Source organism: Lactuca sativa, chromosome 4 (assembly GCF_002870075.4).
Source record: "Lactuca sativa cultivar Salinas chromosome 4, Lsat_Salinas_v11, whole genome shotgun sequence".
NCBI classification, from domain to species: domain Eukaryota; kingdom Viridiplantae; phylum Streptophyta; class Magnoliopsida; order Asterales; family Asteraceae; genus Lactuca; species Lactuca sativa.
Window position 1 is genome coordinate 138753073 of NC_056626.2, and position 72089 is coordinate 138825161.

General features: G+C 36.2%; 4 protein-coding genes, 2 long non-coding RNA genes and 2 other non-coding genes across 12 annotated transcripts; 5 read left to right on the plus strand and 3 right to left on the minus strand.

The window, feature by feature from the left end:
• Positions 1–7646: 7646 nt before the first annotated feature.
• TRNAS-CGA (transfer RNA serine (anticodon CGA)) lies at positions 7647–7728 on the plus strand. Its single transcript has one exon. It is a non-coding gene; the product is annotated as a tRNA-Ser (tRNA).
• Positions 7729–27095: 19367 nt separating this feature from the next.
• On the plus strand, positions 27096–28709 carry LOC111895364 (L10-interacting MYB domain-containing protein-like). The gene is made up of 4 exons (XM_052770995.1): positions 27096–27413; positions 27489–27957; positions 28317–28429; positions 28617–28709. Exons 1-4 carry the CDS (start codon positions 27096–27098, stop codon positions 28707–28709), a joined length of 993 nt encoding a protein of 330 aa, XP_052626955.1.
• A 6177-nt stretch (positions 28710–34886) lies between these two features.
• On the plus strand, positions 34887–34968 carry TRNAS-UGA (transfer RNA serine (anticodon UGA)). Its single transcript has one exon. It is a non-coding gene; the product is annotated as a tRNA-Ser (tRNA).
• A 29-nt stretch (positions 34969–34997) lies between these two features.
• LOC111895343 (mediator of RNA polymerase II transcription subunit 30) lies at positions 34998–36138 on the plus strand. Its single transcript, XM_023891423.2, has 3 exons — positions 34998–35523; positions 35753–35836; positions 35910–36138. The coding sequence occupies exons 1-3, from the start codon at positions 35167–35169 to the stop codon at positions 36006–36008; spliced, it is 540 nt and encodes a 179-aa protein (XP_023747191.1). The 5' UTR covers positions 34998–35166; the 3' UTR covers positions 36009–36138.
• Positions 36034–38740, minus strand: LOC111895342 (non-specific phospholipase C6). The gene is made up of 3 exons (XM_023891422.3): positions 37530–38740; positions 36604–36780; positions 36034–36508 (listed from the first exon to the last, which is right to left on the minus strand). The coding sequence occupies exons 1-3, from the start codon at positions 38647–38649 to the stop codon at positions 36207–36209; spliced, it is 1599 nt and encodes a 532-aa protein (XP_023747190.1). The 5' UTR covers positions 38650–38740; the 3' UTR covers positions 36034–36206.
• A 13605-nt stretch (positions 38741–52345) lies between these two features.
• On the plus strand, positions 52346–53886 carry LOC111895353 (uncharacterized). Its single transcript, XR_002851542.3, has 2 exons — positions 52346–53203; positions 53282–53886. It is a non-coding gene; the product is annotated as an uncharacterized LOC111895353 (long non-coding RNA).
• A 336-nt stretch (positions 53887–54222) lies between these two features.
• LOC122197701 (uncharacterized) lies at positions 54223–55811 on the minus strand. Of its 2 annotated transcripts, XR_006191342.2 has the most exons (3): positions 55301–55607; positions 54578–55062; positions 54223–54475 (listed from the first exon to the last, which is right to left on the minus strand). It is a non-coding gene; the product is annotated as an uncharacterized LOC122197701 (long non-coding RNA). The 2 variants fall into 2 exon arrangements; XR_006191341.2 differs by having other exon boundaries at positions 54223–55062; positions 55301–55811.
• Positions 55812–56427: 616 nt separating this feature from the next.
• On the minus strand, positions 56428–61582 carry LOC111895335 (CBS domain-containing protein CBSCBSPB1). 4 transcript variants are annotated; one of them, XR_008231713.1, is made up of 15 exons: positions 61292–61582; positions 61033–61206; positions 60697–60865; positions 60482–60614; positions 60233–60403; positions 60082–60160; positions 59867–59980; positions 59605–59777; positions 59444–59502; positions 58470–58579; positions 58227–58363; positions 58026–58111; positions 57667–57767; positions 57170–57259; positions 56700–56839 (listed from the first exon to the last, which is right to left on the minus strand). XR_008231713.1 is itself a non-coding variant. In XM_052770450.1 (14 exons), the coding sequence occupies exons 2-14, from the start codon at positions 61155–61157 to the stop codon at positions 56645–56647; spliced, it is 1641 nt and encodes a 546-aa protein (XP_052626410.1). In that variant the 5' UTR covers positions 61158–61200; positions 61292–61579; the 3' UTR covers positions 56428–56644. The 4 variants fall into 4 exon arrangements, 3 of the variants coding, with proteins under 3 accessions (XP_052626410.1, XP_052626409.1, XP_052626411.1); XM_052770450.1 differs by lacking the exon at positions 57667–57767 and having other exon boundaries at positions 56428–56839; positions 61033–61200; positions 61292–61579; XM_052770449.1 differs by lacking the exon at positions 57667–57767 and having other exon boundaries at positions 56428–56839; positions 61292–61578.
• Positions 61583–72089: the final 10507 nt, after the last annotated feature.

The following is a 72089-nucleotide window of genomic DNA, read 5'->3' on the forward strand; positions in this document are numbered from 1 at the left end:
AGAGCCTTGGTTTGAGGGATTCGGGCACAGTCTTGGGTCTGACAGAACTCAAACTAAGGAACTGGTAATCTTTTGAAAGAATAACAAATTCTAAAAGGATTTTTATAAAGAAAAAGGGGGTGTGATGCGTAAAACCAGTCGAGCTCCCATACATGTTTGTTATGAGAATTGCATGCTAGAATAGGGTTATATGCTCAGGATTTCATGATTAGGATAGATGACTTTATATGCCTGTTGTTTGAGCTTTTCGAATTACATTCTAGTATGGATATCAGATGATTGGAATAGGATGACCTGACTAGGTGATACGCTGGTTAGTTTTCCGATGCACGAATGTTGCTTGCTTTGTGCTTCGTGGAACCCTCAGTGATGTGAGTTAACTATTGAGTGAATATGTTTAAGTCACATGATGCAAAGTTCAAATAATCTCATAATGGAGGATTTGTCTCTATTGTGCGGCTCTCGTTTGAGTCTAACCGTTGTAGGGATTGATTCTTTTACTCAAAGGATTATCTAAGCTTTGTTGAATGTGATTATATTCATGAAGTAGTTAGCTAACATTAGTGAGATTTCTTTAGCAGTTGATGGCAAGGTGAGGTTAGAAACCTAGGAGAGCCTAGGAAGTGCTTTATTAGGTTGGTTGTGCTATTTAGCAAGTACTTAGAGTACCTATATGAGAAGGTGATTTGGAGGATTCGATATAACTCTTAAGGAAGGTATGGATAGGTATGGAAGGTAGTATTAGGCTCGTACTACAGAAAGCATAGGATCCATACTCAAATTGAGGGGAGTCATGGACAATCTAGAAAACCTATGGGATGAGGATTCTTTGAGTATGTTCTGATTATAGTATGGTTGCTTATCAGTATGGTGATGATTACTCGTGGCAGAGGGTATGATTTAGGCTCAGGTGCTGGCACCGAGACGATAGATGAGTGGATGTGGGAGTTCATCTCGTCAGAGATCACCCGAGGTATTTTAGAGCAGACTCTGGTGATTTTTGGTACGATCAAGGATAGGATCATGGATATTATGTATGAGCATCAGTACGAGTACCACACTGGTATTATAGAGTTCCTGGATGAGCGACTATGGGCCTTTCGGGTTGAGATCATTGCAGTACAGTTGGGAGCACAAACTCCCACATTTTAGGAGTTCAAGGCTTGTAAAGCATCAAAGTTCTTTAGGGCTAAGGACCTCAATGATAGCCGCCGATGGATCGTTGACATGGAGAATGCTCAGAAGACGTGTTTCTACCTTGATGGGGTAAAGATGGGATTTGCATATTGTCTTTTGAGGGACCGAGCCCATGATTGATGGGAGGAGGTCGGTAGTGTGTTGGAATATGTGTCTATGGTGTCCATGTCTTAGGAGGAGTCTATCATATAATTGTAGGAGGATTTTGCTCCAGCAATAGAGGTGCAACAACTGGAGAGGGAGTTTCAGGATCTTTTCTAGACTACTGAGACTATGGCAGATATCACTACCAAGTTTCAGGAGAGCGCTTTGTTGGTTCCGTAATATGCGGTGGACGAGGAGATGAAGATGGTGTGGTATCATGATATGCTGAGGGATGATTTCAGGGAGTTTGTGAACTTTTCAGAGTGTAAGGCCCTAAATGATATGATTGATAGAGCCCGAGAACGGGAGATTGATTTGGAGCACCTCGAAAAAAAGAAGCCAGATCAAGTGTAGATAGTTGGGGGTCCTGCGAAGAGACCCACGAATTCTGATCAGCGAGTAAGAGGCCAGCATAGCCAAGGTCAGTGCAGCATGTATGGGCAAGCATCACAATGGAATTCGTCGATCTAGGGGTTTAGGTTGCTACAAGTGTGGCAGGATTGGTCATGTCAACAGAGATTATCCATAGGGATCAAGTCTGTTATGTTTCTACTGCAACCAAGTGGGACACAAGAAGGTCGACTATCTGGAGTTGAAGAGGGGAGCAGTGAGGGAACCTGCTCCACCCACTCTGAGGGTTACCGATGGTCGCCATGGCAAAGTGGATGTTCCCATGGTGAGGAGTCGAGCATTGCAGTCTTGGGTCGAGGAGATTCGAGTTCCTCCAGTTGACATCGCAGCTATGTACTATATTCCTTTCTTCATGTTTTTATTATATGTATTTGTGATGGTATGTTGTCTCAACATATAAATTAGAATTTTCCTCATGATGGTCTAGACATTGTATTTTAAGAACCTTTATATGCCATTTTGCATATCGAAAGCCATGCTTAGAGGATATTTGGGTAAGCCGGTTTTGGATTTCGATGAGGGAAGCATCGACTATTGTCAGAACAAGCTTTAAGTGGAAGAAAACCAGCAACCGGTTTGATTTTTGGTGGTATCAGTAAGGAATTCAAGGAATTTGCAGGGTGGGCATGCCATATTTGAATGGAGGCATTGTGTGGATCTTTTGAGGTTGTGAGGCAATGGCGAATTAGTTTGATCGTGGGTATAAGATTGGTAGTTTTCAAGTTCATACCTTAGAAGTGCAGTTAGTTGCAAGTTCGCATGTGAATTGCTTTGGTGTAAGTAGGTCGTTGAATTGGTTGGGTGCCCGTTTTAATAGTTGAGATTTTGTTCTTCATCATCTGATAAAGTTGTCACGGATTTGTAGTGGATTTAGTGGAAAGTGCTTGGGAATATTGAGCTCGTTGGAATTTCGGTGAGTATTCATCCAATTTTAGAAGGTGTGTGCTCTTTAGGATTGACTAATAATGGAATTCTAGTTCTTGTAGGCTTAGTTCGTCGATAGTTAGGGTAGTAATGTGGCAGGATGGTTTGGAAATCCATTGATTTCGTGGTTGGTAGGGCGCAGTCGAATCCAAGTGGGGGAGAACCATTTGGATTAATGGGAATGATTTCAGATGTGAAACAAGGAGGAGTTCCATACCCTAGACAATATGAGAGCCAGTTTTGTTCGTGGTATGGACTGAGGTTTGCTCAAGGAATGAGGACTCAGGTTACCTTGCGCATCAGTAGTGTCGCATGGTGGATATGTGTTTAGGTTCAGGTCGAGGGTTGTGTTAGAGCCTCTTTGCCTATTCTTTTCTGATTAAGGCTTTGGGGTTCGAAGCATAACCCAAACAGCTGGTTGGGGTATAGTCGGATGCGGGTTCGACTCATGATGATTATGGTTGGTATGGTACATGAACAGTAAGACCATGGGTTAGGACCATGGTAGTATAGAAGTGTTGTAAGACTACGAGAGTGGTCATAGCATTCACTAGGTTGTCACGTAGTGGTAGAAGTATTGTAAGACTATAGGGTGGTTGTAGTATTCACTAGGTTGGCAGGTAGTGGTATAAGTGTTGTAAGACTACGTGGTGGTTGTAGGCTTGTAGCATTCACTAGGCTGACAGGTAGTGGTAGAAGTGTTGTAAGACTACGGGGTGGCCCATAGCATTCACCTGGTTAATGAGCATCCGTGAGAGTGTTGCAAATCTACGATCTGGCTCATAGTTTTCTCTAGGTAGAGTTAGACCCTGGCTTAATGGATTGTGAGATTGTTGGAGACCACAGTATTCGTGGGATTGAGGATAGTTGAGGGCTGTTTAGGGTCAGATGTGATGTAAGACTTTAGTTAGCATTCAGTTAGAGCAAACTATATTATTTTGCATCGGTATAAAGGTTGGTTATGTTATCCATGGTTGGATCTGGAGGGTTGTTGGAGCCATTATGCAAGCAGGCTAGGATAGCTCTTGCTAGATAGACCCTCATTCAGAGTTGCGTGGTGATTGTACATGAGGCTATCAGCCTCAGCAAACGGTTAGATATCCAGTACTTTGTTTAATTGGTAAGTAAATATGAGGCCAGGGAGGTCTCGATTAGATCATAAATGTGATTATGGGACAACAAGATGAGCCTTAGATGGTACCAATGATTGAGACTCGTGCTGGGAGATGCCTTTGTTTCCAATTGAAAGGTTTTTGGCAACAATGAATGGTCAGGGATTTTGTTTCCCAGTAGAATCAACAAGATACTTCAGGGTCAGTAGGGTTATTGTGAACTGATATTACCATCTCATCCATCAATATCATCTCAATTGATTTTACTATAGTGGGGTTAACATTTGAGATTGATCTCTATAACCGGATAATAGACACTTTTAGTGTGTAATCATCATTCATGTTGTCCAAGTCTTTAATTAAAGTGATGTTTCTCTCTGTCATTGTCATCGTAACAAAACATAAAAGAATAAAATATTATGTTAGTAGAATGTATAATGTGAGTAGATTAGAATAAAGTTCATTTTCATATATTTATAAGGGATGAGCAGGATGAAAAATGTAACATTATATAGGGTAAATAAAGGGAAGAAATGGAATTTGCAGGAAAATAAATTAAAAAGAAAAAGATTGCAAGGCTAATTAAATGGTCTTTTGTATTTTGATTTTGTTTAATAAAATGGGTTATCTTAATATTCGATTTTAGAATAGCAAAACACACATATAGCAGGAAGAAGTATGGATATGAAGTATAAAGAACCTAGAACAAATCCCGCGTGAGAAGACAACTAATATCACAGTACCCATCACATTAAGTATCAAGAATGTTGAAAGGGTAAATTGTTGAATACTAATTTACATTTACAGTCACGTAAACAGATGGAGATAGAGTCAGTTATAGTCATATAAACACATAAAGAAAAGTAGAATGTTATGATCGTTGTTAAATATAGTAAAATACTAATGATAACCTGTGATATTCGAATGATATTGAAACTGTAGCCGCATGAAGCTGTTTTTCTGTGAGGAAGAAGTTGCATGAATCATAGGATTACAAGATGGTAAATATATATGGGGCATTATGGTATGTTTTTATTTCGATTTAATTCCCTACTTTTTTGGATTAGGCTTTATTTTAGAATTCAAATCCAAATTAATGATTGCATTTACATTCCGTGTATATATATATATATATATATATATATATATATATATATATATATATATATATATATATATATATATATATTCTTTGTGCATTAAATATTTTTGTTGAGATAAATAGGAAACAAATAAGAGAGTTATTTTGAAAAAAAAAAAAAAAAAAAAAAAAAAAAAGACAAAGGACATTATGGTCTATTCATAATAAGCGAAAAATTAATATAGAACAATGTCACGTCTACAAAAGACTCTTCCTCCTTAATAGATAAAGAACTTTTTGCCACATGTCATACTCTCATTGATTTGACCACATGTCATTTTGTGGTTATTTTCAATTAATTTTTTTCCACATGACATTCTGTGGTTTTTTTCATTTTATTGATTTTCACATAATATTTAAATGTAATAATTACAATAAATATAATAATAAATGATATCAGTTTTATTAATTGACTTCCTTTTAATTTTAAATTTTCTAAATTAAAGTTTTATTAGTTTTCTTTGTTTATTTATCTAAATTATTTGTTTGATTTAAAAAAGAAACAATGTAATTTTAATAATTCAATATTTTTCTATTTTTTTCTTATAAATTCAAATTTCTTAAATGTTTAAAATTTTAATTTTTTTCCTTAAAATAAACTCATGTAATTCTTACACCTAGTTTATAGTTTATTAATGGGAAATCTCCGGAAAAATCCTAATATTTTACCCTAATTTATGAAAAAATCTCAAACTAAAATTGATTTATAAAAAAGTCTCAAACTAAAATTACTATTTTAAGCCGCTTAAATGAGCATTTATTCAATGAAAAAAATCTTTTGTGAGGGATTCACTATTCTTAGGTGCTACTGTAGCCTCATTATATTGAATTCACTGAACGGTGAATATAAATTTACTGAAATGGCCCTTCATTCTTTTCTTTTTATTCACAATCCATACAAATTACAAAAATAGTCTCTTACCTATTAAAAAAAACACTTGCACTAGTTTCCTTCATACTATTGTTGTTTTGTAGCTATTATCAAACAACAAAAGAATTTTAAATCTTTGACATTTTGAGAAAAAAAATTACTACTTATTGTTTTAAGGACTAAGTCCGTCACAAATCAAAATCCTACCTTTGTTTTATTTATAATTTTCAACAATGTGATTTTTTTCTTTGCTTTTTTGTCCAAACATAAACCTTTTTTTCTTAAGTTTAAATATTTACTAATTTGGTCTTAGATTTAATCAAAAGTTTTTTTGAGCTTACCTTTTTAATACTTTTACGTATATGATATATTGATTTAATCAATTTCATGTCTAATACATAGTAAAAACACGTAAGAACTCGTGGCAAATCACGGGCTCAAATACTAGTTATTAATATTTTATAAGTTATGATTTTAATAATTTAAATATTTTAAAGTTACGTTTTTGGTTCTTTGTATTTTTTATAGTTTTCGTTTTTATTAATATGATTTTTTATTATTTTAATCTTCTCTGATAAATGAAGGTTTTTTTTACCACTTGTCACATTCTCATTCAATTTGTCAAATGTCATTTTATGGTTATTTTGAATTAATTTTTTTCCATATGTCAGCTTTATGAGTTTTTCTATTTTATTAAATTCCACATGATATTTTAATATAATAATTGTAATAAATGTACTAATAAATAGATATCAATTTCATTAATGAACTTACCTTTTAATTTAAAATTTTTTAAATTTAAAGTTTATTAGTTTTTTTATTTAAATTTAAAAGATAAAAAAATTATATTATAATAATTCTTTATTTTTCTTATTAATTCAAAGTTTTTAAATATGACCTTTATATTTAACTTTTTTTTTTTAAATTAACTCATGTAATACATGGGTCTCACAACTAGTCCTCTCTAATAAATGAAGGGTTTTTTTGCCACTTGTCACACTCTCATGCATTATGTCACATGTCATTTTGTCATAATTTTAAGATATTTATTTTCCACTTGTCATTACTTCATTTATCATTATTAAATATATACCATTAATTTGGTTTCTATAAATTAAACATACCATAATAACTATATTAATTTCAAATTTTAAATTTTAAATTTTAAACTTCAATTTCAATTTTAAATAAATTTACAATTGAAACTTTCGTATTTAAAATTTTGTTATAATTAACACATTTAATACACGGATCTGACAACTTAACACATAATTTTAATTTAATTTTTTTCTTTTTTTTTAATTTATATTTATTTCAAATTTCAAATTTAAATAAACTTGTTGTTTAAGCATTTGTATTTAACATTTTGTTTTAATCAACCCGTATATTATAAGGGTATCATAACTAGTTTTGTAATGAATGGTTGTATGTAGTGTTATACCAAACAATACACATAATTGTTTGAATCGCTTTTTTTTAAACATTTTTATACTCTACTTTGCAAAGTAGTTCTATGCCGTGACGCGTGAATACTAATTTTCATTAAACGTGAAAGTATTTATAGATTACAAATCATATTTTGTTATTTAACTTTTATTTTATATTTATTTAGCCACTTTTATAATATCCCAAAAATAAAATAAAATAATTTACTCACTTTTTTGTTCTAATATCATGAAATCAGTTAGATATTAAAAAGAAATGAGATGTAATTGGGCTTTTATATAAATAATAAAGACTAAATGAAAAAACGTCCAGTTTCTAATAAATTAGCCCATTATCTATGGTCCTATGGAGATTATAAGAGTATATTTATATTAATATGTGTCCGTTAACTAACAAATTAGTCGATATGTCCGAGTGGTTAAGGAGACAGACTCGAAATCTGTTGGGCTTTGCCTGCGCAGGTTCGAATCCTGCTGTCGACGATTTTTTACTTTTTCTTTATTATTATTTTTTTTAAGAGTAAATTACACAAATGGTCCCTATGATTTGGGGTAATTTACGTGCTTGGTCCCTAACTTATTTTTTTAACTCGGAAGGTCCCTATGGTTTGTTTTTGTTACACGTTTGGTCCCTACTGTTTATTTTTGTTACGCGTTTGGTCCTTGTCTTATCTAAAAATACTATTATTTAAAGAGGAAAAAATGATAGGGTAGGTAAGGTAAGATGAGGAGGTGAGATTAGAGGTGTGTTTATTTAGATAAATTAAAAAAAAATCAAGGGCATAATAGTCTTTTTAGGTAAGATAGGGACCAACCGCGTAACAAAAACAAACAATAAAGACCTTCCGAGTTAAAAAAATAAGTTAGGGACCAAACGCGCAAATTACCCTAAACCATAGGGACCATTTGTGTAATTTACTCTTTTTGAGTAAATCGCTGTATGCGCCATTGATGTACTGTTTACAAGTCTTGTAAAACATAATTGGACTCATGTTTTCCTATGTTTATTGGTTGCCAACGTACTTGATGTATAGATATAAAATTATAAATTGTATAGACTCATGTATTATATGGGTTAATTAAAAAAAATAAATATAAAGGTCTAAATATTTAAGAACTTTAGATTTATAAGAAAATAAGAAAAATAATGAATTATTAAAATTGATTTTTTATCTTTTAAATTTAAATAAATAAACAAAATAAACTAATGAACTTTAATTTGTGAATTTTGAAATAAGAATGTATGTCGATTAATGAAATTGATATTCATTTATTACTACATTTATTGTAATTATTACATTAAAGTATTATATGAAATTTATTAAAATAGAAAAATCAATAAAATGACATGTGGTAAATTTAATGAGAGTGACATTTTGAAAAAACATTTTCTAGTTTGTAATAAAAAGGATTCGACATTTGGAAAAAGCAATTTCTAGTTACGTAATTTTGTCCCAATGAAGCGCGGACAAAGCAATTTCTAGTTTGTAATAAAAAAGAATCGACTAAGAAAAAAAATAAAAAAGAATCGACTAAGAACTATGAAATCTAGCAAAAGAATGTAAAATTAAGTTAAAAAGAAAAAAAATAAGAAATAAGAAAACTACTTAGAGCATCTATATTGGTTAACATAACTTTAACCTTTAATTAAATGACTTATACAATGGTAAACTATATATATATATATATATATATATATATATATATATATATATATATATATATATATATATATATATATATATTATAGATTATAAAAAGACCGTCAAACACACTAAATTTTATTATCATCCAAGAGTTAAATTATATGTATTTTAGGGCATGGTAAGACATAATTATATGTCATCCAAATTTATTTTATGTGCCCTAATTAGACCTAAGGTAAAAATTCAAATCTTCTAATTTGGACGATTTGATCGGAGTCGAGTTAGACGAAGCACAAGGCAAAAAGAGGCTAAACATTCCTAATAGATACTAGTTGTCTATCGAGAGTCTCATAAGGATCAAAGATTTGTACAGAAATATAGATGGTAATGGTTACCTACTAGTTGAAAATATTGTTGTGTGTATGATCAATGAATATAAAAATAATCATCCATGCATGCAGGATGGAGGAAGATCAATATGTTGGCACTCGTGTTTTAAATATGAATAATTACGTTGACCAACTTGAGAAGTTAGGATCTCTTGTGGGGACATAGTTGAAACTTGTAACGCCCGGTTCGTCAGGGTAAATTCTTATCTATACACTTCTCTTTTATTTTTGGCTTACGACCTAGTACGATGGGCGTACATAACATATGTCGGGCGTGCTCTAAAGGATGCATGGCATGGGGTTAGCCCCCCTGGTACGCTGGGGGTATTTGGTTGTACGCGGGGCATACGTCCGTCAGGGGTAAACCCTAATGTTTAGGGTTTGCACCCTATTTAAGCACCTTATTGATGGGTTTGAGCCAAAAGAACATCCTATGTGCTCATGCAAACCCTAATGCTTGGATCTAGGTTCTCTAATTGTACATGCATTCATCAAAGACTTTCAAACCCTAGATCTAATGAGAATAATTTGAAATTAATGATACAAATCAAATCCAGATCATTACCTCTTGTTGCTTGCTTGAATCTTCTTGTCTTTGAAGCTTAGAGTCACAAGTGTCACTCCTCTAATGGCTTACAAACACCAATAGAAAAAGAATGATCTTGGAGAGAGGTTGGAGGCTCTTGAATTCAGCTCTTGCACTCTTGGGAATAGGGTAGTTGATTTCTGGAGCCTAAGGGTCCTATTTATACTAGAGCTGCTAGGGTTTCAATAAAAAACCCTAATGGACAGCTTAGGCCTTAAGCTATCCAAGGAAGATTATGGGATAGGGCCTTAGGGCCTAAATTAGGGATGGACACATCTTAATTTCGTCTATGCCTAGTCCAAGAGGCTCCTCAGCCCAATACTCAACTATCACACATTTGACAGTTTAAGTCCCTGTTATTAAATTAATTTCTTTTAGCCACATAATGAATTTCTTAATTAATTCTTGTCTAATATTAATTTAATTGTATGATTTCTCCTTTAATATATTATTCATATAACATAGTAATAAATCATAATAACCTCTTTATTCATAAATCATCCTATCATGTTGCTTTGGTGAAGGCAACCCAAAAGGACCATGCACAACCGGGTCAAATACTTACCAAATATAGTTACGGGCTTAGACACTAATCCAACACTTATGTCCCCCAAGCCTTCACCTTATCATCCTCCATTGCCTCTTTTGAGCTATATCTCGAAACCCTAACCCATTTCTCAAGAGATTGACCCTTATGTGTGTTTCGGTGTGTGTGTGTATGTGTGTGTGGTGCTCTTTGAAGAAGAAGAAGCCTTGTGGAGGAGCATTGATCAAGTGGGATATTGTAGATCTTGAGGTTATTCACTCTTTCCAGCTTATTGGAGGTATTAAGCTTCTATATTGATGAATCTATGTGTTAGATCTAGTCTAGGGCTTGTTTTAAGCATATTTATGGTCCCTTGAACCATCCTTGTGAATATGAGTTACTCTAGGAGCTAGAATGTTATATCTTAGCATTTCTGATGATGTTAGTGCATAAAAATGTCATCTTGATGGTTTTTGTTGAACCATACAAGAGTTAGTGTTCATCTTATGAACTTAGATAAATAAAAACGAATATTGGGTCCTAATAAGTCATGCAAAGGAGTAAAGTTGCCAACTTCACGTATTAAGACCTTAGAATGAAGTAAATATGTTGGTTGGACGTTAAGGACTTAATGGATTAAGTCAAAAAGTTGAAGACTGGCTCACTGGCCAGTACGTTGGACGTACTCCTTAGTACGCTTATTGCATCAGGAGCCTGTTTTCAGGTCAACACAGGTACGCAGGGTGTAGGGGTCGGGTACGTAGGGCGTATTTTGTATAGTGGGCTTCCTTTGATTTTAGGGCACTTTTAGACTCTAAGGTTTTGGGCTCACTCTTGATGGGCTACAAGTCTTGCTGAGTTGGGCCTTTGTGGATTAGGGCCCATACTGGGCTTTGAGTGTCTTTTGGACTTTGGGATAGTTTGGAGTTGGACCATGATATGTTAGACCCATTAAAGGAAAGGTAAAGCAGACTTTTTACCCTAGGAGTCGAGATTTAGATTTTGTACCCTCGATATGGGTTAATGACCTAATGGCTAATTAGGGTTATGTTATTTGTGTTTTAGTGTGGGGATTTTCGATTCAGCAGACCGAGTGTGATTTTTTTATCTTCAAACTAAGGTGAGTTCCTTCACTATACTCGTGGGTCGAAGGCACTAACACCGGCCCACTAAATTATGTTTATAGGAGGATAGTGTCTTCGTGACATTTTCTGTTATGCTTTTTTATGCTTGTTGTCTCTTTGAATCTTGTTGTTATGATTGTATGCTAGTTATAGGGAGTGAAATAGACCCGGTACCGGTTAAAAGAGACCGAAGGAGGTGAAATATACCATATACCAGTTGAAAGAGACCGAAGGAGGTGAAATAGACCTAGTAGCGGTTGAAAGAGACTGAAAAGGGGTATTTTGAGGGAGCTCACTAAGATTTGTTCTTACAGTTTTCAGTTTATGTGCCAGGTACTTCCAACTCGAAAGGGAAGGGTCTGACATGATTGCACCGTATCCTCCCATGTTTTCCGTGTTATGTGATTTTGAGATTTTGTATTCTGATAATATTTTTACTATGATACACTTTTGGTTGATTTGATAAGATTATTGGATGTTTGAGAATGTTTTAAAAACTAAATTTTATTTGAAATTATTGGGATGTTACTGATAAGATTAAAACTAACTTTTAATCTATGAAGATCGATTAGATCTTGAACAAGTATATGAATATTAAATAGTAAGAACACAATATTGATAACAAGGCAGAACGCAATAATAAGAACAAACAGCTTGAATCAAATGTGTCGAATGATTAAATAAAATCCTTAGAAGAGCTCGATTAAGAACATCAACTGTAAAGGATTGGAAGATTACAAGAACGATTACTGGAAAATATTGTTCTCTTGATCAATCGCAATTTCGATAATCTCTAGAATCTTGACCTAATATGCATGCAAGCATTAACTTAAATACTATACATAAAAGGCTCTCAGTTGGACAGGCCCAAACCGGAGAATACAAGGCTAATCTATGAGCCCAAAAGACGCAACATAAATAAAACTATTTACAGCCCAACAATCTCCCCCTTTGCGTCAATTTGGAGCGAGATCTTCACTTCTTGCTTGGGCCGGCGGCTGAAGCTGGTACCTTCTTCTTCACGGTACTAAACAGACACTTGGTTATGGAAAGGATGGTCTGTCTAAACCGGATGTACCAATTAATCATATCATCGAAGTACTTGATATCATCAGCCGAATTATCTTTACACCGCTTGACGATCGATAGGACGTGCTCCAAGCAAGTTGTGGTGTAAAGATGTTTGTCAGCTAAAGTGAAGAGACATTTCTGTCCTTCGGCTCTAGTAAACATCACGGAGTTTCGCCTCGAATCTATCTTGCCCATTTGCATTTGATTCAGATCACTGGCCGATCCCACAGGTTTGACTTTCGGTTTCTTCTTAAAAACTGTGGCAACCTCCTAATCCATTAGGGCAACCTCCATGATGTAGCATGCCAGCATCCTTTTAACATGGTCTAAGAGGGGACCATATTCGGCTTCGTTTGTCAGCAGGATATTGTACAAGACTATCCAATCATGAGGGTTCAGATTGGGCAAATCCGCCAGAGAGATCATGTGAGCAGTTCTTGCAGATCCACGAATAAGCTTGAACTTGACGTTTGTGAATCTCCCCACGGCAAAAGGCTTCAACACCCGAACATTGACAATCTTCTGGGCGCTCCATGTAAGGTATTGAGGGCGAGCGGCCTCCAGGTAGAAGTCAATGAGCTCCCTGTCAAGCTCATCGTTCGGATGCGGGACTTCAAAGATGTTGGAGAAGGCGTGGAAGATGAACGCCTTTCGAGTCAGTGGCATATCGAACTGCGAATCGATGGTGTTGTTGCAGTCGAACGATATCACCGGCTCGAGCCATAGTATGCTTGGAGTCTCTATGGCCTCTTTTATCAAACGATCCCTGGTCCAGGCAGGGAAGAGCAGCTTTCGGCTCTCAAGGAGATCGTTGGCTTCTTTTTGTTTACGTTCGGCTTCTTCAGCTTCACGTGTCACACGACTGACATCGTCATCAGTATTGCGACTGTTCTTTCTCTTTAACATGTCCGCAATAGTCTCCTTGTCTTCATCTTCATCTTCATCTTCATCCTCTGCTATGTGTTTACCCTTGTTCTTCACACCCGAACCCGAGGCATGACCAGTTGGGGTTGGTTCGGTGGTGTGAGTAGCTTTGGAGGACGGAGGTGGTTTCGATCCTTTCTTCTCTTCTCCCCCTTGTTTCGGAATGGACACGAAACTCGGCAGGCCTTCAATCTTGCTTAGAAGGTCCATGGCCGGGGAGAGCTTTTCAGCGAGGGTGCGCCTCACCGAATGATTAAGGATTGGGTCGTGTGCTTCCAGGATGTTGGAGAGAGCGGCGTGGACATCCGAAACACACGTCTTTATGACTTCCCTCTCGGATCGAAGAGCTTCCAATTGTTCTTGAGAATTGGAAAGTTGTGTGCTCTTGACCCTTAGGGCAGTTGTCTTACTCGCCAGAACGTCCATCAGAGAGTTCTCTGCCGCAAGATCCTCTTGTAGTTTTGCCAGACGGGCATCGATGGAGGCACGAAGTGCCGAGTTGTCGTCGCTGAGATTTTGTCGGAGGGTAGCGAACGAAGTCAACTCCGTCGAGACGAACTTGGCCAATTGTTGAACAATTGGTTCCAGAGTTGTCTTTGTGGCATTGGCGCTTTCCTGCAGAGACTTTAGCAGGTCAGAAGCGTCGGATACTAGTTTATCGACTTTTTCGGTCGCAGCCTCACAGGCTCGGGTGGAGGCGGCTATCGCAGCAGTGGCTGAGGCCGCTGAGTCATGTTGAGCCCTGGAGAAGGCATCAACTATCCTCTGAAGGGCAGCTTCAGATAAGGATGACTGCTGGTTGGAAGAGGAGGCGAGAAGTTGATCAACCTTCTCGTTCAGCTCGCGGAGATGCTTCTTTGTGACTGGAGCATCATCCTCCTCATCACTCTGAACTTGAAACGGACTATAGTAGACCGAATCAAAGTTCAGGTGATCACCACCAAGATACTGATCATCGCCATCGGAGGCGTCTTCTGGAGATTGAGGTGGTGGTGAAGCTGGGGGTGTTATGGGTTTGGTTGGTTCAGGTTGAGTGGGTGGGGGGTTAGTTTCGGGTGGTGGTTGTGTATGGGTTTCGGTTTGTGGAGGTTCGGTTACGGGATGGGTTTCGGTTACAGGTGGTGTTTCGGTTGATGTGGTGAATATGGGTGGAGGTATAGGGATAGAGGTTGGGGGAATTGTGGGGTTTATGGTGGGAATGGAAAAAGGGATTGTGGGTGGAGGGGAAGGAACTGGGTATTGGTGAAGTTCCATCTCCGGGGTTAGTGAGCGAGGGGGTGTGTTACCTCGCTGAGGAGATTCGTCTCCTTGGGATCCCTCAGAGTCCGAACTCCCACCTTCGGATTCACTGGGGGAGGAGGGAAGGACGAGCTTTCGCTTTGGTTGGGTATTCCTCCTTTTCGGTTGTGGGGAAGAAGCAGCCTTCGGTTGTTTGCGCTTCTTTGGAGTAGGTTTTGGGGCTTTGGATGGTTTCTTCCCCTTGTCTGCCTTCTTGCCCCTGGCCACCGGTTTGTCGGCATCATGAATCGATCTCAACATGTCCGGTGTCAGTTCCCTCGGACCAGATGGCCCTAACTCCTTGATCGCTTTGATCATACTGCTTTCTGAAGGCACACTTCCATACATCGTCTCCGGGATGGAGCCAATGAAGGAGAATTTTGAAGCATCCGAGACGATGATCTTCTTGGTATGGAACGTACCAATAGAAGACATCGGTGCACCGTCAGTAGTTGGGACATCAAACCTGTCCATAGCCCATCTTGTGATCAAGATCCAGAACCGGGCTAGTGACACCTCGGAGTGTCGGGAAGCGGAAGATAGGCTCTGAATCAATTGTTGCCAAAGGACAAATCCATAGTCCAGATTGATCCCGTTGTATACCGCATACATAATCGACAGGAAAAGACGACTGGCCCCGTCCGATCCTGAGCTCCGTTCTGACAGTCCCTTGAAGAGAACTGTAAATAACCCATTCCACTGGGGCGGTAGGCATGACTTCTTGAATCTAGCGACGGAGGTAAGAACTTCCGTGTAGCCCATGTTGTAGAACATGTTGTAGAGCATACCAACCGGAATTGTCTCCGGGTGAACACGCGATGGGTCAGCAGCAAACCCAAGCATTGTGCAGAAGCGGGGACGAGAAATCGACGTCTTGTGTTCCGCCACTTCGAAAAAGACCCTGTCGACGGCCTTGTCGTAATAAGCCGTTGCGTAGACCTGAGAAAGGGCCACCATTGGCACCGTTTCAATCCGTGACAGTGCCGGAGCAAGCTGGGAGTATTTGAGACACTCGATGACCGGCGACATGTAGGGATCATAGGCCAGTGGGTTCAGATCAATCACGAGGCATTGCTGAGGACGGATTGGAAGAATCTGAGAAGTAGCATGGACGGAAGAGGATTCAGCCATTGTTGCAGGTTGGAGAAGAAGATAACCGGGAGAGAGTTTGGATGTATTTTTGCTTTGGAAATTATGAGGCAGTAAAGAGGTAAAAGGTGGTGTTGATGGGTTTTTATAGTAGGTGATAAGAGAGAGAAAGATCGATTCAAATCTCTTTTTGAAATACGGAAGGGTTTTTGAGTGACTGATTGGTGACAGTTGGGACGTGCGATGATCACGTAGGAGAGAGAGTGTCAGATTCCTAGGATCACGCAGCCCAATAAGCGCCGGTTCAGAGAGAGGAACCGTTTCCATTTCCACACGCGCCATTAATGCCAGATGGACGACGCTTCAATACTGCACACGCGTCCAAAAGTGTCAGAAAAAGCGCGGCCGCTTCAAATTCACGCACCCGCCTTTTGTACCGTCGTTTGAATTTCTATCCTTTGAACTTCCGCCGCGTCAGCAACTTTTTGTCTTTTACCCTTTTTAATGAGGTGTATTCAATTTAGGACCCACGTGGCTGATTTTTGGCCACAACGTCATTAGTAATTCCTCAGTAACAAACCAGCCTGTAACATAATTAGTAACGGAATTTTTTGAAAATCTAGGATTTTCGTGCAAAGAGTGTAAAAGATAAAGAAAGAAAGCAACTCTATTTGGGATTATCTGTGATGTCAATTATGACACGAAACTGATGATCCCGGGCACGAATCTCTTCCTTCAAGATCAAGAGAGACCTCAAAGTGTTAGTGTGGAATCCCGTTGAATTACAATCAAACATTTATTAAAAAATGTTGAAAGGCTTCTTTTAATAAGGCTAATTAAGGGTGGTTTCGCTTTGATTCAACAATTCAATTCTTGATATAAGAACGAATGTGAACAAAGTACTTGTGAGACTGGTGTAGTCTGTTGAACAAGTAGGTTAGAGTTGATTTTTAAGTGACTTGGAGAAGTATAAAATCTCAGATAAAAAAAAATTATAACTGGATCCCGTGGGAAGAAATGTTATGGTGTGGAACAAGTTCATTGGAATCAGAAAAAAATTGAGATTTCATGAAGGTACATTCGTCAATTCATTGGTGAAAACTTGATCAAATTAATTTGTCACCGTCAATTCTTTGGTGTTGAATTTTGGGTTTCACTCAGCTCGTAGTGGCACGAAACTAAGATCATAAACACAGATGTTGTGTAACCATAAACCTCAGTGATAGTTTCTGAGAGTCTCAAGGGTTACAATGATGAAACGAATGTTATGAAGAAGTGTAATGGGGATGGTGAAAGAAGACATAGTACCTCTGCTGCGAAAGAAAGAACTAAGCAGGAGACTCTTAACTCATGTGAGAAGAGTGTGAGGTAGCTCACGATTAGAATAAATAAGTTAGCCTTATTGGGAAGACAAGGTTTGTGTATACCAGGTCGTGAAGGCAATTATTCAAAATCTTATGAGGCTTGGGACACATACAGCAGCATGCTTCTAGGGACACTTAAGTAATTTATCAAATATATCCTCATGAACAAACGAACACAAAAAGAAAAAAAAATATTTTTGGAGTTTTTGAAATTTATATAAAAAAAATAATAAAAATAAATAAGAAGAAAAACCAAAAATAAGACCTAAAAAAATTATAAAAGAGTAAAAAAGATAATAATAAAAAAAACTTGGAAAAAGATTGAAAAACCGAACCCGAGCGTTCGGTTGGTTTCGGTTCAGGAAATTTTGAAAAACCGAACCCGAACCTTCGGTTGGTTTCGGTTCTACAAAATGTTGAAAAACCGAACCCGAACCTTCGGTTGATTTCGGTTCCACAAAATTTTGAAAAACCGAACCCGAACCTTCGGTTGGTTTCGGTTTCGGTTCAGGAAATTTTGAAAAACCGAACCCGAACCTTCGGTTGGTTTCGGTTCTACAAAATGTTGAAAAACTAAGAAAGTTACATACAAAAGAAAGAAATACTTTTAATATAGAGAGAACCAAAATGGTACAAGAAAAATACAACATAGAAAGACTACCTTTGAGGTGATGAGCGAGTCAGATCACTGAACCGAACCTGAACGTTTGGTTGATTTCGCTTCTTACATTTGAGTTTGAGAGGTAGTGTGAGGGACTGACTCTGATTCCATCATACCTAGCCCTTGCAAAATTTTATTGAATGATGCTTCAGGAAGAGCTTTAGTAAAGACATCGGCCAGTTGATCAGTGGTTCTTACAAAGTGAACTTCGACATTTCCATCTTCCACATGATCATTGATGAAGTGATACCTCAGTGCTATATGTTTGGTTTTAGAGTGTTGCACTGGGTTATGACAGATCCTAATTGCACTTTCAGAGTCACAATATAGTGGGATCTTCTTCATATTGAGTCCATAGTCTCGAAGTTGACTCTGGATCCAAATCACTTGTGATGTGCAGGATGCAGCGGCAATGTATTCCGCCTCAGCAGTAGACAGCGATACACATGTTTGTTTCTTGGATTGCCAGCTGACCAACTTCCCATCAAGAAATTGACAGCCACCAGTTGTGCTTTTGCGGTCGAGTCCACATCCTCCAAGGTCAGCATCAGAATAGGCTTGAACGAAGAAGCCTGAATTGGATGGATACCATAGACCTAAGGAGGTGGTTCGCTTAAGATAGCGTAGGATGTTCTTCACTGCCAGCATGTGAGGTTCGCGTGGGTTAGCCTGAAATCGAGCACAATAACACACAGAAAACATGATATCAGGCCTGCTAGCAGTTAGATACATCAATGAGCCTATCATTTGACGATAGAGCGTGATGTCAACAGCCGGTTTATCTAGTGAAGGGGTCAGCTTGGTGCCGAATGCCATTGGGACTTTGACTTTTGAGTCTCCCATCATTCCAAACTTCACTAGGAGAGTCTTTGTGTAAGCTTCCTGATTGATAAAGATGCCTTCGGGTCCCTGTCTTATGTTTAAACCAAGGAAAAAGTTAATAGGACCCATTGAGCTCATTTCAAACTTAGTCTCCATCAACTTTCTGAATTCAGCTGTTAAGCTGGGATTCGTGGAGCCAAAGATGATGTCATCGACATAAATTTGAACTATCATAAGGTGGTTACCTTCCTTTTTGCGAAAGAAGGTTGGGTCAACCGAACCTTGTTTGAATTTGGACATCTTTAAAAATTTTGTAAGCGTTTCATACCAGGCTCTCGGAGCTTGTTTGAGGCCGTACACAGCTTTATCCAGAATGTAGCAGTGATTTGGATGCTTTTCATTCACGAACCCAGGAGGTTGCTCCACATACACAGTTTCTTCAAGTTCTCCATTGAGAAACGCACATTTGACGTCCATTTGGAAAACCTCAAAGTTTTTGTGAGCAGCATAAGCCAGAAATATTCTAACTGATTCTAGCCTAGCTACTGGAGCGAACATCTCTTCGTAATCTATTCCTTCCTCCTGATAGTATCCCTTGACCACCAGACGAGCCTTGTTCCTTATGACATTACCTTCCTTGTCCATTTTATTTCTGAAAACCCATTTAAGACCAACAACTGAAGCATCTGGAGGCGTTGGAATGAGACGCCAGACTTTGTTCCTTTCAAACTCGTTCAGTTCGTCTTGCATTGCTTGAACCCAATCAGAGTGATCGAGGGCAGTATTCACTGTCTTCGGTTCAACTTTTGATACGAATGAGTTAAACATACAAAACTCAACTTTTGAAAATAAGGATGTCTGTTTCGCCTTCAGTTGAGATCGTGTCAGAACCTTTTCAGAAACATCACCAACTATTTGAGAGATGGGATGATCTCTGGTCCATTTGGTAAGAGGAGGGTAATTTGGATCGAAGGTTGGATCTAGTTCGGCATTGATCATCTCTTCTGGCTCAAATTGGCTATCGAAATCAAGTGTCATATCATCATGCTCCCCCTCAATTGATGAGTCTTGAGAAATATGAGGTTCAGGGGTTTCTTGTGGTGCTGGATTTTCAGGCGTTGAAGCACCTTCGCTTGGAGAGGGATCTTCGGTAGGAGAGGTACCTTCGGTTGTTGAAGGACCTTCGGTTGAAGTAGTAGAGCTTGGCTCCCCCTGGACTTGAATACTTGGCTCCCCCTCGACTGATGCATTGTTGGTTGGAGATTCATCAGTGGGCGATTCTCCTTCATGCATTCTTCTTGCAGCATCTTCGACTATCTGCTGCATATTATCTATTTTGTTGTCGGCTGCCCCTGCTTCTGAGAGAGAAGCTTTTTCCGGCTCGTCAAAGAGATCCAGAAAGTTCTCGTACATATTGGCGATTGAGACTGTGACTTGACCAGTTTGAGGAAAGATTTCCCTGGCAGTGTCATCTATGGCCTGTAGCTTCTTGACATAGCTATCGTCGAAGGTCACATAGTATGTCTCCTCAATCCTTCTTGATCGTTTGTTTAGGACCCTGTACGCCTTTGAAGTAAGTGAGTAACCCAGAAAGATTCCCTCGTCAGCCTTGACATCAAACTTGTTGCGGTGTTCTTTAGAGTTAAAGATGAAACACCTTGAGCCAAACACGTGGAAAAATTTCACGTTGGGTTTTCTGTTATTTATTATCTCATATGGTGTGAGCGTGAATCGCTTGTTGAGATAGGACCTGTTTTGTGTATAACAAGCAGCAGAAATAGCGTCAGCCCAAAAATAAAGAGGTAAGGAAGCGAAACTTAACATAGTTCGGGCAGCTTCACACAACGATCGGTTTCGTCTTTCGACTATTCCGTTCTGTTGTGGTGTGTAGGGAGCTGAGAAATTATGACTGGTTCCCTTTTCTGCAAGAAACTCTTCAAACTCTTTGTTCTTGAATTCGAGACCATTGTCGCTCCTTATGTTGCGAACGACCTTCTTGAGCTGGACTTCAATTTGCTTGATAAACACTTTCAGCTTTTGAGTCGCTTCAGATTTGAGCTTTAGAAAGAACACCCATGTAAATCGAGAGAAGTCATCAACGATAACAAGAATGTACTTGCTACCACCGATGCTTTCAATAGATGAAGGACCACACAAATCGATATGAAGCAATTCGAGTGGTTCAACAACTTTTGTGTTAATTATGGATGGGTGACTTTGACGACTCTGCTTTCCCATTTCACATGCAGCACACAAATGCTCTCTGTCAAACTTGAGCAATGGAAGACCCCTAACATGACCTCCAGTAACAAGTCGGTTGATATCTTTGAAATTGAGATGAGAGAGTCTTCGGTGCCACAACCAGCTTTCGTCGGATTGAGCTTTTGATAGCAGACATATGGCTGGGTTTCCTTTGATGGGTTTCATGTTCAGAGGAAACATTTCACCCTTTCGCTCTGACTTCAGAATCACTTTCTTTGTCTTTTTCTCTATGATTTCAGAACCTTCATCATCGAATGAAACTTTGAGACCTGTACCTCCAACAAGCTGAGATACACTGATGAGGTTGTGTTGAAGTCCTTCCACATAGGCCACCTTTCTTATGGTAAATTCACCATTCGTTATCATCCCATATCCCTTTATGGTGCCGAAGGAGTTATTTCCAAACTTAACATTGCCACCATTTGCAAGAGATCTGTATTCCCTAAGCTCCTCTTTCCTCCCAGTCATGTGACGCGAGCAGCCACTGTCGATGTACCATTCTTCGTCAAACTGCTCGTCACTCATAACCTGCAAAAATTAAGCAGATTTAGGAACCCAAAGTTTCTTGGGTCCATGTGAGTTTTTCATGGGAACAGGAATAGTAAGAGAGATGTCAACTAGATATGTTCGTTTTATTAGAGTTGTTTCATCTTTCTTTTTAATGGTGAAGACTTTTATTTTGTTAGGATTGAGTTTGTTCACTTTGGACTCAGGTTTGGATTCATCGACCTTCTGCTTTCCCTTCTGTTCAGCAGATGGACGAGGTTTTTGAGAACCAACAGAATTAGCGTTAGAGCAAGATGGAGATGAACGAGAGGAATTAGGAAGAGAGGATTTGGATTTGGATGGAGATGTCTTCCTTGCTGATGACTCTAGGTGACCCTTTTGCTTTTGATCGTTGGTGGGATGAACCTTTGAGTCTTGTTCTCGTCTGACTTCAGAGCCGAACCCCTGAGTTCGGTTGGAGTTGTTCTTGGAACCGAACCTTTGGTTTCGGTTGAAATCCTTTTCAGAACCGAACCTTTGCTTTCGGTTGGTATTTTCATGCGAACCGAACCTTGGGTTTCGGTTGTTGTTTTCTTGCGAACCGAACCTTGGCTTTCGGTTGTTGGAATTATCAGGCTTTCTTACGGAATTATTTTCATACTTCAGATTCTTGTCCTTGTGTGAATAGTATGCATTCTGGGAGTGCCAGAATTGTTTCCTTTCAGAAAGGTTTTTCCTGTATCTTAGGTTCCTTTCTATCTTTTTATCCCTCATCTGTTTAGGTTGATGATGAACGTTCGCTTTCGCTTTTGATGTTACCTTGGCTGGTTCCTTTTGAACTTTAGGAGTTTTTCTTTGAGCCGAGGGAGCAGAGGGAATTCCTGAAGAAGATTCAGTTTCCCCTGAGAAAGTGGAAGGAGTATCTGATGAAGTTTCACTTTGAGCTGTTGGTGTTGAAGGAATATCTTCTTTTGCTGAACAATCAACCTCTTGAGGAATACCTTTTGTACCACTTGTGCTTGGTTCACTGAAATTATCAGGCTTGTTCAAGGGTTCAGGTATGTATCTCCCTTTCTTCATCCAGGAGGTTCTTTCTGACAGGCCGACAGTTTCGTTTCCATTATCAATAGGAGCTTCCCAGAAATACTCATCACAGCCATCAGCATTGTCTTCATTAACAATAGCTGTGAGTTCAGCTGTTTGATGTTCGGTTACTCCAGTGACCTTGTATACCTGATTTGGTGTGGTCCTGACCTTTTGATATACGACAGCTTTTTCTATTAATTTCGGGGACTTTTGTTGGGACAATCTAGCGAATTCCACAGAATTTTCAGAAATAAGATTTTTGTGGTTTTCAGTTTCGCTTTTAACAAATTCTGAGCAGTCAACCGTATCCTCTACAGAAATTTCACTCATGTTTTCGTCCTCGTTAAGCTCAGATGCATTTTCAACATCGATTTTATTTTCTGAGCTTACTTTGGCGTTAAGAGAGTCAAACTTTTGTATGGTTTTGGTTCTCAGTTTAAGTCTGTCGTTTTCATCCAAAAGATTTTTGAGCATGTCCTTGTGGTCTTTGGACTTAATGAAGGACTCAATTTTGTCCAGTCCAATTTTATAAGTTGGGTTGACATCATCAGACGATATCACACTCTCACAATTGTAAGCTTCGGCATCGATTTCATCCTCCTTAAATTCTAGGAAGGGCAAAATCATGCGATGGATCTTTTGGCCGATCTCACAATCCAAGTGAAGTTGAGTAATATTGGAATATAAACGTTTAGCTATTAAACAAAAAACATTTCGTTGTTTTAACAATTTCAAATTGTCTCTCTGCAAATAAATGTTTTCGTCTTTAACTTTAATTAATTCCGACTCTTTTAACTCAATCCACATTCGCCGCTCCTCACTCTTCGACGCCACCCTGCTTAATTGATCAGTCAGGTTAGAATTGGTGACTCGAGTTTGAGTTAAGCTACTATCTAAATGAGAAATTCTTGTATTCACATTTTTTAGTTCTTTCTCATATGAGGATGATGGTACTTTAGATGAAATAAAAACAGATTGTACCTTCTTTATCAGTTCATCGAGCTCATTGAACTGTTGGCTGAGTGGTTTGGCCGTAAAGCACATATCCTCCTGCACCTTCGGTCCATTGCCTCCTCCATCGGTGTTGTATCCCCTCATTTGAGACACTTCAGTTACCATGAAGCATTTTCCACCACTGCTTTCCTCCTTAGCCACATATGCCTTTCCATGAGTGGGCTTCCTTACTTCTTCGTCCTCTGAGTCAGTAGACCAAACTTCGGTGCTACCGAACTCATCGTCATTGACCGAACCCTGCACAATAAGAGCATTTATAGAAGGGTTAGCGGCAGACTTCTTCTTTCTCAACTCATCCAATCTCCTCTGCAGCATAGCTTCCTCATCATTTCCATTGTCCTTTTCAGCCATCTTCTTAAGAACACAGTCCTTAGCGTAGTGATTCTTGCCACCACAATAGAAACAGCTTACTCCAGAATCGCCGTCTGCTTTCGGTTCCTTTTTGGGCTCCTCAGCTTTCGGTTCATTGTTTGCCTTTTCTGAGCTGTAACTCCCCTGCCAGTTTCTGTTTTTGTTGCTGGGGAATCTCTTCTTTATGAACCTCTTAGGATTGGATACCATCATGGCATAATCCTCAGTTGTGAGATCATATTCTTCCAAGTTGAGCTCTTCATCCTCCACTACAGCTTTACTTTTAGATAGGAGGGCCAACGAACCAAGACTGGAGACAACATTCTTCTCTTGAACCACAATCTTCTCTTGGGACTTTAGAATACCCACCAGTTTCGCCAAAGAATACGATTTAAACTGTTCATGGGCTTTGACTGTGGAAACAACTGCTCTCCATTCAGATCGCAGTCCATTCAAGAAAGTAACCTTTTGTTCGATGAGCTTCCTTTCAATGTCGTGTTTGATCATCTTGCTGAGAAGATGATTGAAGCGATCAAACGTCTGGGTCACAGTTTCTTCGGCCCCTTGCCTGAATTCACCAAATTCAGATAGAAGCAAGGTTTGGATGGAATGTTCAAGATCTTCGTCTGTGGAATACAGTTCGCGAAGCCTATCCCACACTTCCTTCGCCGTAGTGCATGAGCTGACCAGTCTGAACGTGTCGGACTGAAGGGCGAATCTGATCAACCTTAGTGCCTTAATATTGCACTGGAATTTGTCTTTTTCATCTTGCGCAATATTCGTCACGTCCTTGAGCAGATCGTTGTACTCTTTTTGCGTCTTAATAACTCTGGATGTCGCGGAATGAGAAAACGGTCCGTTGATGATAGCTTCCCATATGAGAAAACCATTATCTTCCGATCCAATCACATAGTCTTCAAAATGATGTGCCCATACTTCATAGTCATGGGTATACAAGATTGGAATCTTTGTCGTCGAACCGATGCTGTTGGAAATATTAATAGGGTTTGATTGCGTTGCGTCCATAATGATCGTAATAACCTGTTCAAAGATCAGACTTGTAATAAAGCAGATTAGGGCAAAACAATAAATACTAAGATACGTCAATTAAGATGACGGCTCAATAAATATCGATGATTGCGGAAAACCCTAATGGAAATCTTTTTCACAGAAAAGATGTGTATCGATTACACAGCCTCCTGCTCTGATACCAATTGATAAGATTAAAACTAACTTTTAATCTATGAAGATCGATTAGATCTTGAACAAGTATATGAATATTAAATAGTAAGAACACAATATTGATAACAAGGCAGAACGCAATAATAAGAACAAACAGCTTGAATCAAATGTGTCGAATGATTAAATAAAATCCTTAGAAGAGCTCGATTAAGAACATCAACTGTAAAGGATTGGAAGATTACAAGAACGATTACTGGAAAATATTGTTCTCTTGATCAATCGCAATTTCGATAATCTCTAGAATCTTGACCTAATATGCATGCAAGCATTAACTTAAATACTATACATAAAAGGCTCTCGGTTGGACAGGCCCAAACCGGAGAATACAAGGCTAATCTATGAGCCCAAAAGACGCAACATAAATAAAACTATTTACAGCCCAACAGTTACAAAACTCATCCCAAATATAAATAGTTTTCCTAAGTCATATGACGGGTTCATCATGAACTATAATAGTCATGACTAGGAAAAATCCATACCGACAAGAACTTCCTTAAAAGCTCATCAGTGCTAATAATCGGGGAAGGGTGTGTGAAGAAAATATCATACGACGAGAAAGGACGCAAATGCAAATGAGTTATCCAAAAGTTTTCCATTCAATCCAATAAAAAATAAACACCATGGACAACATGTCAATTTCTACCATTACGGTAAGAAAGGTTATTGGCAATGTTCTAAAAGTCTTTAGGCGGTGGTCGGGTGGTTGACTGTGGTTAAGAGACTAATCGGTCTAGACAAAGACCCTTAATTATAATAGAATTTATTTTTTTAAAAATTAAATATTACCTATATCCTAACAAAATAAGTAGGTAATCATAAAACTTTTGCATATCCAACCATCTAAATATTTAAATTATCGTATATAATACTTTTTAGACTAATTGGGGATCTTTTTAACAGTTTTAGGGGTTGTTTGATTTAAGTCGACCGGGTCCAGTCAATGCTGACTGCTAACTCGGTCAGCATTCGGATGTTTGATTAATACAAATTAAAGCTTACTCGTTCAGCCAATTACTCTTACCCGGTAAGCCAAAAAAAACTCTTCTGACTGGAAATTAGATACACGTTTTCTTTTTTGCCCTTTACCCTCACTCGCCTCCTTCGCTATCGCTAATAACCTAGACAAAAGCTGCTCCCGTATTCTCCTTCTGCATCGCCAAGACCTGCTAATCGCCTCCTCCCCATCTTCTCTGGCGACGACTTTTCCGGCAACGACACAGGTAACTGCATGATTTTTTTTTTGCTTTTTTTATCTGAAATCACAACACCTTTCCTGTCTTTGTGATTTCAACAAGTAGTCCCCTTATGTGTATATATGCTTGGTAAGATCAAAATGCTCAAGAAAACAGCCCCTTATGTTTTGAAGAAATTTATATTGCTGGTAATAAGTGTGAAATCACAGCCCCTTATATGGTTGTTAAATCGAACGAATTGTGTACTGTGTGTATATGATATGTTTATGTGCATATGTGTGTAAGATCAAAATGCTCAAGACAATGATCAAAATTTGTTACATAGGTATATGTGTATTACCAAACTGATATATGAGATGTTTATGTGTATTATCTGTATTTGATACACTAAAACACATGAAAACAGATAAGAAAAAAATATATATGTTTTATCTTATTGATATGTTAGCAAACTGATATATGATATGTTAATATGATACGTTTATGTGTATTAGCAAACTGAAACCATATAATTGTAGTAATATCAAAGTTGAATCTCCCAAGTCTTGTCTTCAAGTTGTTTTATCTTTAGGTTAAACAAAAAAATATATGTTTTATCTTATTGACATCAAGCACATAGTGTTAGCTATTTGTAAATGTGTGTTATGTGGATGATTAGCTTATCACATTTATGCTTGATTTATTTGTAAATGTGTGTTATGTGGATGATTAGATTTTTTTTCTTTTTACAATAGACATGACAGATAAAAGAATTAGGGTTAGTTGGAAGTCGGAATTGGTGGACAAAACTTTTTTGGAAGCATGTATACAAGAATTAACAAGCAATGGCCGGGAGGGTAGTGGACTAAAAGCCAGTTCATGGGCTGTGGTCGCAGAGAAATTGAAAACAGATCATAATTTTATTGTCGACAAAAAACAAATGAAAAACCGATATGACTATTTAAAAGCAAAGTATGCAGTGTGGTTAAAACTTAAAAACAAAACAGGAAATATTTATAATCCCATAATGAATTCTTTTAACATAACTAATGAAGAATGGGAAGCAGAAGCGAAGGTACATATATACATATTTTTTAAAGTAGATTATTTTTTTACTACTTTAATAATATTTATTAAATTTGTCAAATAGTTGAACAAGTATGTAGATAAGCTGAGAAATGCACCCCTCCCTTGCCCTGAACTTTGTACCCAACTATTTGATGGGGCGACCTCGTCCGGTGTTCACAGTTGGGGGCCATCCTCGACATTACCTCGTCCCAATGAAACCTTCAGTACACATGATTTTGAGGATACAGAGATGGATGAGCCAGCACCTCATGCAGATACCCCAAGCTCAACAGTACCTCAACCTACTAGTGAGGAATCATTTGGGCGGACAAAAAACAAGGGGGGCAAACGAAATGGTCCTAAAGAAACCACACTTGATGATGAGATGAAAGAAGTTGGAAAAGAGATTATCAAGGCTGCACAAGCATTCACCGAAGCAAATAATCTTGACAAGGAGATGGATGCTTGTATGGCGAAGTTGACAAGCTTGGAGTGGGGAGAATATGATCTGAAATACACCACTGCTCTTATGTTATTTGCTGAAAGTGTTGGTAATAGGAAAATTTGGTTGTGCCTTAACTTGTCAACTTGTGAGTCGTGGGTAACAAATGCGGGAAGAAAGTTTGGATTAGTTGGTTGACTTTAGTATTTACATGTTACGTTTGACTTTAGTATGTTATGGTTCATTGTTTGACTTTAGTATGTTATGGTTCATTGTTAGACATTAGTATTCTATGGTTTAGTTATGTTATGGATTGTTTTTATTAGGTGCGGTTATGTTATATGAATTTATATGTTATGGAATGTTATGCTTTTCATATTTACATGTTGGTTTGTTATGTTATGGATTGTTATGTTATTGATTATTATGTTATTGATTAAAATGTAATTTGTATTTGACATCTAACAGGACACATGGATAAAGAAGGTGACTTTTTATATTTTCTTATATTCTCGTGGTATTGGTTGATGTTGGTCCGACAAAGGCAAAGAATAATTAAAAGAATAAGAGCTAGCGAACAGGTAGCAAAGGGGTATGTGTATACGCAAGATTTGATACACGGATGTCCTATACAATGTTACGATATGATATGTCTTTCACAAGATGCATTTGCACTATTATGCAATCACTTTACACAAAGAAATTGGTTGCAATCTATTAGGACGATAAGCGTTGAAGAGAAGATGGCTATGTTTTTACATGTTATAGGACATAATGAACGTTTTCGAGCCGTTAAAGAAAGATTTCATCACTCCATACAAACGATTCATCAATGTTTTCATGAGGTCTTACGTGCAATGATGTGTTTTGCACGAGAAATTATAGTACCAACCTCGTCTCATTCAACAAGAAATACCTCATAACGACATAGACAGCTAATGCAGATATTTCCCGGAGCAATAGGTGCACTAGATGGAACACTTGTACATGCAGTTGTGCCTGTTGATCAACAAACTCGTTATAGGGGAAGAGGAAAAGGTGAATGTTATCAAAATGTAATTGGAATTTGTAATTTTGATATGGTATTCACCTTTGTATGGACTGGATGGGAGGGCATATCACATGATTCTAAAGATTTGAAAGAAGTTGCATTTAACCCGACTTCCGGATTTCCATTCCCTCCACCAGGTTTGTAACTTTACCTTATCCTTTTCCAGTGCAAAGAGACATAGTCATTGTTTGTGTTGTGGTCCATAATTTTATAAGGAAATGAGGGTCAAAACATAAAAGGCATAGAATGGGGTTCAGAAGTCGTTAACTATATGACTACTTTGCGTGACCAGATTGCTAATCAGTTACTTTCAAATGGTTCTGTTGAGATTAAAACCCTAATTGTGATTTGATGAACAACATGCGGAAAATAAGAACAAACACAAATAATGAAGATTATGTCGAATGATCACTCGATTTATTCAATATGAGGAATAAATTACACTTTCAGCATAGACTAAAGAATCTAACACTACATAAGAAACCTCACGTGGCGGCTACATTTTGCCTCACACTCTTAACCCTAATTGTGAATAATACATGACTATTTATAGGGAAAAGACAAGTCTTGGGCTTTTAACCTAGAATTCATCAAAGGGGCCCATTGCCATCATCCATGGAGTGCTTTGAAACCCTACAATCTCCCCCTCAAAGTATGGAATGGATGACAATGCTTTAACTTCCAAAACAAGCATCTAGCAAATAAAAAGATCTGCAACGAGGAATATATGAAGCAATCCACGAATCTTGATTCTTCAATAGTCTTCAAACACGAGCTCTAGGATATATAAATCAAGCACTGAAGTAATGTCTTTAAACTTCATTTTCGAATGTAATCCGAAAGAATCTTCATGAAAACCAAACCCGCCATAAAAACCCATTTCAGAACAAAGAAACTGAATCACTTCTTGTCTTTGAAGAGCTCCCCCTCCAAGTCACAACGATCTTCAAATAAGCTAATGATATAAGCCATCAAAAAATATCATGTAACAACCCAAACTTTAAGATTCGTAACGCCACTTGATCGAGAAAATACAAGAAGTCGGAGATATAACAAGTCCTTAGCAGAGCTCAATGAAAAACTTCCGCCGTAAAGGATACTTCTCTGTAAAAACTTTAGTAGAGCTCGATGAAGAACTTCTGTTGTAAAAGCTACCTTCATAATTCTCCCACAAGCTTTATCAAAAATCTTCAACTTTGAAAAGTCACAAATCCAATTTCGAATGGCCATACCAAATTCTCCCCCGATTTATAATCAAAAACATGATTATAAAGCCTTCAAATGGTCATGAGAATGATCTTGAATGGATAAAAATTTACTATGCTCCCCCGCGACAAAAAGATATACACAATGAAGTATAAAATCCGAAAAAAAAATCGTGAAAATTTGACGTTATCACGAAAAACAACTTTCCGAACCGCCAAGACTTGATGGAATCCATAATTTTCTGTTCACAAAAAAATATGTGCGTTAAAGAATTCAAAACTGTTCACCAGCCCTCAAATTTGTAAACTTTTCTGAATATAGGGCAGAAACTGTCATTTACTGAAAGTCAGGGGACTGAAATGGAAATTCTGCATCAATATACCCTTTTATTTGTAACAAAATCTAGAAATGGACCAATATTGCCAAGTCACAAAAAATTCATGGACCAGAATTGTCAAATATTTGAAGTTGAAGGGATCAAAAATGAAACATTAAGTCTTCTTTCCCATTTAGATGCCGATGAATGCAACTGGAACGGACAGTAACTCGCGATTGAAATCCAAATCTTTGAAATTACCAACCCCTTCGTTCCTAGCTAACAAACGAACCCAAGTTTGTTCCATGTTCGTCTTGAGCACAAGCAATCGAATCCAAGTTCGGTCCAGGTTTATTGAACCCCAAATCAATGTTGATGAAAATCAGTGTGACCCTGAAAGCGAGCATTATAAGCACCGAATATACCAACAACAAAGAATCGAGTCAGAATTCGGTCTTAATTTTGACTTTCGTTAGGAGATAACTGCAACCTAGAATCCCAGTCCCGATTCCTAGACCAATCGTAAGTAAGTTTATTCATATTGATTTTGACTTCCAAGGTTGACCAGTAAAAGCGAGTTATATGCTCAAATCATTCTGATAAGTTCCAATTTCGATTTCATTCGATCGCATTACCGATTAAGATCGTAATCCCAATTTTGACTTTTTCTGGTTGACCAATGTTCGTTCCAATTGAAGAAGATAATCACACTACCACAGTCAGAGAACATTCATGGGAGAAGAACGAGTGGTTAGCAATGAAACCTTCCAACCCAAATTAACCTTTTGAATTGCCGATGTGAATCAGAGGTTCCTTGTATGCGAGCAATACAAGCTCCGAATCCGACTCCAACCAATTCATCTTTTCATCACTGGTGGACGAAATAGCAAAATATAACATCCACCCAATCGCTCTTTCAAAATCGATTTGCAGTTTCAGATAGTTAGAAAAACTTGATACAATCATCGATGTCTGTTCTTGATGTTCGTCAAAGCACTCATGATCAATGACCCACGCAATTAGGTTTTCAAATCAATCGATTGTAACAAATAGGACTATCAACCATAAGATTGTACAACAACTAACTCGATTTATCAAGTATTGATGACAAAATGAATCGAAAACGATAAAAACTCTATAACACGAACTCAATAATTAAATCGATTGCAAGAGTTTGTAATCGAACCTATGGAAAACGCAAACTTAATTCTGAATCGATTAAAATACATGAACATTTAATCGACATGTAGATGAACACATCATTTGAATAAAGAGATTGATTTTTGAATCCAGACTTTGCGATATCGACACTGACATAATTTCTAGACGATGAATAGTGGACGAAAGATTGGGCTAATAGAGAGAAAAGAATGAACAGAAAAGAATCAGATCTAAGGCCCAAAAACTAATGAATTTAATTTACGAAGCAAACAATTTATTTTAGACAAGCAATGATCAGATGCGGCTAAGAGAATGAATAGACACACCAAGAAAAACAAATATCCCAGATGAACAGATAGATACCATAAAACTTGATGAACAGTAGAACGAACAAGAACTTTGATTCCATACCGCCAAAACACTAATAATCTTCAATATATGTGCAGAAAATCACCAAATCAAGAACCGATACTTCAAAAATCAATAGATCTTCAAAGACCCGCTCTGATACCACTTGTTGAGATTAAAACCCTAATTGTGATTTGATGAACAACATGCGGAAAATAAGAACAAACACAAATAATGAAGATTATGTCGAATGATCACTCGATTTATTCAATATGAGGAATAAATTACACTTTCAGCATAGACTAAAGAATCTAACACTACATAAGAAACCTCACGTGGCGGCTACATTTTGCCTCACACTCTTAACCCTAATTGTGAATAATACATGACTATTTATAGGGAAAAGACAAGTCTTGGGCTTTTAACCTAGAATTAATCAAAGGGGCCCATTGTCATCATCCATGGAGTGCTTTGAAACCCTACAGGTTCACGTTAAATGTAACAGCCCGAAAATTTAAATATTGGCATAATTATGATTTTGGGGTGTTTTAAGAGGGGACTCGGCGAGTTGGAGCCTAGACTCGCCGAGTAGGATCGCAGACTTGGTCGCGGGTTCGCGACTGGACTCGACGAGTCCAGATATGGACTCGGCGAGTCGACGCTGTTCAGCAGAAACCCTAACCGTTCGGTTTTGGATCGTATATAACGCCTCTTAGGCCGTCATTGTCCGTCTTTTGGTCGATTGAGAAGAACCCTAAGCGGCTGTGGGCATCTAGAGCAAGATTGAAGGCCATTGGTGACTTGAAGAAATTGTGGTGCAAGGAGGGAAGAGTTTTGGCTAAAGGAACTGCAAGGGATTCGAGTTCTGAGGTTTGGGGACACAGAGAGTGTGTTATTCAGGTAATAATTCGGATCATTTCTGTTATATTGATGTGTGCATGGATCTAGGGTTTATGGAACCCTTTTGGTGATTAGATGGATTATTACTTTGTTAATCAAACGGATATAACCCTGTATTAGGACCTTTAGAGGTCCAGAAGGTTCCATGCTTGTGTATTTCGGAACCATACTTGTCCCAGGATGCAGTTTGAGCGGTTGCATGGCATGGACTCGCCGAGTCGATGAACAGACTCGGCGAGTAGCTTGAAGATTAACTGGGACTCGTCGAGTTGTTCTTCAGACTCGGCGAGTTGAGTCGGGGTGGCCCCGCGATTCTTCCAGGAGGAACTCGTCGAGTAAAAAGGGGATACTCGACGTGTAGAAAGGGAATCTTAAGGAATCGGTGAGTCAAGGGCGAGTGGACCCAGAGTCGTTGAACTCGGCGAGTCGTGGGGTGACTCGGCGAGTTAGGTCGCGGGTTAAGTGAAGTTCTGAGTATGGGGACTCGGCGAGTCATAGGGTTGACTCGGCGAGTAGGGTCAGTCAGGGGTTGACTTTGACCTTGTCTTTGACCAAGGATTGACCAGTGGTTCCAGGGGTATTTTGGTAATTGTTGTTTACTGTTTGATTCAGTGCATTGGTGGCTGTCCAGAGGTGGAGATCGTATCAGTGATCGGAGCAGCCTGAGCTATCTGTTCAGTCGGCAGTTTCGAGGTGAGTTATCCTCACTATATCGCTAGGGTTTATGGCACCAAGGCCGACCCTTTTTACCGGATGGAAATCCGGGTAATTGTCATTACATGTTATGGGCCGGAAGGCGTTGCTATGTGGACCGGAAGGTCATGGCCTGGAAAGGCGTATGTATGCATTTAGTATGTTGACTGATTCATAGGGTAATGTTATGATAGTGACCGGCTAGACCGGTATCTTGTTAGAGTAATGCTATGATATGTGATCTGTTGATCGATTGTTGTCTATGAACTGCTATATGATTGCTTGTTATGTTATATGTGCATTTTATGCTTATGGGCCGGAAGGCAATATGTTATGGGCCGGAAGGCGATATGTTGTGTGATGGACCGGAAGGTCGGCGTGGGTAGGACCGGAAGGTTTACCCAGCAGGGACGGAAGTCCCCTGAGACACATGGACCGGAAGGTCAGGGCCTGGAAAGGCGTATATGTGGTTGGTATTCTGGGGGTATCTCACTAAGCTTTCGGGCTTACAGTCGTGGTTTTATGTTTCAGGTTCTCAAGAGTCTGTGGCAAGGCAAAGGCGTGATCGTACCGTTCCTCGCGTTGGTGTTTTATGATATGAACCTGGGAAATTACTCTGTTAAATAATGTAATGAAAACCTTTTTGTAACAATGTTAATAAAATGGGTGATTTTGAAAAGTTTTAATTGTTTTGAAATTTCGGACGTTACATTAAATGGTGTACTTTTTTTTATCATGTATGACAATTTGTATTTGGATTTTGTATTACACTTTGTATTTGGATTTTAATTGATGTATGTTTAATTTGGATTTTATATGATAATTTGTGTTTTTATAATTTTTTTATCCAGCACAAGAGACAACACAAGGGTAATATGGTCATTTTTTCATTCAGCACAACCATTCAGATAAATAATCAAACAGCATAAACTCAGTCAGATATGGACTCAGTCAGCATTTCTAACCCAGTCATCTCTAACCCAGTTAGCAACTATCAAACGACCCCTTAGTCACCAATCATCTTAACTTCATCACCCAATATCATAAATTTCAGGATTTGTTTTTGAAAATTTTGCGTGTTTGATTTTTTTACCGGCTTAGACCATCTAAACCGCTTAAGACTGACTCCGTCTAACTCGACCGATTAACATTAATCGTAAACACTAAAAGATCGCCGATTTTTACAACACTGGTTATAGAATTTTGTCACATGACGGGTATTATTAATGGTGTTGAAAGAACATTGAAGCTATTTTGTCACAATAAGTAGTGTTATATTTCAACAAAATTACATTCAAAAATTAAAATGTTACCAATAACCATCCAACTTGAAAATGACGAAATATGCCCAAAAATCAAAGAAGTCGATATGTCCGAGTGGTTAAGGAGACAGACTTGAAATCTGTTGGGCTTCGCCCGCGCAGGTTCGAACCCTGCTGTCGACGCTTAAATTTTTCATTAAATCTATTTTCTTCTTTTTTTATTTGTTTTTGCTGGACGTTTTTTTATTAGGGTTTTGTCCAATCCGATCATCTTTGTGGATCTCCGATCACTCTCTTCCAGTTTCAGTCAATCGCAAAACCTCAGGGTTTGCAATTGTGTTTTGCTCCACGATTTCAATTTCGTGTGTAGATTCTAAATCAATGGAAGAGACTAGCAGCACGATCAGCACGAGTCAGAAATCGACACAAGAGTTGGCTATGGAAGGGCAAAAACATTTGGAAGATACGATAGAATCAGCATTTCAGATATTATCTTCGATGAACGATGAACTCTGCAACCCTAATTTATGGTCCACGTCTTCTCCACCTCCTAATGTCAACACTACCAATGGCCACCACGGGCCATCCAATGGCGTAAGTAACGGTGACGCTACATCGTCGGACGCCGCTCATCACTTTGAGATGGGCGGTGGAGCCCTCGATGAAGCTCGTCTCCGGTATAAAGCATCTGTCGCAGCTCTCCGTTCTGTTCTCATTGCTATTCCCAATTCAAAAAAGGTAAAGTTTCCGGCTTTTCAATAAGATCGCAATTTTCTCCTCGATTTTAAGTATCTGATCCATTGATGATGTGATTATTAAACTATTTACAAGTCTCCTAAAAACTAAAATCGAGGAAGCTTATGTTTATGCTTATGCTTATGCTTTTGCTATGTTTAATGGTTGCAAGACGTGATATGAATAATGAAATTATAATATTTCATCTTGAATTTTTTATCTGCAAATGAAGGCCAAGGCTTATGACATTGATCCAATGTTAACTGATGAAATGGATGCTGAGAAGCTAGAAGATAGAGCCTCTGCTTTAAGAAAGGTATCAAGTTTTCTCCATAACTTCATATCTTATCCTGCAACTTTTTCTAATTAATATGTTGTGTTCATTGTAGGAGCTTGAAGATAAAAACAAACATTTAAAGATTCTCATAGATCAGCTTCGAGACCTCATTACAGACATTTCATCATGGCAAAGCCCAATTGTTGTATGAACTCAAGTAGCTATTCCTACTCATCTTTCTAGTAAAACTTTCCCTTCTTATCACCATGTAATAATACAAAAAGTTGTAATGAAAGATTGCAAAAGTTTACATGGAAAATCTACATTTTTTCTGATTTCAACTTTATAGTTTACAACCACGAAAAAAGATGCATACACATATGATCTGATCTGATCTGATCTAAATCTTTCATTTGTTGTGAATAACTGATCTAGTAGTAAGAGATGATCTCATGTCAACAATGGCAGATTCATCAGCACCCAAATTGATAGCTTCTTTGCTAGCAGTTATGAATCTTGAAACTGCACCTTTTACATACGTATAAGCTTCTTTCACATTCATTTTCTTGCTCATTTCATCTGGAAAACTACTCAAGAAATGATCACCATTAAGAACAGCAGCTAATTGAACCACTTCACTTTGAAATTGAGAGAGTCCTCTTGTGTCATCTGGTTCTGTATTTCTCAAAGGATTAGCTTCAGGGAGAAACTCTGAAACCAATTTAACAAAAAAGGAAAAATCATTAATTTAATTGATAAACTCATTTGATTAATTTAAAATTTTAATTGGGTGTGTTGAAAATTACCTGGGCAATCTGTTCTTGGAGAGGTTAGTTGTTGAATGACATGTTCGAAGGTTCCAGCCCATGCATCTCTATGAGTTAAAAAGTTTGATGATAAATTGAACATCTTTTTTATGGTTGCGGGTATGGAAGAATGCTCGTATTCGGAATTGGGTGTTGGTCCATTAGGGTTACTAATCACTGCAAAAGAATTTAAAGTTATAAACATGCATAAAACATCAGGTAAATTAGGTACACCACAGTCTGCCTTAATGGCATTATTAGGTAGAGGTAAATCAGATACACAACAGACTGTTAGGGGGGTTGGCAAAAGCCTAGTGCCTCCAAAACTCGTACATTATGTGAGAAGTAAATTATGTACACAACATTTTGTTAGGTTAAATACCCAAAACAAAGTCATTATATGTATACGTTGAATTTATCGAGTATGTTAAAAATTAAAATAATAAATAACTTGTATTTGCATTTTCTATTGAGAATTAAAATAATAAGTATATGTTTATGTTGTCTTATATTATTTTGTTAGTGAATTACTTGGTTTTTTTTTTTTTTTGTATAATTAGAAAAAAAACCAAAAAAAAATAAAAACTAAAAACCGAAACCGAAAAAAATGACGGTTAGGTTTTCCCAAGTGAAAAAACTTTACTTTTTGGTTCGGTGTAAAAAATCGAACCGACCAACAATGATCATCCTACCACATGGAGTTCATTAAAATTCACACATCATGTGAGAGGTAGATAAATCAGGTACACAACGACTGCTCTGCTATATTGGCATAGGTCCACAAGGAGCCCATTAAAAATTACCATACTGCGACTGCTAAAACTTAAACCGTATCTTCTGTATAAGTATATTATCCCAAAACCAACCGAGTTACGCCCTAGGGGCAATCATTTGAATCTTTATAGAATGAGAGATTTGAATCTTACCGGTGCCTTTCTTGATCCAAGGAGAGACCATAATCGTAGGAACCCTAACACCCAACCTATCAAACTTAAAAAACGATGGTGCGGGGCCCGTATTCCCATCGGGGTTAGGAACATTAACATAAGGAGTCTTAACATGATCATAGAATCCACCATGTTCATCATAAGTAATCACCAAAAGACTCTCATTCCATTGTGGACTTGCCCTCAATGTCTCATAAACTTCCTTCACCAAATTTTGTCCATTTGCCACATCATGTGATGGATGATCATCATTTGCCGGGAAACCCTTTATGTCAAAGTATCTTGGCTCAATCACACTCAAATTTGGCAACTTACCATCTTTAGCATGTTGTTTAAAGGTAGAATATTGATGGAACTTGAACACATACTTTAACTTCCTCAAATTTCTATAAAACAAAGTTGTGGGTATGTTTTGAAAATATACACCCCAATCTTTCCCATTCTCATGAAGTGAATCAAAGATTGTTTTTTGTGGGTACCCTTTTGCTAATTGTTTTGCGACATGACTTGTTGACCCATGAGAAGTGGCTGAATATACGAATAGTCTATTGGGTTGGGTCGGACCCGGAATTGAAGAAAACCATCTATCAAAAACCGCAAATTCTTGAACTAATTTCGCAAAAATTGGAACATTTTCAGGTTTGAATCCTTTCATAACTGTTTCAGAAAGATTTGTTGATACCGATAATGCTTGTTCGACAAAACCAGTCATTGAGGGAATTGGATTTGACCCGAATACCTGTTTTTCCACATCTTCGAATGAATGACCCGGATCCGGATCCACGTACTTTGCATCATCAGTGAAACAGATGGATGATTCTTGAGTTTCGTCTTCTTGTGGTTGTTTTCGGGTCAAGTTGGTTGAAACCGGGTTGCATTCTCTACCCGTGACGCCATTGATTGATGGGTTTATAGATTTCTTCATCCACCCAATCATGTGATCGAAAGATCTGTTCTCAAGAACCAACACCACAATCCTCTTGATGGGTTGTTGATCTTGACCCGATGCATCTGCAAACCGGGTCGGATCAAGAACACTAGAAACAGTGAAAAGAAGCAAGAAAATGGATGAAAATGAAGGTCTTCTGGTTCTTTCCATGGAGGGTTTTGGTAAAGAAGGAAGCTTTTACACTCTTTGAAGGTGAAAGCTAAAGAAGTGGGAAGCAAAAGTGGCAGGAAACTAGAACTAAACTAGAAATTTTATATTATATAGTTAAATAACAAATTCTTTTATTTATTTATTTATTTTACTTTTTTAAAAGCAAGAAAAGACAGGAAATGGGGCCAAAGATAAATCACAAGTGCAAATTGAGAAGAATGGATGTATGTATAAATCATAATATAATGTATGCATGTGATATATGAAGATATCGACAAATATACAAATGATTTGTAATTTTGTAAATTTGTAAATTTGTATATTCCTTTCTCACTTTAATAATGAAATTGCAGACAACAAGGTTGTCGTATGCACACAAACAATGCACATGAACCTACGTACGAGTTTGGACTTTTTGCACTCACAATAGAAGCATTGGCCTCAAAACCGGAACTGTATGTATGTTAAAAAAAAAGTAATCTATAAATTTTGGTCCTTAGAGTATAATTTATACTCTTAATTTCGATCAAAAAAGTTTTTTTTTATCCTTTTATATTTATAGTTTTTGTTAGTGACTGTTTTATCCCTGATTTTTGTAATTTTGATCTTAATATATAGTTCGGATATGGAAAAAACAACGTTATAAAAAGCCTCAAATAATAATGAAAAATTAAAAAACAAAAAACTTATTTGAACCGTTTTTTTAAACAAGTAACTTAAAGCAATTTACTCTTAAATGTAAGTTTAAAATAATTACGTTATAACATAATAAAGATGTTAAACCATAGAGTATTTATTAGGAAACAGAATTGGTATACTTTTAATGGTGATAATAAATAGCGATTGAGTAGATAAATGTAGGTTTGAAGTTTGTTTTTTCTTTTTTTGACGTTTATAAACTTTAATCATTATATAGATAGAAAGCAAATAAGCAATACGTTGTTACAATAAATTAGGTTGCCTGGAAAAAGGGGGAAATGCTGTCATGATCCAAGATTTTTTAAAGACAAATCCCGCTTATTCTAATCATTACGTGTTTCACATACACATCCCAATCTGAATTTGAATAAAAATAAGACATTAAATCATGTTTTAAGGTGAGTATTTGCATGATCTTATATTAAAAAAATGTTTTTTTAATAAACTGATTCGTTCATATAAGGTATAATAGACTGTTTTTTTTGTTATTAATATTATTTGATATAAGGGCTTTTAAGTATGGGTTAAAATAATATGAGACTTTATATAATATAACAAAATAATATAAGAGTTTTTTCAATAGATGTGAGGGTTTTTTGTGTGTATTATAATTATGGTGTTTAATAAGCAAAACATTAAATAGGGTTTTTCCATTCCAATAATTGGCCTACACATTTTTGCTAAAAAAACCTCAATATAGCTATTATTTACAAATTTTCTATCATAATCACTGATAATTCACACAACATATGATCAAATCTGTGAAATTTAATTGCATATTTTGATAAATGCCAAGAATATATTATATATGTATGGTATATGGAACTTAAAAAAAGGTTGATGAATTTTTGAATTTTCAAAGCTCCCTACAACTAGAATCTCCTTATACTAATAAAAGAGTAGTTCTTTTGTCATGTGTCACTATATTAGACCTATTAATTAATGTGTTGCCACTTGTCAATCTATTAGTTCTTCATTTTAAATTTATTAAACCTCCTCATTAATGTGATGCTATTTTCAATGTATTTATTCTCCATTTTAAATTAAATTTTAAATTTTATATTATTGTTTTTATTAATTCACAAAAAAAGTCTAATATATATTAAAAATTATTTTTATATATTTATTTGAATCAACGATTATAATTTCACATAACTAATAAAAATATCTCTTAATTAGTAATTTATTTAAAATAATTGATTAATAATTTTGATTTTTTTTTATTATAAAAGTTTAATTATTTTTATAACCGCGGTTTCCACAGGTTATAAACTAGTTTCAATATATAAATTTAACTAAATGTAAAATAAAAATTAACAGTTGTTTTACAAATAATAAATAGCAAGTTTCCGCTATGCATATTATACAAAAAATTTCACATGCGTAAGTTAATGCAAGATTTAAATTGTGTCGATCTTAAAGTGTTATATATCATGTAATTGAACCGCCATGATAACTTTGTTTTATATGTTACACGTGTACAGTAACTTATATGCATAAATAACTATATAATTTCATTTTTCTTTTTAAAAATAATATATTTTAAATATAAAATTGTGTTTAATTTGATGTAATTTTTACCAATAAAATTAATATAGAAGAAGCATGATCACATGGTGGCATGTATAGGATAGTCACCGACACTAACACCGACATCCTTTTGGACCCATATGTTTACATCCTTTTAATTCACAGCGACTTATGCTGTGAATTACAAAAATTATTGCCACTCTTTTATTTAAGAGAGTAAATTACACGGATGGTCCTCTTGGTTTGGTAATACGTGTTAACTCGGACAATATTTATGTTGTTGTATCTTTGATTCATACCAGATGTAAAATTGTACTATATTGCAATCACCATTTCTTTTTTTTTTTTTTTTAAATAATTTATTATTTATTTATTAGTTATTTAAGTATTTAAACAATAAAATAAAGGAAAACGATTAAAGGAGCCAACCCCACATTCACCTCAACTTTACCCCAGCTACTCCTAAACCCAATAATTTGATATATCTATTTACTATCCCTCTCTATTATCCATACCAATGGAAGAAAACCCTAAATCGGTGGACATCAAACCACCTTCAGACATCGTTGATCTGCACCATCAATTTTCTTCGGATGCCATCAGTAAACTGCAGTTGTTGCCGATCTGCACTCTAAAGCCGCATATGTTAGGGATGGAAATTTCACCCGACTCGGCGGGGAACCCGGTTGACCCGCCCCAATCGGAAACGTGTATTCCACGCCAAAACGGATACCGGGTACGGGGCCGGGGATCCCCATTATGCTAAAATCAGGGATGGGGTCGGGGCCGGGTATAACAATCCCCAACCCACCCGGCCCCCGCTTTGATGACTATATATATATATATATATATATATATATATATATATATATATATATATATATATATATATATATATATATATATATCATTGTTGTAAAAATCCCGATTAATCCCTAGGCGCTACTTGACCGATGAGAGAGCGCCTAACGATTAATCCATGCATACAAAATGACTGAAATAGTAGAACCCGATAAAATTTTAACACTTTGAAAAAGTTATATCTCAATAGAAACTATTTAAGGTATGATTAATGTTGTATTTATCATATTAACCTATTTTGTTAAGATATTAGTGGTATTTATGAACTTTTATGTGATATTAGTCATATTTAATTTTTTAAAATCTAACAAATTAGCAATTAATGGTTTCCGATTAATCCCCTGATTAATCTCCGCCTAGCCGATTAATCCATTGACCCCAGTCCATCGACTAGCTAACGTCGAGCGATTTTTACAACCTTGATATATATATATATATATATATATATATATATATATATATATATATATATATATATATATATATATATATATATATATATATATATATATATATATATATATATATATATATATTGAATTTGAATTAAGTCTACTAAAATGAAATGATCTATATTAGACCATTAGAGATAGAGTCCATATACCAAATTATGTTCCCAATTCCAAGTGTTCATCAATCGTCACTTTGTTCGTCGATCTGTATACCAAATCGACACTTTTTGTTTTGATGTTTGTTAAACTTTATAATTGATGTAAACAGAATCTGTTTATGGCTTTGGTTTTGATCACTTATTAAACTTAGTTTTGTTTTTTTTTTTTTTTTTTTTTTTTTTTTTTTTTTTTTTGTAAGTTAAGTTTATTATGTTGATAGATTGAGGATGGGCCGGAGATGGGCTAGGGAAAAGCCCAAAATACAAAGGGGGGGGATTTGATTCCCCGCATCCGTCAGGGATGGGGATGGGGATGGGGAGGAGGTTAGACACTTCGGGATGGGAATAGGGATGGTCAACCCCGCCCCAAACGCGCCTCATTTCCATCCCTAGTAGATGAAGTCATCTTATAACACCACGCATGGGCGGATTTACTATGTTGCACGGTGTAGCACGAGCTATCCCTTAATTTTTTTTCCATCAAATGTAAATTTAGTGAAAACTCATCAAAACGTATCACAAATCCATTGGAAATCCGTTACAAATATGTTGGCATTCCATCACAAAGTCTAATAATTATGAATTTAGTGTATATTTTTTGGTTTATTGATGATTTTGTGACACAAACTAAACTACCTTCAGAAATGAGTTTTTACTATTAATGCAACCCTAAAAAATTTATGCAATCTCTAACTTTTCTTTCTGGATCCACCACTTACACGACTTTTGAAAACATTAGCGGTAATCCATTGTGTATTTATTCATTAAAAAATAGTTGGTTGTATAATAATAACTATTGTATATGCTACCGTAATATAATGTTATGAAAATTTGTATTATTTTGGGAGAATTTGTTGATTTGGTATATATAAACTTTTTGCCGATAGCCGATGTTTGAGACTATGAAAGCATGACTTAATTGAGTCAAAATGACAAATTTTGATCTTGAAATGTAGCCATGATAATATAGAATGTGTGAGCGAAAGAATCGACTAAAATGGAGTCTTTATGAAATATATTAACATTTAAAGTTAGGGAGGGGTTGAACTAGACTTAAGTTGTGCATTATAAAGGGAAACATAGAGTGTGTAATGCATTACACGAACCGTGTTGTAACTACATATACTTTCTATCATATAATCTAATAAGATTATCAAAGTTATTACTAAAAATTTGTGGAATTTTATTAACTCATAAAAATAAAAACATTTTATATCTCATGCGTAGCCACGAGTTTACAATAAAAATCTTCATAAAAATTAGAACAACAAATGTCTTTGTGCTCCTGTCTTCACTTCTGGTACTACGACCGTGGCAGCCTGAACCTGCAAAATATGAAATATCTCTATAACATCAGACATGTAACACCCGTGTTCCAGTATGGTTTAGTTTTTATTCTCTAAGGCTAGAGATGGAGTTTTTGGGAAAAAAAACTCTATGCCACGGAGTGGAGCAAAGATGCCCACGGCGTGGCATTGAATAAATGGCACGTGCATTTTATTGAGCCACCACGACAAGGTCAAGAGTTGATATGGCGTGGAAGCTGTTATGGCCCAAGGTCATCATTCTTTTAGGGTTCCCTTCATATTTAAACCCCTCTAGACCCATTTTAGGGTTCATTATTAGCCTACAAGCCCCCTTTTCACCTTAGAAAACCCTAGCCTTCATTCCTTGTTTGACTATTGAGCTTTTTGGAGCTTTCTTGGCTTGAAGAAGAAAAAGAAGGTGATCTTTTGGTGGAGCTTGCAAGGAATCAGCATTATCATCACCTTATATTAACTCTGGACCTTTGTAAGTGTCCAAGTTCTTTGCTTTATGTCATTTGGTGGTTTGATCTTGAATATTATCCAATGCTCCTCATGTTTGATCAAGTTTGGAGGGAAGGAACTCATAAAGTTGGCAACTTTATGACTCTCCTAAGTCCCAAGAGTATTATATGTTATGGATCTAGTCTTTGATGGAAGATCTTATCATTTGCTAAAGTTTTTGGCCTTTAGGGTTCATATTTTGACCTTAGATGGATCTTAGACATGCATTGAACATACATGTCTATAAAGCTTCCACCTTTATGATAAATCTAATATTAGAAACCCTTCTGGAGTAGTTGGGTTAAGGACTTTTTTGGATTATGTAACGTCCCAAAAACTCAACACCAAAAATTTTTGTTTTTATATTAAATAAACATCAACTAAATGGGTTTATCAAAACCATAAGGAAATCATAGTGTACCGGGTCTATTTAACCCCACATACAGGCATACAGGCATACAACACATACAACAGGAGTGACAAAGACTATAATCATATACAATCCCTGGTGTCCTACGGTATAGTGAGCAAACTCACCTCAATCTGCTGGCATTCAAATAGATGCTCGGACTGCTGAACCGAAGAAGCCCCACACCAACCAACCAAATAAAACCCTAATTAATACTTGGGTCATAAACCATAATTATGACTTTAATCAACTAATCCCGACCCCCAGGGTAAAAGATCATTTTACCCTTCCCTCAATTGGCCCAAAAACCGTGGCCCAAAATCAATGGCACACAAGCCTAATAATGGCCCAATTCCTAAAGGACACTCAAAGCCCAATATGGGCTCAAATCCAAGAAGGCCCAAGCCCTAACAATGACCGACAATCAGAAAGACTTGTGGCCCAACCATTTCTTTTGTCCGGGGGCATATACCGGAGTTGGTTGGGCCTGCCAAGGGCACTATGATGGAGTACTTCAATGACCGATATGCTAACCTTTCTGAGGTTGTTGTTGTTGTAGTCTCCGCGATTGTTGCTACCTTTGGGGTTCGAGGAGGAAGAACTTTCCAGTACCAAGACTTCGATGATATGAAGCCCTTGGTGTTTGACGGAGTTCAGGATCTGATCATTGTCATGAGATGGTTATCAGACGTGGAGGGATGTTTAGTTACATTTTCTTGCCCAGTTGACTAAAGTTCACCCTAAACCTTCTTCGATTTGGAGCGAAGGATTGGTAGAGGTTGGTTACTAGTTCATACACCTCAGAGCAGCGAGCTGCAGTATCTTGGGAGTAGTTCTCTGGGATGTTGCGCTCGTGATATGTTCCATTGGAAGAGGTTTTGTTCCTTCTTTCTTTTTACCCATTTAACCTCCAAAGAATTAACATTTGTTGAAAAAGTCAAAATCTCGCACATAATTAAAAAACGACATATCATCTTGCGATATATTGACGATAAATAAAATAAAATCTTCACCTTTTATTGTTTCAATCATGTGGCAAAGATTTGTCCTCGCAGTCCTACTCGATCCAACTTTTATATATATATATATATATATATATATATATATATATATATATATATATATATATATATATATATAATGTCGCTATTTATTGAAGATAATTAAAATTTTTCTGATAAAATAAGTAATCAAATATACATCTTAAAGAAATAAGAGTATGTATAAAGTATAAAACATAATAAATATCAAATATGAATAAAAGATATATATATATATATATATATATATATATATATATATATATATATAATATAAATTATGATAGTTTAAAGGAGTTCAAATATAAATCATAAATATAAGTTAAAATAAACATTTCCAGAGTTTTGGTGTAACCTCTCATTTTCATAACAAAAAATTTTCATTTTTATTAAGGTAAAACTCTATATAATAAGACATGTATTAAGAAAAACATTAGCTCCAAATTACAATTGTAAAATCAAAGTATATTAAAACGCAAAATCTTTATTATTGGTGATGAATGTGTACAGTCACCCCTTCGCCTTCCCATGATAACCAATGATACCTGAAACAATAAGCAATTAGGTCAGCACAAAGCTTAGTGTGAGTTTCCACAAAAATACCCCATACAACAACCATACTAGCATGCATAATGAGCCCACAATCATCAGACTGTAATACCCTGGCCTAATCAATCTTCGGACTGGAATGCCAACATGCAACGGGTCCAATCAACCATTAGGCTGGAATACACAGGGTTTGTTGGCCTGCAGCCTCAACCCAACCACTCATCCTGAGCTTTTGTGCCTACGACTTATAGCCAGCCCACACCAGGTATCTTGGCCTACAGTACACATGATGATCACCTCAACCTCAATCCCTACCATATGTCGACATATGTAACAACCCGATATTTCAACTCTTTGTAATGACCTAAAAAGTCAAGTATTGTAACCACTTTTGAGTTAATAAAATTAACTTTGATAATAAAATGTCCAAAAAGTTCTATTTAAATTCCCTCTATGTTTAAATGTCATTAAACCATGATCGTACGTAAAAAGAGCGCCCAAATCCGGCTTCGTATATTGAAGTTAAGATTTTTCCAAGTTCAGCTTAGCAGCAGACAGCTAAAAACTCGAATCGGAGATCGAGCGACTTTTGGCCGGAATGACCTAAACGAGAATCGAAGGTCTCGACAATGGTATTTCAGCGGTGAAAAGTCTGTCAAAAACCGACGTCAGATAAAGAAGTTATGAATTTTTAAAGAAATTCCTTAATCACGTCATTTTATAAATAAATAATAAAAATAATTTCGGAATTTGCCAACGGAGTCTAAAGGAAAGTTGTAGAGCGTAGTCTCACCTACGTGTGGATATAAAGACCATCGAAAACGGAGTTCGTATGAAGAAGATATGATTTTTTGAAGTTTATTAAATAAATTATATATAAATTTATATCAAAAATCCGGTAATATCCGAAGGAGGAGTCAGCGTCCTCATCCGGGTTATGCGCTGCGTACCCTCGTACGCCCCGCGTACCCGAAGGCCTTGGTCTCGGTCTGTCCACGTCGCCCCTATGCGAAGCTACCGACCCGCCCCATCCGACCCGTCCCATCCGATCCGTCCCATCCGAAGCCGAGGCAGTCGAGGACTCGCTCATGCATGACGTACGCGTACGCGCTGCGTACGAGCGTACGCCCCGCGTACCGAGGCTTCTCAGGCCCCCTATAAATAGAAGTGCGAGGGTTTCCGAAAAACTTGCTCATTTCTTCTCATTTCCCTTGCGTTTTGCCTCGTTTTCTGTGCCCGTTCAAACCTGAAGCCCTGGTCATTTTTACTCAAGTCCTGAGAGTCGATTTTACTCCCGAGATTCCCGAGAAAGATCAGCTTCCCGAGACGAAACTCTGCCCGGTTTTCCATCTCGCTATCTTCAAACTTCCAGGTGAGTTCATACCCCTACAAACACTCTTTAAATACATTTTTAAATGCTTTTATACACTTTTAAGGGGAGGAATACAAGTAAACACACGACTAAAATCGTGTGAAACATCGATCTTTTGCTATACTTTTCATACTGTTGTTTAAACTGTCTTCTGAAGTTATTATCATGCAAAACACCTCACAACACAACTTTACCCTCTTGGGGTACAATATGTTTTATAAATAGAAATATGTTTTATTTATACGTTTACATACAAATACATCATATCAAGGGTAACCATCTTTGCTAAACCATTTTATACTTTCAAAGAACTTATGACTTATGCTTTGTCAAACATTGTGAAAAAGAATACACTTTGCATACAAAACTATCACTTTAATATAGACTTAGTTGAGAATCCGTGAGACGTGTACATCTTCAAATACTACCTTTTGCTAAAAGGTATCGCTACAAGTCCTGTCTATAACCAGAGTCTCCCGTTCGGAGAACGTGTCAAATGTGTATAGATCTATACGGGAAGTCATGATCCCGCGCCCTGACTGTTAGCTACAGTCCGTCTTTTGGGGTGACATTTGTCATAACGCTACGACGCCTGAAGAACGTCGCTACAGGCATATTATGTTTAGTATGGTTATAAAACTCACCGGATATACAATTATTATGGTATTATGCTTTTATGAATGAGTAGCTATTAAAACTATTCTTCATCTAACAAGTGCGATCTTCGTATAGCTTTATTATATAAAACTATGCCACAACTTTTAAGCACGTCGGTTGCTTGCGATTTTCGGTCTTAGAGGCTGCCAATTATGTTAGGAAAATAAGGGTTTTTCCTGATTACAAACCAAACAACTATTAGGAAAATGAGGGATTTTCTTGGTTCAACTAGCGACATTTTTCAACACAAATACTCTCATGCATTTCATACTTTTATAAGAAAATAAGGGATTTTCTTGGAAAATATACACTCATTTTGGAATGGCATTCAATGTTTCTAAATCACTTATGAACTCACCAACTTAATTGTTGACACTTTTTCTTTGAAATAACTTGTATTCTCAGGGAACCGTTAAGCAGGTTTGGGAATCAACTTTTGGGGATTAACGTGCTGGCGTTAATTATTTCTTTTGAAATATGTTTATGCATTTATCTTTTGAGCATGTAATGAATACAATGATGTGAACATTTTTGAAACCTTTATATATGTATGGTGGTATGTACTTTCCTTTCTATGAACTGTTATGATACTAAATATGACGTCCTCCGCCCCCGAACGTTTCCGCCGTTCTGGTTTGGGGGTGTGACAACATATAACAAACAAGGATCAAGTAGGCACGTAATACAGACAATATCAATCATACATTTCGCTACCACCTACTAGATCTCTCACAGCATACTGCTATGCTACCAGCTGGCCTTTGTGGAATGCGTAACCATAAGTAACCAGAGGTGAGATAGCTACCTGAATAGATGATCCTAATCTAAAGCCACAACCAAACAAGGAATAGGTAAGAAATCTTAAATCAAGAGTTCTCAAGCTATCCTACATAACTACATACAGTTCCTATGACACTCCACTAGACAATAACATGCCTACTGGTACTCTAACCAGTATACCACTACTGTTGCATCCTATCATCCCAGGATATACACTTACAAATATAGCAGATCACTACAACGTAGCAACATCCTATACACAATGATACATTATTAACTCTACAAGGAATCATGACCATATGTAACCAGAGGTGAGATAGTGATGCAACTTACAAAAACAAACAAAGATAAACAAGAATGAACCTTTTGATTCTAAAAGAATAACCAGAACAATCTCTTCAAACCCACGTTGATTCTATGAATACCGTAGGATTGGCTTCAAAATCTAGATTAACACACACAAAACTTTGGGAGAAAATTGAAAGTTGATAAAATTGATGATCAACCATCCAAATTACATCAACAAGAGTTAAATAAGAAGTAGAAATTAAAACAGAGCCCAAAAGGTCCATGGACCAAATACAAACCCAAAAAAACCCCCAAAAATTAAGGAAAAAAATGGTTCATAACTCCATTTAGAAAGCGATTTCTGGACTCAAAAATGGGTAAGTCCCCTTCACGAACTTATCACAATGTGCTCCTCATTCCAAACTTCGATTTTACTGGTCAACGAACAAAAACAGAGTCTCGTAGCCAAAGTTATGGTCATTTCCATGAAGCCCCTTTAGTCATATGATCGTGGGCCTCTAGGAATGAAAGGTTCTGATCCTCCACACTAGGGCCCACATCAGATAGCCACTCGGACAGATGATATTACTCTAGATCCACAACCAAACAAGGAACATGCAAGAAATCCTAGATCTAGAGTCCTCAATCTATCCTACGTGACTACATATTGTCCCTATGGCATCCTTCTAATAAATAATAACCAAAAACTAGTGGGTCAGCATTGGTGCCTTCAACCCACAGGTACAGCAAGGAGAAACTCACTTGAAATGAAGAACCCCAAAATACTGAGACACATTTCCCTATCTACACTGCTTGCTCCTATGAATCCACTAATCACTAAAACCCAAGTTTTACCCAAAGTCAAACTTGTTCAAAAAGTCAACATTCAACGGAAGTCAATGAAAATTAAAGTCCAAGGCTGGCTGAGTACGCCCAGCATACTCAACCTACACACAGTGTACACGATCTAAGGCCAGTACGTGCAACATACTCTCAGGTACGCCCCGCATACTCGAGCTGGTTCCAGCACTCTATTAAGAACCTTATCCCTTAAGACCTTTTGTCCAGAGCTTAGTTCTAGGTCCAACTTAACACCCTAAATCATAAAGTTTCCAACTTTATGATTTTGCATGGCTAGGAAGAGTCCAAATCCAAAACCCAAACTTATCATAAGATTCTAAGCTTCATAACACATGCATGAATGGAAGGGAAAGATCAAGATTGCATTTTTATGACTTAATACCCTTAAATACACCTGGAAATTCACCTCACGGGCTCTGGAGCAAGTCACACTTAAATGGACCAATTTATGGGACAAAAGGACATAACTTTAGCACTTAAGTTAGATCTATTAAAAGAGGCATAAAGGTACAAACTTTATACCTTCTAGAGATGAATGAGAAATGAGAACTTCCAAATCCAAAGTTGCTTCAAGCTTCCAAACACTATCACCACCTTCTTCTTCCTTCAAAGGTGTCAAAAACACACTATTTAGCTCATAAGGCTCAAACTAGGTTTAGGGTTTAAAGGGGGGACGTTGGAGAGATGGAGGCTAAGAATGGAAAGGGTTTGGGGAAGTTAAGGAACTTAAATAAGGCTCAAACCCCAGATTTAGGGTTTGGGTTCTGATCCTGTGCGCTTCTAAAGGCATGACTTCACCATGCTGGTATGCCCAACGTACTAGCCTTCATCCCAAATTCAACACAAATTCAAACTATCACAACTTCTTAGATTCAACTCCGATTTTGGCGTTCTTTATATGCACAAAAAGATATTGAAAAGAACCACAATCTAAGATAATTGTTTTAGACTAAAAACTTCTCAAACTAAAATCCATATTTCATGCAATAAACTAGGCCTATGATTTTTCCCTTTATACCCTTCGACCTAATACACAGTTTAAGGGTTGGATCTCTTAACCTCCTTAAGGCCCAAAGCCTCTACACAAACGACTTCCGACACACGACCCTGAAATAAGAAATGACAGGAAACAAGATGTTACATTTGAAGTTTTCCAAACTCCAAAAATACTAAGAAAGGACCAAAAGCTACTAAGAAATGACCTAAAACTAGATGTAAAGAACTAAAGGTCAAGGATGAAGCTTTATACCTCTGATAGTTCAGAAATCCGATGAGAAAAAAGCTCAAAACTGAAATGTGGAGGTTAGGGTTCAGATGAGAGACTCTTTATGAATGTAAATGAAAAAGATTAAAACGCAATGACAAATGTCATAAAGATAAAATTTAGATGCAAGTTTATAAATAGTTACTTAAATTATAGATGATATATAAATCATAATAACCTATTTTAATCAACTTTAGAACCAATTAAATCACTAATTTAATGCATATTAAATACTTTGTTGACTTTGAGTGGGATTATCCTTAAAAATCATATACTTATGTTTAATTTATATATAATAATAATAATAATAATATAATATAAAATGTCGGGTATTTAATGAAGATATTAATTACAGTTTTATGATAAAACTAGTAATAATATATATATATATATATATATATATATATATATATATATATATATATATATCTTAAAGAAATTAGTTCATGGATAAAGTAGTAAGGCATAATAAAACTAGAGGGAGTGGTGTCACAAAAGTTGCATTTCATTCACTGTCACGTACGTGTCACCTCACCCTTTACCACAAAAGTGTGGTTCATACCACACCCAATAAGAATTGCCACACTTGGGTTTTTTTTAATAAATAAAAATTTTCATTGGTTGTGTTCCAAGGGGCAAAAAATTCATCCAATCACAATCATCCAAGGAGTGCTCCCTTCTACGCCGCAGTGCACCTCCTACTGCACCCTTACCGCGGTGGGGGGAGGTGTTCATGCAGACGTGGCACCCAACACTCCCTCCTGTATAAACATCAAATATGAATAAAAGATTTTATATATATATATATATATATATATATATATATATATATATATATATATATATATATATATATATATATATATATATATATATATATATATATATATATATATATATATATATATATATATATATATATATATATATATATAAAAGTGAATATACCTATCTATATAAATCTAGGTGCCCAATCTCCTATGTGACGTGGTTTTAAGTTAACCGGGCTTTATTTTGTAACTCTACCTTATCGCATCTAAAACAAAAATAACTCAGAAGACATATTCGATGATTGTAAAGCTCTCTTCCACTACTATTGTATTTATACATTGGTGATTCTTGTTGTTCCTTCGATTCTTCCCAACATACTGAATCATGAAGATTCATCATATTTCCATTCGAGGTTATTTTATCATCCTATTTATCTTAATTTTTTCTTATTAATCAAGTGATAATGTAAGGAGTTTTTCGATTTTATCTTTTTTAATTTGTTCTAGTTGCACATTAGATGAAATTAAATTAGATTGATTCTAATTTTTTTTACTAATTTCATTACATTAAGATGTTTGATCGATAACAGGTTTATTTCTATGATGATATTTCTATATATTCATCTTAATTCAGAATGTACACTAGGTGTTTGATTAAATGTCTTAGTGAACTTTTGTGCTAATATGGCATAAAAGCATAGTCTGTTATCTAAAATGGGTATCAGATGTCTAATAAGTTCATTTGGTGTCATGTTGAATCCACTGTAACTGTGGTATAAGAGGTGACTCATCGCCTAAATACATTATTATAAAGCTTGCTTTTCCTTTAGTACATTGATGTCCTCATCTTTCTTGCAACTTGAATTAAAAAATTTATGAATGATAACATATATTCAAAGATCACCAGTTATAAATGAAGACCAATACTACTAATTAGTCCTTACAGAATTGCCACCTTATCGGTCAAAATCTTGATCACGAACATGGGTGTTTTCATTTCCACCTCAAATATTCCATCGCCAAAATTGGATGATTCCATCATAGAAATATCAAGAGGTTCCATACTTATTCATTCTTTGATATTTAAAATTACTTTACAATTAAGTTATAAAATATTTCACTTGTGTAATGCAGTATTGGATAGATTTTCAAGAAATATACCTTCGGAAAACTCCTATTGGCCTTCAAAAGCATACCAGCAAATCAAAATTGAGAGGAAGTTTTATACATGACAGAACCAGAAAAATGGTTACCAAATGCAGTTTATACATGAGTTCAAGTAAAGTAACAAAGTTTTACAAATTTGTTTTACTCCCTCGTATCAGATCAGATATACGCAAGAACAAGAAGCTTTAATGAATGGCCAAAATGTGAAGAGATGTTGTAATTTTATCAGCAGTCGAACCGAGGTTGAATTCGATTTTTTGGGACAGGGGCAAAATCGTCCAATAAGAGGAAAACCCCCATCAAACTTATGTGTAGATTAACCCAACAGTAACCAAGACATTACATATTGCAGTTTAACATGTTTTAACACATCATCTCGTTACAATATCTTGAATTGGGTTTCTTTGCTCGAGATTTGGTGAGAATACTTGAAGAATTCAAAGAATTGTAAAAACTCAAAAAAAAAAAAAAAACTTTGGGTTGTTGTATAGTAACTAAACCATGTATATGTTGACAAAAAGTGTGTCATACTTACTTTTATAAGCAGAAATAGCAACCCACTTTTCATTTTATATTTGAAATATCATTTTATGAGTACACACATAATACTTTCGTTTTAATAACAAAGTAGCATCATACTTTCATTTTAATAAAAAATAGCATCATATTTTCGTTTTAATGAAACTATGTTGCCATTATTGGTTAATCTTTGTTAGATTGTCATTGTCTTGATTGATGTGTCCCGGAACCTGAATATAAATTTGGTAATAAACCAATAATGGTATTTTAAAGTATTTAACAAAGCTAACCACGAATCACGAATGACAATTGAGCTAAATTGCAACATAATACTCATATTTTGTTTTTTGTTATTCAACATTTAATAGCATTTTAATATCATAAAAAAATTGTCATACAATCTAATCCATTCATTTTGGTAACTATAACATCCCAATCATAAATGAAGTACATCTAAAAAAACCTTTTACAAAAAATAATTACATTAGATAATAAATTCTATCGATCCTAAGCCACCTCCCTAAAGGCATCTAAAACCCTTCCAGCTGTAGAACTTTTGTTGTCATTGTAGTATGTCTTGTTATATGCCAAATGCTATCTCATGCAACCAAAAAAGAAGAGTTCTTCAATGTTGTCCAGAAGCTACATTAAAAGAATACAAATAAAATTTAAAAAATATATATATTTAACAAGATGACCCAAAATCATTAAAAATTTTGAAAAAATATTAGATAATAACTTAACTGGTTAATTAACGAGTAGGGCATGCCATCATAAATCAGTTCAAATATGTAACAATAAAGAAACATCAAAATCATGACAATAGTTGGTAATAACCCCACCAAAAATCACAAAATATTTATGCAAAATTAGTAAGAAATTAAGGGTCATAAAAGCTTAATATTTATCTTCTTGGGAAATAAAGCAAACATCTTTGCAGCGAATTTTTCCAAGCTATCATATGTCTTTCTTGTTATATCCACATCATGAATTTGCATGAATGGAGACATGTCAATTGACACCACTTGGACGCCATTAAATATGGAGAAATTTGTTAGTTCCACCTTCGAGCAACACCCAAATGACCTTCTTTTACCCATATCGATTCCAACTAATGGAAAAGATTGCTTCTTTATCTCACACTGTTGTTGTAGTTTCCTCATATTTTCTTGATTTCCTGGCATTATGCCGAACACCTCGTGGGTGGAAGTTAACCTTTCACAATTCCCCTGTATCCACACACCAATTTCACCCAAATTAAACCTAGTGATATTGATATTGATTGACATAAAAGAATGTAGAGATACCGATCATCGTAAGTTTTCAAGGAATTCATGAAAATTTATTCAACATAAGCTAATTTGATCAACTTATTGTTTGATTTTAGGAAAAATAATGGGTGTTCCAAAATTAATTCGAGAAACTTAAAAATGGAGGAAATTAATTGAAGAAATAGAATTGACGAACCTGGACAAGTAATCTATAAGAGTGATGGAAGCGACAAATGCTGCAGTGTAGACATCTTTACGGACAAGCCATGGGCGTGAAATTAGGTGTATGGTGAACCCATTCAATGGAACGATGGTCGTGGACGGGATATGATCAAGAAATGTATCAACTTGAACCTGAGAAATATAACGAAAAACATGTTCGTCGGATTAATCAGGAAGCGATGTTATGGAAATGATGATGTGAAATCAGAAAGATTCTTAAGGACGAAGTCCTCAGAAAAATAAGGATTAAGGAAGGAATCAGGTGTGATAACCATCTCCCAAAATAATTTTCTATTTTTAAAAATAAATATTTCTTTTACCATAATACCCCTCATTATTAGTTAAATTACCATAAAATTAAATGCAACTACCATGAAATTAAATACAACAGAAGGGTAAGACTGTCATTTCATTTAATAAAGTTAATGGTAATTAATGTTTTCTTAAATTGTGTGTTTTTTGTCTATGGACTATTATTTTAGGACGGAGGGAGTATCGTTTATCAAACGACACAGTTTTAAATTATTGATACCTAATTTATATTCACTTTTCCTATATATATATATATATATATATATATATATATATATATATATATATATATATATATATATATATATATATATATATATATATATATATATATATATATATATATATATATATATATGATAGTTAAATTGAAAGGGTTCAAAAGAAAACCATAAATGCAACTATTTAACAAATTGGTGCCTTGGTGGTTGGAGTGGGGGCACAACCCCATATTTGCATATTTGCAAACCAATAGTAAAAGGATATTTGACGCCTTTTAAGTTTTAAGTTTGACAAGAGACTTAATCTAACTCTGTTAGATTCAGATATCATTTCTTTTATTCGGTCATATTAAACTCTGTCTGACCCGGTTCGGGAGCAAAATGGGTGGAATCAATAATGTTGATTTTATTTTTGTTAGGGTTTAAGTCGAACAAGAATAGTTTTCTACAACTACCAATTCATTTATTTTCAAACCCAATTTAACATCTTGTGGTTTTCTACAACTACAACATATTTACTAGCGCTATAAATAACCAAATTTTACAAAAGAAAATGGAAACAACCCCATTTTTCAAAAAACTCCAAACCCAAATCTCTTTATTTATTGAAAACCCAAAATAAGATCAATCATGATTCAATAATACAATTGTTTATATCAAACATCTTTCTTGCGTATACAAATCTTAATTTTTCGACATTATCAATCCCTTTCAAATGGTTCACAAGGACACGTGTCATCCTTGAAATAATTGCAACAAAAACAAACAAAGCTTTTTTTTGTCTCTCAGCTTCCCCTTCTCAAGAAGGCCAATACACCTAAACCAGCCACTAATGCAGCTCCGGCCGCCACAGAGCTGTAAGCAGACGCCCATGCATCCGGATGAGCATGCTCCAAACCACCACCACCGCCGCCACCTGCCGCCAGTGAACCTTTTCTATTTCTTGGCACCCCGGAGTAATCCAAATGTAACTTCAGTCCCTGTTTAAATCCATCAAGATTCTTGAAAAGTTAATATCATTAACTAGTAATATATGCACGGAGATGAAATTATATAATTATTAAGAAAAAAATGTTTGATATGTAATCAATATAAAACTTGTATCTTTTTGTATTTATAAAATTAAAAGAAAAACGTTTTATATCCAATTGTTACGAAAAATTTAAGATTTTACATATTTATATATATATATATATATATATATATATATATATATATATATATATATATATATATATATATATATATATATATATATATATATATATATGATTTAAAAGAGGGAAACACACACACACACACACACACACCTTCCATCCAGCTGATCTTGCATGTTGGACAGCTGCAACAAGATCACTATCTGTTGCAAGTATCACCATATCCTTATCTTCATCTTCATACTACAACATATAATATATAAAACCAATTTAAGTTTTAACCATAAAAATAAAGAGCTATATTACATTTTTGGTCCCTGGGTATAGCTGATTTTTTCAACTTTATGCCCTAAAAAAAGTTTTCTTGTGCAATTTTGGTCGTTATCTAAGGTTTTTATAACGTTTTTCGTCACTGTTCCAACCAAATGACTATATTTTTAGGACCAAAATTGCAAAAAACAGTTATATTTAGAGAAAAAAAATAGTTACTATACTCTGAAAAGGGACCAAAAACGTTACAAGAACTTAAAATAAGGACTAATATTGCAAAAGAAAACTTTTTGGGACCAAAATTGCAAAACATAGACAAGGGACAAAAAATGTAATTTACTCGAAATAAAATAGAAAAGATCAAATTACATTTTTGGTACCCGAATATACTTGCGTTTTGCAATTTTGGTCCGTACTTAATGCTTTTGTAACATTTTGGTTTATGTTCCACTTTTTGCAAGATTTCGTCCCTATACTTTATCTAAAATTGGAAGTTTAGTCAAAATTATAAAATCATCCAAATGTTGTCCTTAAGATTGCATTTCAATACAAGGTATTGTCTCTGACCCATATATCAAAATTAGGACATAACTTGTAATGTTAAGTAAAGAACAGGGACCATATCCGTAATAAAAGAAAACTTAAGGACACTATTTTACTATTTAGACGATTCCAACTAAACTTACTATTTTGAGTAAAGTACAAGGACCAAATTTGTAATTATTTACTTTAAACATACCAGAATCTGAGGGAGGTTATTCCGATCAATCTCACCACCTACTCTTTGAAGTATAGCGGTTATAAGATCCGTCAAACTATGAGTTTCTGACCTCAAAAATATACACGTTTACAATCAAAACACCATAAAATTTATAAAAAAATAAATAATAAGAAATATATATATATATATATATATATATATATATATATATATATATACCACAAATAAATCTATGCATTCGGCCCTTTCTATCTTCAATCTTGAAAGCAAATGTATTGTGCACTGTTGGTGAAGGGTACGGAATGACTTTTCCAATTTCAGTCCCTTGTTCAGAAGCCAATTTGAAAGAGCTCTCACTGAAAAGTGAAAGTTCATTAGTTTTGTTAAAGTTGACCAACAAAAAAAAAAAGTCAAACCCAGTTTTTATTTTTAATAAAAATGATGACGTGGCATATTTATTACCTTATGGAATCACTGTCATCATCTGCAGGAGCTGTTGCCATGGCAGAATCCCAAAACTTTTGCATCATTGAACTTGCAGCTTCATTATCAATTCCTGCAGTACTTCCTACCTATACCAATAAATCATGTTTTTTTTCTTTTAAAAAAAATATATAATGAGAAAATTATGGCGGGAAATGAAAAGGTGTTATAACAAACAAGGGTAAATTTGTAAAAAGTTTGGGCATGTTTCATTATTTTTTTCTTTCTTATTATATTGATAAAGTGGCTAAAGGATAATGATGTTTGTTTGGAAAAAGTGTTGTATGACTCTTTTATCTTTTCTTGGTGAGTAAATGACCATTTTACCCTTGTATATAGAAATTATGGTAGATAACAAATGACTGCTTGTTTAGAATAACAGTTATAAATCACAGTTTATTCCTTTATAAATAGTAATACACATGTATATTTAATCACAATATGAGTACTTTTAAAAACATTTATCATAATTAATAATCGATTCAAATTACTCACTGTTCACAAGTTAACCTATAAATTTAATGTTTAGTGAATTGAAAAAAAAAAAAACAAAAAACCATGAATTAAAAAATTATAGTTTTATATTTTTTTTCTTATGATTCATGCAATCAGGTCAAAAAAATATTTATAAGCTTATAAGTTAGTACAAACTACAAAGGTACAAAGTACAAACCCATAATCAAGTAGAAATTAAAAAAATTTATATGCTTATAAATATATAAGGAAATTCATAATCATATCTACATAGAAACAATCATAAAAAAAACATGAAGGAAGAACTTTAAAGAAGTTGGGAGGAAATAAGAAGGGTAAACAGGTAAAATGTTAATATCTTAATAGATTAAGCAAGTTTTTTTTTGGCTTAACTCCTGATTAAGTCAAAATAAAACAGTCATACATACATGTCCAGATTAATTGCTTACTCCATTAATCAAAAAAAAAAAAAGACTTACAGATGCTACAGCTGCATGAGAAATGTGGAGTACATCAATAATAGCAACAACAATTCCCTCTACATCAAAAAAATAAAAAAATAACCACATTTAGATATATATAAATCCTACAAATTCAACATTTTATGTCCCAAAACAATCAAAATTATCCAAATATTTACCTCTATCAACAACAGGAAGATGTAAAAACTTTCCATGATGCATTATATGAAGGGCATCAACAATAGGTGTATCAATATTAGCACATTCTGGATTTGGAGTCATCACTTTCTCCACCATTGTTGATTCAGGAGGAAGCCCTAATGCTATAACTCTCATCAATATATCCTTTGATCTATATAATACAATAAAATACAAAACAAAATGTTACTATTCTACTCAAAAAATCATTCACATTATATAAAATAATTACAAAAAACTAACGTTAAAATCCCAATTGGTTTGCTATCAACTGTCACAACAGCAGAGCTAATGCGACACTCCAACATCTTTTTAGTTGCCATTAGAACTGTATCAGAGGGTGAAACTGTCACAAGCCTGAAATATATATGAACAATTTTATAATTTATTCAAAAGTTTGTGAAAAAATTTATGTTGATGAATGATTGAAGTAAAGGTATTAAGGTAGTATTACCTACTTTGAATTATCTGAGATAAAGGTGGATAAAGTGGGCTTGAATAATCGTTCTCTAAGTGTTTCAATAAACGTATTGGAACCTAGATAATAAGTGAATGTAATTAGTCAAAGATGAAAAGGGAAGAAGAAGAAGAAAAAAAAAGTCAACGAACCAGAAACGGAAGTGCCCCAATGCTTTTCAACGCCTTCAACAGCAGCTGCAATGGCTTTCCCCTTTTCAGCTGCTCTTTCCATTCGTGCAATTGCATCGTATAAACATTTTGCAATGTCAAGAATCGCAATAACTTCTCCATTTTCTACAACGGGTAAATGTCTGAATTTTCCTGTAAGAGAAGTTTTAAATTCCGAGGTTTTAAAGAAACTATGGAGATGAGAGTGTCGTGTTCTTGATTGAGACAAACCTTGCACCATTTTTTGTAGGGCTTCAACAGCGAGAGTATCGGAGATTACAAAAACTGGGTTTCGTGTCATTACTGCTGATACAGGGGTGGTTTCAAGATCAAGCTCACGAGCGACGACTCTTGTTGCAATATCCTTTGATTAGGTTAAAAGCTAGTTGGTGAAGATTGTTTATGGTTAATGGGAGTAATGAAGATTTTTAGAGCGAGAAAGATACCTTGTCGGTTAATATGCCACAAAGTAAGGCGTTTGAGTCTGTGAGCAAAAGGGCGTCGACTTTCCGGGCGGCCATCCGGCGGCAGGCTTCATTGATGGTTGTGGTTTCGGGAACTGTTAAGGCTTTTGAGAGACGCAATCGCTTTACTGTGCGTTCTCCGACTGCCCCCCTGTTTAGAATAGTCAACGTAATGAAACAAGGTGGAAGGGGGATTCGATCTCGTTGAAATTATTGGTTTTGTTGCGATGCTTGTAGATAGGAGGTGTAATCTAGATGTGAATTAAACATTGGAGAATCTCGATGATTGAAATCGAGTAGGGATAGAAGAAAACGTACATGGGACGAGGAGTAGTTATGGATCTTCGGCTGGAATCATTAGCACCATTTTCAGAAGCTTTCTTCCTAGATGAAGCTGTCAAAACCATACTTCTCCGTGAAGAACCCGACTGACTAGTCGTCATCTTCACCAACTATTGACCAAAATTCCTCTCTCTTTCGCCCTACCTGATACTGTGTCAATCAATCAAAAGATACAAAACGTGAAATTACAAGATTGAAGTAGTAAAATCCCAAAAAAGTTGGAGCAATCAAGTACCCTGAAATTATGGAAGCCCACACATGAAGAGGACGCAAAGCAATTATTGATATGAATTTGTAATCGGGCGATGATGTTTTCCGCGACAATCAAAGCAAAGATTCCGGGAAAACGCGCCCGAGAAGAGGAACCCTAGTTGCAAAATATTTTGATTGGGAATTTGGGATGAATTGGAGGTAAGAGAAATTTTTGAGCTTTTGATCGGGTATCCACAAATTCTTTACTGCAGAATATTGTCTGAATTGGGGTATTTGGTGCGTTTTCCTCTCCTAAAAATCAAGAAAAGAACAAAAAAGCAGTCAGACAAGATGTTTTGGGGGTTTTACATTGCAGGGTGAATTGCCATGTCAACGTTTTATCTTTTACAAAAAAGAGAATGTTAACAAAGAGTAACTTATGTTCATAATTATTCTAGTTGGATTTCCCAAAAATATTTAATCATCAAAATTTGATTTTTATTTGAAATCAGGTAGCATGTACCTTGTAAAATGTTGATAATGTGACCACACGTAATTGGTGATAATGTGGTCACCCGTTCAAATAGTATTTTCTCGGGTCACCTTCAATAATGGTCAGATCTATATTTGTAATCAGTTTGGTGATATGTTGTATTGTTGTTGATAGATTTGCTAGTTCAAAAGTATCTTCTCGAGTCACCTTTAATCATGATCGGATCTACATTTGATCGGGTCGCCCCTCAAAAAAAATTTAGTAGTATAAATTTTTCAAAAAAGTTTCGTATATGTTGTGCTACTTAATATAAATAACAACAAAAGTTGTACTTTGTCCAGATGGTTATGGTGATAGTGTGTTATTTTGAAGGTTGCAAATTTGATTTTTTTTTCTAACATTTCTTTTCTTTTATTTCTCAGCTATATAAAATGATTTTATATAGGATTATATAGATTTTATACCTATTATATTATGATATGAAAATTAAACAAAAGTACTAAGTTATCAAAATGGTAAAGTAATGAACTTTTAACTTAGATGTCCCTATTTCAAATCTCAGTCTTGACATGAGTGTATTTTATTTTGTTTTTCAGTTTCTATCCTATATTCATTCATTTGTTTTTTATAATTCTAAAATTGTCACACATCAGGCATAACATGAAAGATAGCTCATGTATATATGTTATATAAACAACACAAACTTCTTAATTCTCCGCATATTAAACTTTCGAATGGGTTTGGGTTTAAACCCGAAACCGAGTTTGAAAAACCGAGGAACCGAACCATCGATTTAAGCTACCCTTTTAATTTGACCGAGGAACCGAACCTCAATAAGGTTTTCGTAGGACATACAAATATTTTCTTTTGTTTCTCTTGATATAAATTATATCATTTGCTTTTCAAATTATTTACAAGTTTGAAGGTTCCATATTCTGAAACATAAATGAGCTTCGTGAAATTTATCTTATTCACATAAACATTTACAAGAGGAAAACAACCACAAAAGTGTTATGGTTATGGTAAACACCTAAACTATTGTAGTTACAATTTAATCGAGTATGAATTACAAGATCAAAGTAATGTAAGAATTAAGAACACAATATCTAAATATAATCTGGTTGGCTCAATTATGCTTTCAAAGAATACAGAGAAGACATAGAGAATACAAGATGGATTGCAAAAGTTCTCTCTAACTCTAGTATTCATCCCATATTTATAGGAATTGAGAAAGCATACAAAAAATATAAGAGACTAAAACTCTAAAGCTTCGATACAAAAATGACCTTATAATAAACTTAACATACAAACATTTGATACTACGCATGACCTAGACAACCTTCGACATCTCATAACAACATTCTCCCCCTTTATGAGAAGTGTCGAATCTAAGTCATCAGGATCTAAGAAGCTTGATGTATCATTCTTCGAATCTCAGTATACCAGTTAATCACCTTGCGAATTTCAGCTTTGTCACCTTCATTGTTCTTTACTATTCATTCGACCAATAAGGTTTGTGTAATGTGGTGTGGTATATCTTTCAACATCACAAGCTTAGAACAAAAACTTTGTAATCTTCCCCTTCTTATTCTTTCCAATGAATATTATTCCCAAAGGCTTCAAGCATATCTCCCCATCTCCATAACTCTTCAAACTAGCTTGACTTTTTAACATCGATTGTGGCACAGTGATTTGTTTACCAATGGCCAAGGCTAATTGAAGCTTCAAAAAATATTCTTTTATTGTTAATTGAAGCTTCGAGAAATATGTTCCCTTCAGAATTCTTGAAACAGAGATCAGATCATGAACATTCATTAAAGGGAAGTCAGCCACTGAGAAATCGAATGCAACATTTGTAGCATCTCGAGTTCAGGAGTGCAAGTTCAGGGTTCAAAGTGTAAATGTGAAAGACCAACTCGGCGAGTAGGGTCGCGATTCTGGTCGCGTGTTAAATGGCCAACTCGGTGAGTCGGCGGCTGGACTCGGTGAGTTGGTGCTGTGTGGAGAAAACCCTAATTTTGGAGGATGATCCCTATATAAAGGACATTATACCCTCTCCCCAGCCTCTTTACCCTCTCTTGAAGTCCAAAAAACCCTAGGGAGCGTTTGTGAGTGGTTTGAGAGCATTTGAACCTTGGAGAAGAGATTTTGGAAGAGATTTTGGAGAGTTAAGAGGCTTGGAGCAAGGGGCTTTGCTAGGATTCGGATTTCTCTTATGTTGGAGTTTCCTTTTGAGGTATTATTTCGTTGCTTGGGCTTTTATTCTTCATTTTGAAGTTTTTGGAAAGATAGCATGTGGTGTTTTGAGTTGGAGGTTAGATCTGAGGTTGCTACCTCAGATCTGGAATGGAGAAGGTCTAGAGTGCATTAAAGTCCCTGTTCTTGAGTGATTGGTGAAGTCATCTTGTCCTAAACCCTAACCCTAGAGTGTTATATGCTTATATCTCTTTGGATTCATGTAAAGTTTGCCACTTTACGTGATGGATGGGTTGTAGAAGGGTAAATCTATGGTTTGGATTATTTGCATGGCCTAGAAAGTTTCTGTATGGATTAAGATCTAGAGGTATTCGGCGAGTCACAAAGGTGTACTCGGCGAGTTGCTTGAAGATGGGCAGGAACTCGGCGAGTTGGAAGAACAACTCGGCGAGTCTGTTCTTGGACTCGGCGAGTCTGTTCTTGGACTCGGCGAGTCTGGTCGTGAGGTCCTAACCTTCTTCTGGTTGAGCCGTGAATTGGTGAGTCAAGGGAGGACTCGGTGAGTTGAGTGCGAGGGGACTCAGAGTTGTGGGACTCGGCGAGTCTCGGGGTGACTCGGCGAGTTGAGTCGCGGATTGGGGAAGTTCTGAGCATGGGGATTCGACGAGTCGACGGGCTGACTCGGCGAGTAGGGTCAACCAGGAGGGTTGACTTTGACTGAGGACTTTGACTTTGACCAAGAGTTGACCAGCTGACTTCCGGGAATATTTTGGTTGTTATTGGTAATTATTGGTTTTGGTGATTCAGTGGTGGAGTTCGTGACGCTGGTCGGAGCAGCGTGGACTGTTCTTCAGTCGGCAGTAGCAGGTGAGTCTTCTCACTATACTTTACCTAGCGTGGTAACAAAGTTATGTGATAGAGATATTATATGCTATCTATGTAATGTGTTGCACTGTATTATTTCTACGTGATTTATGCTGTGTGTATATCAGAGTTAGGACCGGAAGGTCCACAGAGCTAGGACCAAAGGGTCCGCAGAGTTAGGGCCCAAGGGCCCATAGAGTTATAGCTTCGAGTGGCTACTATATGTTATATGTGGTATTTTTAGAATTATGTGCAGTTGTACTTGTATGTTATTTATGTGTTGAGATTTATTGTGATATGTGATTCAGAGTTCTCAGAGTTAGGACCTTTTGGTCCATAGAGTTAGGGCCAGAGGGCCCACCGAGAGTTGGGAGTGGAGGGTCCCACTGAGACACACTGACCAGAAGGTTAACAGAGTTATAGCCTTGAGTGGCTAATATGTGTTAGAGTGGTATTTTGGGGAACTCACTAAGCTCCGTGCTTACAGTGTTTGTGTTATGTGTTTCAGGTTTTCTCAGGATCACGGGACGGCACCGGCTCGATTGTACACACCAGAAGAAGCGTTAGGATCCTGGTTTATTAATTGAATGAACAAAATAGTCATGTATTGTAACTTAAACAAAAGAACGGGATTTTTATGAAAAGTGATAAAGAGATAAGCGATTTTAAATCAAAAATTTGTTTTGAAAATTTCGGTGTTACAACATTATTAACTTTGACTGCATGAAATCGATAATTCTGCAACACACCCTTGAACAAAACGTCTTTGGATATGTTGAAAACACGAACAATCTTAACAAGTGACCAGATCTCATCTTCCCTTTTTCCCAGAACTGCATGGAAATGACTCTTCATTCTCTTACTGTGACAACCCAAGTTGTTCCGTTACATTTCCCCGTTACCGTTAACGGGATATTCCACTGTATAAAAAGTTCCGTTAATTTGAGGTCATCAATTAAATAAACATTTCATTCGTTTATATTTAATATGCCGTTAAGTCGTGATAAAAGGAAATAAAAACACATAACACACATTTCCATTTATTTGGAAAATGTTAAGTTTTATTATTACGACCACTAAATCAGGTGCGACCAAAAGCCCCGTTTAACGGCAGTATCGGGTAGAAAATCACTAATCTCCAAATCCCACCCATATTTAAGGGGGAGTAAACTCCATTTGGAGCTTTTCCACCCTCTCTCTCTCTATACTCTCTCTCTAGACTCGTTTTCGCCCCGAATCCGCAACCAAACGCTTCCAAATTGTAAGTCCGCTTACCCTAGCTTACTCTAAACATTATGATTTGTGTTTATAGCCCAAAAATCGGACTTAGAAGCAATGGAAAAGGAGTTTACGGCCTAAGCTCCTCCTTAGGCCGTAAACACCCAAAATGAGGCCAAAATGACCCAAACTTGTCCCGATAGGCTTGGAAATAAATTAAGGGGATTACCTAGGAGTGTTTAAACATTAAAACACAATGATTTGAGGCATAAAAGAGAGTTTACAACCCAAGCACATGCTTAGGCCGTAAACACCTCTAAACTATGTCAAAATGCCTCCAAAACACTCCCAAACCACCCTTAGGCTTCATACATAATTTAAGGACTTAGTATTTTGGGTTTAGACCATTTAAACACAATGAAATGAAGGGGAAAAAGGGAGTTTATGGCCCAAGTATGTACCAAGGCCGTAAACACCCCTAAATGTGCCAAAAACATGGTTTTTGCCTCCCAAATGGCCTTAGACTGTTTCTATAAAATGCTAGGAAGGATTTAAGGACTTAAACACAAGAAATGGAGGGATAAAAAGGAGTTTACAGCCCAAGCAAGTGTCTAGGCCGTAAACTCCCCAAAACTCATCCAAATGATAGTTTTAATCCCCCAAAATAGCATCACACTTCATTATAAATTGCTAGCAAGGTATTAGGGGCTTTAAACTTCACAAAACTCTAAGGATGAGAGTTTACGGCCGTAAACTCCCTTAGGAGTGGTCCCTTGGCCGTAAACTCATAGATAATGCCCTTAGAAGCCTCAAACCCACTCAGGCCTTTTATGAAAAGTGCTTAGAAAAATCCCATGAACAAGCTAGAAGCCTTAAACACCCTAGAACCCATCACCATGAGTTTACGGCCGTAAACTCATGGTGATTAGTCCCTGGGCCGTAAACATCATATTAAGGGTTTAATCTTAGAGAGTAAACTCCATTCCTTAGCCATACACACCCTTAAACGCTACCCGGGACACCCAAACACTTAGCCAAAGTGTTTCCCGCTCCTTTGAGTGCGTATACATGTTTAATTAGTATTAAATATACTAACTGTATGTGAACATATGTTATCATATGTTATATAGGTCATTGAGTGTGTTCGAGTCCTTGCGTGACACCGAACGCCCAAACGGCACCTTCGTCGAACCTACTTACACCAGGTGAGTTCATACCCCTGAATGGACCTTTTAATGTTTTTAAATGTTTTATAGGGGGGAATACAAGTTAAACATGCCGGTTATCATATCAATCACATGTGATTGATAACCCGCATGCACCAGATTTTACCACACTGTACACTGATTTACCGAGTAGGACACTAGAATGGCTTTCAAAAAGGTTTCAATTGTTTCAAAACTCTTACTTATACTGTTTTAACAAGATTCATTCTAAACTGGTTTATGAAAGATTTTCTAAGGTTTTCAGATATATTTTACAAAAGAATACAATTTGGGATTTCCTCTGGACATAAAGGTTTTTCATCAAAGATTCCCTTTTTCGACGTATACTTTTACTTGTTAAATACTGCTGCTTCGCTTATACTTATTTCATACTCCTACTCTGTAACGCTTTCACTTATACTGGTAGTCGCTTATACCTGATGGACGCTTATACTTATTCATACTCTTACTTAGAGATACAATTCTACTTCACTTATACTTGATATCGACTCTACTTCACTTATACTTGATACGCCCTCGCTTCACTTATTGTCGTCTCTACTTCGTGATACGCTTATACTTGTTCGACACTTCTACTTCGCTTGCGACTGCTTCTACTTCACTTGTTAGACACTTCTACTTCACAAAGATCACTTCTACTTGATACACACTCAGTCGTAGTTAGATGTATGTATGTGCTTATATAGGTACATATAAGTAATGACTGAAAGACTTAGGAAGGCTCGTCTTCCCTATTTCCTTTTCTTCGTTGAGATGTGGTCTGGTGGGATCGGATGACCGTCTGAAGGTCGTTTGATTCATTAGTTATATATTATGTATATGAGTATGGACATATAGGAATTCTCTAGTCAGTTCAGTAAAGAGTCTCTATCTCTAGTCTACACTTACATTAGAAACCCACTATTGGGAAGTCTCTACCTCTAGTTCAGTACTTACACACTACCCACTATTTGGAAGTCTCTACCCATTATTTGGGATGCATCTTCAGGACACGGCCTTCTCTGCCTTCTAGTTGGTAACCAGAGTCTCCTGTAGGGAGAGCGGACATTGTGTGTATAGATCTATACAGGATTGACAACCCCGCACCCAGACTGCTAGCTATAGTCCCGGCCTACCAAGCCAACGGGTGACAAATGTCACATCTTATAGACGCTTGTAGGGCGTCTGGAACTCTAGTCAGTATGGTTACGAGTATCCCGGGTTACCTTATAATTCATGGCTTTAAGGTAACGGTATTTCACCGGCAATATACACTGTATGCTGGTAACTCATTCTCCGAGTCACACTGTTTTGACCTTACAAGACGTGTCTTTCATTTGATACTGTCTGGGGTCTGTCTTTCACTGTTTTGACCTTACAAGACGTATCTTTCATTTGATATTGTCTGGGGTCTGTCTTTCACTGTTTTGACCTTACAAGACGTGTCTTTCATTTGATACTGTCTGGGGTCTGTCTTTCACTGTTTTGACCTTACATGACGTATCTTTCATTTGATACTATCTGGGGTCTGTCTTTCACTGTTTGACCTTACAAGACGTATCTTCATTTGATACTGTCTGGGGTCTGTCTTTCACTGTTTTAGACCTTACCAGCCGTACCTTTCATTTGGTACCTCCTAGGGTCTGAGTCTCTACTTGTTAGACCGAACCAGGTGTGTCGTTCGTTCGATACTCCCCTGGAGTCTATGATTCCTTGCCTTAGTCAGCAGTCCTCACTGCTGAGGCATATAGTATTCCCAAATGTCGTTTGCTTTCCTCAATAATCAAATTCAGTATTTTGATAATGATAGCAACTTAGGGAAAACTACTTTTACCACACAATACTGACCAGTCTTGGTAGAAGGCTGCTTTATTAAAGAAAATATAGGATTTTCTAGAAAGAAATCTAATACACAGTAAACACTTAAACTACTGCTTTCTAAAGTTATTTGAATAAATGTCACTAAATACTTATGAACTCACTAGCATTTGTAAAAAATGCTGATACTCGCTTTTCAAATAACTTGTATTCTCAGGTCAGCAATTAGACAGGTACATCCCCGGAGCAGTTGATGAAGATAGATTAGTGTCATGCTGTACTTACTTATATTTACTTGTAATACTTCGATGTATTGTAATGTAACCATGTAAAACTATTACTATTAATGCAATGTTTTGTTGTACTTTGATTACTATAATGCATGTGTTGTGATACTTGACATGACGTCATCCACCCCAGAATGTTTCCGCCGTTCCGGTTTTAGGGTGTGACACTTACATTCTTCTTTATCTTCGAAATTAGCAGCAATTTGATATTGTTCAGCCATAAACATCATCCTGTTTATTGGAAAATCCAACTGATTGAAATTTGAATTTTCTGTGGCAAAGCTCTTCTTGGGAATCTTCTCAAAATCATGCATCTCACCAATTATGACCTAAGCTTCAATATATTCATAACAATAGTGTTTCAAATGATTATCCTTATCAAGACCAGGAGGATCATTGGCCCTTTGTCGAAGAATGTCACACCCCCGAACCAGACGGCGGAAACGTCTGAGGGCGCGTGTGACTGACAATTGAAATATCGTCACAATTAATATACATGAAACATAACACATTCATCACCAAACATTACATATTACAACTGTTATTGCTCACATCAAGTACATTGTTAGAGATTACATAAATCCAAAATATTAATAGTACGATGAGTGATGTTACACAAAATAAATCCATACACACTTGAAAATCTTCTTGCTTAACGATTACCTGAGAATACATGTTATTTTGAAAACGGTCAACATATATAATGTTGGGGAGTTCATAAGTATGTTTGAATAAAAGTCTTTTCATCTTTTGTAAACCCAGAAAATCTGATATTTTCTGTAAATTGTCTGAAAATGATGTGAAAATCGAGTATAAATGCATGTGTGAATTTCATAGCAGTAACATATAGGAATGCAATTTAAATTTCTTTGTATTGTAAGTAAGTGGTAATTGAATATTAGTATATTCCCAGAAAATCCGACATTTTCTGATTTATAATAATGTTGTGGTTCTTGTATCATCAAATAAGTTGCTTTGTATTGACACGATCGAAGGATTAATCTCCGAAATGTTAAATTGGTATGGGATCTCTATATGAGCCGTTATAACCATGCATGATAATGACTAGATTTCTTGTCTGGGCATTTTTCCAAACGCTGGTATTTGCTCAAGGTTTTGTCGCCCTAGACCGGCCTAGTCTAGTTGTAGCGAACAGCTAAGGCGTGGGGGGTCACCCCGTATAGATCTATACACAAACTCCCGCTCTCCTTCCAAGAAACTCTGGTTATAACTACAGGCTACGATTGTACACTCAAATGTGTCAACCGACAAGTCTCACTAGATTCTCAATCTTTCATGTTTGTTATGTTTTTCACCATGTTTTATGTTTACGTGTATGTTGTAGGTTTTCAAATCCAAAGGTATGTATATAAGTATGCGAAGTTCAATAATTATGTAAAGGTATAGTTACGACCTACTAAGCATGTGATTTCCAGTCCAAGCCCGATTAGCATGTAAATGGACCACAAAGGTCCAATAACATGTAAGAGGGCAATTTAGGCCTAATAGGCATGTAAATGGACCACCAAGGCCCAACAAACATGTGACCCATAGCCCAGACCCAAATTAACATGTAAATGGGTCGCAAGGCCCAATAAACATGTCATGTAAAATATTAGGCTCAATATGCACTTGAATGGGCCCTTATGGCCCATTGGCCATGTAACGTGAATATTAGGCGCAATAAAATTGTTATCGATGCATTTCTTCCATTCGTTATTATTTTCTTGTTTGTTCTTAGCTCGAGGTTTACCAAATTGATTATAAAAAAAGTCCTCTTTTTGTAAAAACGACGTTCTTGGCCAACAAGCCTCAAATTTTCAATTAAGACCCAAATTTTTGTAAAGATAACACTTTAGTCCATATTTTTTAAAAATTTGTAATTTCGTCCCAAATGTTTAGAAATTTACGGATTTAGTCCAAAAATTCATATTTTGACATTTTTGGCCCAGTTTTGAAGAAAATTACATTTTCAGCCCCTTGTTTTTGAAAAATGACACTTTCTGCCCAATTTTTATAAAAGTTACATTTTTGGCCCAATTTAGAAATAAATGTTATCTGCAACCTAAATTTGGTTTATTTACATTTATGACTCAACTTTGATCAAATGGCATTTTTAACCCCAAAATTCTTATTTTTCGCAAATTTGGCCCCAAAACCGTGAGGCCCAAATATTAAGCCCAATAGGCTAAAATTTACACTTTTGGCCCCTTAAAAAGTAGGGTTATCATGAAAACTCACTTTTATATAAGTATGACTTGTTTGATCCTTATAAAACCGTAAATGTCACTTTTTTCCCTTATCTTTTGTTTTCTTGACAATTATGACCCTTAACAAGTTTTTTCCTTTAAATTTTCATATCTTAAACATATAACCGCTTTTAACTTGATAATATGATGTATAAGATGGCTTAGTTCATGGATTTTTACTCAATGTTCCTTAAGATGTCAAAATGTGTTAAGATCTAACACATTTGTACAATATAAACTAAGAAATCACACAAGACACGCATAAAACACATAGATCTACACATTTTTCTTGTATTCTCCCCCAAAAATCATATGAAAACTGAAAACAAGGGGGTATGAACTCACCTTTTCTTTGATGTTTCGGTTATTGAAGAAGAAATAAAGAGATTTTTTGGTCCTAGCAACACCTTGGAGTAGTTTTCGAGCTTATGAAGTTTCTAAGATTGTGATCATGGAATAAACCTATGTAAGAATGAGTTATTGATGTTAAAATGAAAGGAGATGTTTGTGT

Bases quoted from the DNA above. Each gene is read 5' to 3' on its own strand.
- LOC111895364 (XM_052770995.1), top strand. From the start codon at position 27,096: ATGACAGATAAAAGAATTAGGGTTAGTTGGAAGTCGGAATTGGTGGAC. The intron at 27,414-27,488 runs GTACATATATAC...TTTGTCAAATAG, and splicing joins AATGGGAAGCAGAAGCGAAG to TTGAACAAGTATGTAGATAA. The intron at 27,958-28,316 runs GTAATAGGAAAA...GACATCTAACAG, and splicing joins GTTATTTGCTGAAAGTGTTG to GACACATGGATAAAGAAGGT.
- LOC111895343 (XM_023891423.2), top strand. From the start codon at position 35,167: ATGGAAGAGACTAGCAGCACGATCAGCACGAGTCAGAAATCGACACAA. The intron at 35,524-35,752 runs GTAAAGTTTCCG...CTGCAAATGAAG, and splicing joins CTATTCCCAATTCAAAAAAG to GCCAAGGCTTATGACATTGA. The intron at 35,837-35,909 runs GTATCAAGTTTT...TGTTCATTGTAG, and splicing joins GAGCCTCTGCTTTAAGAAAG to GAGCTTGAAGATAAAAACAA.
- LOC111895342 (XM_023891422.3), bottom strand. From the start codon at position 38,649: ATGGAAAGAACCAGAAGACCTTCATTTTCATCCATTTTCTTGCTTCTT. The intron at 36,781-37,529 runs GTAAGATTCAAA...ATTCTTTTGCAG, and splicing joins TTGGATCAAGAAAGGCACCG to TGATTAGTAACCCTAATGGA. The intron at 36,509-36,603 runs GTAATTTTCAAC...AATTGGTTTCAG, and splicing joins TCCAAGAACAGATTGCCCAG to AGTTTCTCCCTGAAGCTAAT.
- LOC111895335 (XM_052770450.1), bottom strand. From the start codon at position 61,157: ATGACGACTAGTCAGTCGGGTTCTTCACGGAGAAGTATGGTTTTGACA. The intron at 60,615-60,696 runs GTATCTTTCTCG...ACCTAATCAAAG, and splicing joins GTGGCATATTAACCGACAAG to GATATTGCAACAAGAGTCGT. The intron at 58,112-58,226 runs GTATATATATAT...TTTTGAGGTCAG, and splicing joins AATGCATAGATTTATTTGTG to AAACTCATAGTTTGACGGAT.